This window comes from Hylobates moloch, unplaced genomic scaffold (assembly GCF_009828535.3).
Source record: "Hylobates moloch isolate HMO894 unplaced genomic scaffold, HMol_V3 SCAFFOLD_12, whole genome shotgun sequence".
In the NCBI taxonomy this organism is placed as follows: domain Eukaryota; kingdom Metazoa; phylum Chordata; class Mammalia; order Primates; family Hylobatidae; genus Hylobates; species Hylobates moloch.
In genome coordinates this window covers 75372560-75444648 of record NW_026652287.1, presented here as the reverse complement: position 1 = coordinate 75444648, position 72089 = coordinate 75372560, and the positions used below count along the sequence as shown (strand labels likewise).

The following is a 72089-nucleotide window of genomic DNA, read 5'->3' as shown; positions in this document are numbered from 1 at the left end:
CATCACTCATTGCTAGCACAGCAGTCTGGGATCAAACTGCAAGGTGGCAGCAAGGCTGGGGGAGGGGTGCCCACCATTGCTGAGGCTTGAGTAGGTAAACAAAGCAGCCAGGAAGCTCCAACTGGGTGGAGCCCACCGCAGCTCAAGGAGGCCTGCCTGCCTCTGTAGACTCCACCTCTGGGGGCAGGGCATAGCCAAACAAAAGGCAGCAGAAACCTCTGCAGACTTAAATGTCCCTGTCTGACACCTTTGAAGAGATTAGTGGTTCTCCCAGCATGCAGCTGGAGATCTGAGACCGGACAGACTGCCTCCTCAAGTGGGTCCCTGACCCCCGAGTAGCCTAACTGGGAAGCACCCCCTCATTAGGGGCAGACTGACACCCCACATGGCTGGGTACTCCTCTGAGACAAAACTTCTAGAGGAACAATCAGGCAGCAACATTTGCTGTTCACCAATATTCACTGTTCTGCAGCCTCCACTGCTGATACCCAGGCAAACAGGGTCTGGAGTGGACCTCCAGTAAACTCCAACAGACCTGCAGCTGAGGGTCCTGACTGTTAGAAGGAAAACTAACAAACAGAAAGGACATCCACACCAAAACCCCATCTGTACATCACCATCATCAAAGACCAAAGGTAGATAAAACCACAAAGGTGGGGAAAAAACAGAGCAGAAAAACTGAAAATTCTAAAAATCAGAGTGCCTCTCCTCCTCCAAAGGAACAAAGCTCCTCACCAGCAATGGAACAAAGCTGGACAGAGAATGACTTCAATGAGTTGAGAGAAGAAGGCTTCAGATGGTCACACTTCTCCGAGCTAAAGGAGGAAGTTCGAACCCATGGCAAAGAAGTTAAAAACCTTGAAAAAAGATTAGACGAATGGCTAACTAGAATAACCAATGCAGAGAAGTCCTTAAAGGACCTGATGGAGCAGAAAACCATGGCACAAGATCTACGTGGTGAATGCACAAGCCTCAGTAGCTGATTCCATCATCTGGAAGAAAGGATATCAGTGATGGAAGATCAAATGAATGAAATGAAGTGAGAAGAGAAGTTTAGAGAAAAAAGAATAAAAATAAACAAACAAAGCCTCCAAGAAATATGGGACTATGTGAAAAGACCAAATCTACGTCTGATTGGTGTACTTGAAAGTGATGGGGAGAATGGAACCAAGTTGGAAAACACTTTGCAGGATAGTATCCAGGAGAACTTCCCCAATCTAGCAAGGCAGGCCAACATTCAAATTCAGGAAATACAGAGAATGCCACAAAGATACTCCTTGAGAAGAGCAACTCCAAGACACATAATTGTCAGATTCACCAAAGTTGAAATGAAGGAAAAAATGTTAAGGGCAGCCAGAGAGAAAGGTCGGGTTACCCACAAAGGGAAGCCTATCAGACTAACAGCTGATCTCTCCACAGAAACTCTACAAGCCAGAAGAGAGTGGGGGTCGATATTCAACATTCTTAAAGAAAAGAATTTTCAACCCAGAATTTCATATCCAGCCAAACTAAGCTTCATAAGTGAAGGAGAAATAAAATACTTCACAGACAAGCAAATGCTAAGAGATTTTGTCACCACCAGGCCTGCCCTAAAAGAGCTCCTGAAGGAAGCACTAAACATGGAAAGGAACAACCAGTACCAGCCCCTGCAAAAACATGCCAAATTGTAAAGACCATTGAGTCTAGGAAGAAACTGCATCAACTAACGAGCAAAATAACCAGCTAACATCATAATGACAGGATCAGATTCACACATAACAATATTAACCTTAAATGTAAAGGGGGTAAATGCTCCAATTAAAAGATGAAGACTGGCAAATTGGATAAAGAGTCAAGACCCATCAGTGTGCTGTATTCAGGAAACCCATCTCACATGCAGAGACACATATAGGCTCAAAATAAAGGGATGGAGGAAGACCTACCAAGGAAATGGAAAACAAAAAAGGCAGGGGTTGCAATCCTAGTCTCTGATAAAAGAGACATTAAGCCAACAAAGATCAAAAGAGACAAAGAAGGCCATTACATAATGGTAAAGGGATCAATTCAAGAAGAAGATCTAACTATCCTAAATATCTATGCACCCAATACAGGAGCACCCAGATTCATAAAGCAAGTCCTTAGAGACCTACAAAGAGACCTAGACAATAATAATGGGAGACTTTAACACCCCACTGTCAACATTAGACAGATCAACTAGACAGAAAGTTAAAAAGGATATGCAGGAATTGAACTCAGCTCTGCACCAAACAGACCTAATAGACATCTACAGAACTCTCCACCCCAAATCAACAGAATATACATTCTTCTCAGCACTGCACCACACCTATTCCAAAATTGACCACCTAGTTGGAAGTAAAGCACTCCTCAGCAAATGTAAAAGAACAGAAATTATAACTAACTGTCTCTCAGACCACAGTGCAATCAAACTAGAACTCAGGATTAAGAAACTCACTCAAAACCACTCAACTACATGGAAACTGAACAAGCTGCTCCTGAATGACAGGGTACATAACAAAATGAAGGAGGAAATAAAGATGTTCTTTGAAAACAATGAGAATAAAGACACAACATACTAGAATCTCTGGGACACATTTAAAGCAGTGTGTAGAGGGAAATTTATAGAACTAAATGCCCACAAGAGAAAGCAGGAAAGATCTACAATTGACACCCTAACATCACAATTAAAAGAACTAGAGAAGCAAGAGCAAACACATTCAAAAGCTAGCAGAAGGCAAGAAATAACTAAAATCAGAGCAGAACTGAAGGAGATAGAGACACAAAAAACCCTTCAAAAAATCAATGAATCCAGGAGCTGGTTTTTTGAAAAGATCAACAAAATTGATAGACCACTAGCAAGACTAATAAAGAAGAAAAGAGATAAGAATCAAATAGACCCAATAAAAAATGATAAAGGGGATATCACCACCGATCCCACAGAAATACAAACTACCATCAGATAATACTATAAACACCTCTATGCAAATAAACTAGAAAATCTAGAAGAAATGGATAAATTCCTCGACACATACATCCTCCCAAGACTAAACCAGGAAGAAGTTGAATCTCTGAATAGACCAATAACAGGCTCTGAAATTGAGGCCATAATCAATAGCTTACCAACCAAAAAGAGTCCAGGACCAGATGCATTCATAGCCGAATTCTACCAGAGGTACAAGGAGGAACTGGTACCATTCCTTCTGAAACTATTCCAATCAATAGAAAAAGAGGGAATCCTCCCTAACTCATTTTATGAGGCCAGCATCATCCTGATACCAAAGCCCGGCAAAGACACAACAAAGAAAGAGAATTTTAGACCGATATCCTTGATGAACATCGATGCAAAAATTCTCAAGAAAATACTGGCAAACCGAATCCAGCAGCACATCAAAAAGCTTATCCACCATGATCAAGTGGGCTTCATCCCTGGGATGCAAGGCTGGTTCAACATATGCAAATCAATAAACGTAATCCAGCATGTAAACAGAACCAAAGACAAAAACCACACACTGATTATCTCAATAGATGCAGAAAAGGCCTTTGACAAAATTCAACAACCTTCATGCTAAAAACTCTCAATAAATTAGGTATTGATGGGACGTATCTCAAAATAATGAGAGCTATCTATGACAAACCCACAGCCAATATCATACTGAATGGGCAAAAACTGGAAGCATTCCCTTTGAAAACTGGCACAAGACAGGGATGCCCTCTATCACCACTCCTATTCAACATAGTTTTGGAAGTTCTGGCCAGGGCAATTAGGCAGGAGAAGGAAATAAAGGGTATTCAATTAGGAAAAGAAGAAGTCAAATTGTCCCTGTTTGCAGATGGCATGACTCTATATTTAGAAAACCCCATTGTCTCAGCCCAAAATCTCCTTAAGCTGATAAGCAACTTCAGCAAAGTCTCAGGATACAAAATCAACGTGCAAAAATCACAAGCATTCTTATACACCAATAACAGACAAACAGAGAGCCAAATCATGAGAGAACTCCCATTCACAATTGCTTCAAAGAGAATAAAACACCTAGGAATTCAACTTACAAGGGATGTGAAGGACCTCTTTGAGGAGAACTACAAACCACTGCTCAATGAAATAAAAGAGGATACAAACAAATGGAAGAATATTCCATGCTTATGGGTAGGAAGAATCAATATCGTGAAAATGGCCATACTGCCCAAGGTAATTTATAGATTCAATGCCATCCCCATCAAGCTACCAATGACTTTCTTCACAGAATTGGAAAAAACTACTTTAAAGTTCATATGGAACCAAAAAAGAGCCCGCATCACCAAGTCAATCCTAAGCCAAAAGAACAAAGCTGGAGGCATCATGCTACCTGACTTCAAACTATACTACAAGGCTACAGTAAGCAAAACAGCATGATACTGGTACCAAAACAGAGATATAGACCAACGGAACAGAACAGAGCCCTCAGAAATAATGCCACATATCTACAACTATCTGATCTTTGACAAACCTGACAAAAACAAGAAATGGGGAAAGGATTCCCTATTTAGTAAATGGTGCTGGGAAAACTGGCTAGCCATATGTAGAAAGCTGAAACTGGATCCCTTCCTTACACCTTATACAAAAATTATTTCAAGATGGATTAAAGACTTACATGTTAGACCTAAAACCATAAAAGACCTAGAAGAAAAGCTAGGCAATAGCATTCAGGACATAGGCATGGGCAAGGACTTCATGTCTAAAACGCCAAAAGCAATGGCAACAGAAGCCAAAATTGACAAATGGGATCTAAATAAACTAAAGAGCTTCTGCACAGCAAAAGAAACTACCATCAGAGTGAACAGGCAACCTACAGAATGGGAGAAAATTTTTACAATCTACCCTTCTGACAAAGGGCTAATATCCAGAATCTACAATGAACTCAAACAAATTTACAAGAAAAAAAACAAACAACCCCATCAAAAAGTGGGCAAACGATATGAACAGACACTTCTCAAAAGAAGACATTTATGCAGCCAAAAGACACATGAAAAAATGCTCATCATCACTGGCCATCAGAGAAATGCAAATCAAAACCACAGTGAGATACCATCTCACACCAGTTAGAATGGCCATCATTAAAAAGTCAGGAAACAACAGGTGCTGGAGAGGATGTGGAGAAATAGGAACAGTTTTTTTACTCTGTTGGTGGGACTGTAAACTAGTTCAACCATTGTGGAAGTCAGTGTGGCGATTCCTCAGGGATCTAGAACTAGAAATACCATTTGACCCAGCCATCCCATTCCTGGGTATATACCCAAAGGATTATAAATCATGCTGCTATAAAGACACATGCACACGTATGTTTATTGCGGCACTATTCACAATAGCAAAGACTTGGAACCAACCCAAGTATCCAACAATGATAGACTGGATTAGGAAAATGTGGCACATATACACCATGGAATATTACGCAGCCATAGAAAATGATGAGTTCATGTCCTTTGTAGGGACATGGATGAAGCTGGAAACCATCATTCTCAGTAAACTATCGCAAGGACAGAAAACCAAACACCACATGTCCTCACTCATGGGTGGTAATTGAACAATGAGAACACATGGACACAGGAAGGGGAACATCACACTCCAGGGCCTGTGGTGGGGTGGGGGAAGTGGGGAGGGATAGCATTAGGAAATATATCTAATGTTTAAATGACGAGTTAATGGGTGCAGCACACCAACATGGCACATGTATACATATGTAACAAACCTACACGTGATACACATGTACCCTAAAACTTAAAGTATAATTAAAAAAAGAAAATAAAAATGTGTCAACCTTATGTATTTGAGAAATCCTATCTAGATTATTTAAAAAAGACAATAAAGTTAGCAAGAAAGTAGATTACTGTGTAAATTTAATTTTTATCTCTGATAAATCAGTGTAGAAATGTTAAATAAAAATAAACCACGTTTATTTGCCATTTTCCTGTTTGCTTTAATAAGAGATAATACACTCTCCAAAGACACTGTTAAATCTCATCCTTACTCTTTCTTTCCCCTCTACCCTCTGGTTACCGTGAGAATTAAGGTCTTTAATTCCAAAGGATAGTTGTTGTGAGGGCAATTTGTGCTTTCCCTGGGAAAATGAATAAGCAGGGTAAGAACATTTCTCACAGGAAGATGATGGTGGCTACATGTGGGTCTAGATTGCTTAAGAGGCCAAAGAGGAGAGAAGTCACAATCAAAAGGGGCCTGCCTATAATCCCAGCACTTTGGAAAGCCGAGGTGGGTGGATCATCTCAGTTCAGGAGTTCAAGACCAGCCTGGCCAACATGGCAAAACCCCATCTCTACTAAAAATGCAAAAATTAGCCAGGCATGGTGGCAGGCGCCTGTAGTCCAGCTACTTGGGAGGGTGAGGCAGGAGAATTGCTTGAACCCAGGAGGCAGAGTTTGCAGTGAGCTGAGATGGCACCACTGCCCTCCAACGTTGGCAACAGAGCGAGACTCTGTCTCCGAAAGAAAAAGGCCTGCCTGTGGCTGTGACCCAAGGGCTTTCCAATCTAGATTCTAGATTTGTGCCAAGAAACCCTTCAGACATGTCCATTTTTCTTTCCCCTTTTAGTGTCATTTAAGTACATATTCTATTTGTTTATTTATTTTCATATTTATGTTCAGATTTCCAAGGATGTTAAAGAAAAATGATGTATATTGTGATTGATTTACAACTGTATTGCTATTTAATTGTCATACTTTGAAATGTCTCTATACTGAGAGGTAACATAGTCAACGTTTAGATGACCATCTTTTCATGCAGAAACACACACACACACACACACACACACAGAGAGAGAGAGACAGTTGTATGTAAATAGGATCATATTATACATGCTATTTTATCATGGACATCTTCTTTTGTCTTTTTGCCTAGTTTCATCTTCTTTTCTAATCATCTTCATCTCTAAGTTAGCCAGTCTTGAAAGCTTAATGTGTATCCGTCCCAATTTTTTGTTGTACAATCACATACAAACTCATGTATTCGTATATTATATTCAGCACATAGAATATAAACAAGTATTTAGAACAGTGTCTTGAACGTCATAGGTGCTCAATAAGTATTTGTTGAATAAATGAATGGTTTGCCTTAGAAAAATGAGATCATATTATATATACGTGTGTGTATGTGTATGTTTATATTACACATCTGGCTTTTATTGCTCAATATTCTATGTATTTTTTCATATAGATTTAATTCTTATAAATGGTTGTATAATAGCCCATGGTTATGAAAGTAACATCAATTTATTTAACTAGATCCCGATTTGATAGTTTAAATGCTTTTACTTTTTGCCAGTATAAACAATAATAGCTAACGCCTATTAAGTGTTTACCATGTGCTAAGTATTTTTTTTTTTTTTGCACTTTACATGTATTAAGCTACTGAGGGGTTAGGTTATTCTACCCATTTTAGAAAACTGAGCAGGAGTAGGTAAGAAACTTGCCCCAGGCTATATAGCCGATAGGTGGCAAACTAGTGAGTATGGCTCCAAAGTATATTTCACTAAACTACTTCTATAGAAGGTAGTAATCAACACTATTGTAGAAACATTCTAATTGAATGGTCCTTTATTTCTATTCAATAGTTTATCTGGTGTGAAATTACTGCAGAACCATATGTGTGTATTTTATATTGCTAAATTGCTCTGCAAAAAGGCAGTAACAATTTACATTTGCACTAGCCATGTATGAGACTATTCTTTCCTTTAGCAGTATTGTTTTTTTAAATCTATGTTTATTATTTCTTTTTTTTCAATCTGGTGGGTGAGAAGCGATATTTCATTGTTAAGTCTGTATACTTTGTTGACAGTAGTGAGGTTGAACATCATATGTTTGTCAGTCATCTGGATTAACTCTACTATAAATTGTTTTATTAGGGCTCTCCAGAGAAACAAAACCAATGTGGGTGTGTGTGTGTGTGTGTGTGTGTGTGTGTGTGTGTGTGTAATTTATTTTTATTTATTTTAAAAAATTGGCTCACATGATTATGGAGGCTGGTGAGTCCAAAATCTGCAGGGTAGGCTGGCAGGCTGGAGACAAAGACAAGACAATGCTACAATTCAAGTCCAAGGGACTTCTGCTGCACAATTCTTTCTCCGGGGAGGTCAATGTTTTTGTTCTATTCAGGTCTTCAACTGATTGGATGAGGACCACCCACAGTATAGAGGACAATCTACCTTACTCGAAGTTCACTGATTTAAATGTTAATCTCATCTAAAAGTACTCTCACAGAAACATCCATGATAATGTAGGCCCAAATATCGGGACAATATTACCCAGTCAAGTTAACACTTAAAATTAACCATCACAAATATCTACTAATATATTTTCCGTTTTTCTTTTCTTTTTTTTTTCTTTTTTATTTTTTTTGAGACAGAGTCTTGCTCTGTCACCCAGGCTGGAGTGCAGTGGCATGATCTCAGCTCACTGCAACCTCTGCCTCTTGGATTCAAGCGATTCTCCTGCCTCAGCCTCCCTAGTAGCTGGGACTACAGGTGTGTGCCACCATGCCCTGCTAATTTTTTGAATTTTTAGTAGAGACGGGGTTTCACCGTGTTAGCCAGAATGGCCTGAATCTCCTGAACTCGTGATCCGCCCGCCTAGGCCTCCCAAAGTGCTGGGATTACAGGCGTGAGCCACTGTGCTCAGCCTTTCCTCATTTTTCGATTGAATTGCTTACATCTTTTTATCACCTTGAATATTATTGTAATCAACCCATTAAGTGTTTGGCGAGTATTTTGCCCTCTTTTATATCCTTTATTTTTTTATCCTATTTCTCATCATTTTAAATTTTAAATTATTATTTTGAATACTTTATAATCAGTGAATCATTGAAATTGAGATGAAAATTTGGACACTGTCATTTTGATAATCACTTTTGAGTTTATAGTCTTCTAAGGTGATTTTAGGAGATTTTTCAATATTTATTTTCAATATGTATTCAATAAATATTTATAATTTTTAGTTATTATTCAATATTTATTTAAAATCAAATTGTTCTTTCCATTCTAATGAATTTTTGGAAGATGTTGAAATTAGATCTGCTCTTTTCCAAAGTAAGGAATCTAGAGCAAATAGTTCCCACATGTGGAAACTATTGTTTAGAGGTTTTAAAAGTTTAAACTATTCATATGTAATATTGGTTACAATGTTTAATTCTTAGAAGAACTAGTCGAATTAATTTCGGAATTTATTTATTCCATACCACGTTTATTTTAAAATTTTTCTTCAAAATTGCTTAAAATATAGTCTAAGCAAATTGTTGAAACATTGTTCTCATTCAATTTGACTGTCAATTTTAATTTTTAGTAAGTATATATATGTGCTATTCCTGCTTGTCAAGCCAAAATATGAAAATTCAGTTAATGAGTAACAGTATTTAAGCATCAGAGTCTGTTTTAAAACTGGAAAAAAAAGTATGTGTACTAAGGAAAAGCTTCAGCCTCTCAGTCTTATGCAATTTTCTATTCATTTAATTTTTATACATTACTTCTTATAACTACTAGCATCAAATTAGTATCTTGCTATATTTTTATCTCATATTATCACAGAGGAAAAAGTACTGTATAATTATATATACCCTTCAGTATATGATTAATAGTCATTATAATTAATATTTTTAAATTAATTTGTGATTTTTGTTGCAGGATTTATTTTTTAGTAAAAGCTTTTATATCCTATATGTAAGATAACTCCCTATTCCTGTGACATAACTTGTGTTAGATTATTGGCTTCTGGAAGGCAACTAACAGACAAAAAAATTCACTTAACTTCCAATTATATATTGTTTTCATATTGTATATTCAGTTGGTGGACGATGTGAGGGCTTTTGAGTTAGGGAAGGGAAAGAATCATTTAATATTGAAATAACTTATTGTAGGAGCCTGATGAATCTTTTCCTTTGGAAAGAAGACAGGACAGTTTTAGTGTGGTGTCATCTATAATTGGAGGTCTAGAGGACCTTAGAGAATCTTAGAACTCAATTATTATCCATGTTTTTATACCCTTTTCAGTAATGATTTGGAAAAAAATTTTAAAATTTCAAAAAGGGACAGATGAACTGTGGGCTCTGCATAATATGGTAATTAAAAGGTTGGGTTTTACAAACAGACTCAATAGTGCCCAGAAAAGGATGGGTGGGTTTTCATTTTCCCATCTCCATCATATTCTCAATATTCCTCAAATAATAGCAATACTAAGATTAAAAATATACACGTAAATGGGAAGAAAAGCCTATGTAGAAAATTTTGCTATAAAATAAAGGGCTTTAACACAAGTATTATTTCTAGACTATTCCCTCCCCTTAATCCCTATCAGCCTTCTTTCTAACACATTTGAAGCTCTTAATGAATAGTAGCCCCCTGAAGCTGCTAGGTCAAACTGCCTGGACTTGAAGGCGGACCTTCCACTCATTAGTGATTGAGTTACTTAAAATAAAGATGATAAAAACCTGCTTCATGAAGTGTACTCCTCACTTTATAACTTTCACCTGCTGCTATTTGTTCTATTTTAGGGATTTATCATTTTTTGAGGAAATTAAAAGAACAGAGATAAAATCCCTGTCTTTTATAAAACGCACAGGATAAAAGCAAAAAAACCCTCTGTCGTGGGCTCTTCTGTCCATATGTAACAATCTGTTTCATACCTGGATCTCATATATGAAAACCTAAATTTTTGTATAAGATACATGAGAGTGGATTTGTCAGACAAACGTGTATTTCACTAATGCAAGGAATTCAACCTATCAAAGACCTTCCCTATTTGCTGCAGAAAATTTTAGAAATGCAAGCAATAAAATCAAAATTAAAAAAAATCTTGTATTTGGCATGTTGAAGAACTTTGATACTTCTAGAAGTGTAGTTATTTGTAGTTAGTGATGAACCTCTCTACACATCTTAGCCCTATGTAATGTTGGGGGTAGAAAAGGAGTTAAGAGATTTTGAGAAATCTTAGGCTAGTTGAAACACTTCAGAAATGTCAGGATGTTGAATTACCATCCCTCTAACTTAGAGAAATACCAACACTCGGGAAGATTACCATCAGAAACAACTGAAAAGTTTAATTTTATCATTGTTTTTAAAATTAGAAATAATGTAAATAAAGTACTGAAACAAAGCAGTCTCAATAAATAGTAGCTATTCCTGTCACTTCTTGCAGTGGAGGCCCAATATACATTGTATTCTCATATTTGTACCTCTTCCCAACATCTAGCGCATATTTGGCCAACGTATAAATATTTATCGATATCGAAAGAATGAATGACATCAATGACAGGTTGGTAGCACTCCGCTCTCCGATGGTCCAGGTTAGACCGTGAGGCCACGAGGAAACTACGGATAAGACAGTATCCAATTGGCCTATACCACCTGCTAAACTACAAGTCCCAGTATGCAAACTCCATGGTTGCAGTGCATACTGGGAGAAAGTCTCCGGCCCTTCATTGGCCACGTAGGAGAAGCTATGGTTTGTGTAAAAGCGCGGGCTTTAACGCACGTACGCACAGAGACTGCGCAGATCTCCTCGTCTGAGTTCGGCGGAACTCATTTTGAGCGTAGGCGTTTTAGCCGGTAGGGTTTAAGAACAGTTTCATTTCCGGAGCCATCGGAAGCAGCTTGAAAATGGCGTCTCCCTCGCTGGTGCGGCCAGAAAAAGGGGTTGGAAAAAGTGAATTTCGTAACCAGAAGCCGAAGCCGGAGAACCAAGGTGATGTTATGTGGGAACCGAAGCCTGGGGTTTGTGTACGTTGAGTTGCAATGTTTTTTTCTTTCGTTGCTTGTGGACTTATAAAACCACCTGGAGCCTGTACTGTGTAGTTGAGTACCTAAATAATCACTGATAAGATTTTGGCTGGGCCCACAGAAACGACTGGCCGATATGGTGCCACCCACGTGTTCCTAATTCATTGCTTTTGCTAAAGGGTCCCCAAAGCGAAGCTGTTGCGGATTACGTCTTCTGTAAAAGGCTTAGTATTCAGAAAATGCCGAGAGCGCTGCGGAACTTTGTAGCCTGCAGGTGGCTGAAAGTCACTGACGGAATGAGGAATAGGGTGAGGTGGGAATAGGTAGTCATGATGTACAGGAGTGGACCCTGATAATGGGGTGAGGTATGGGGAAAGGAGCTGTCCGACATGTCCTTAGCTCTAGTTTGTCAGTAAAGACATTTTGAAAGATTATCAATTCCTGTTTGTCAGATTGCTAAAATATTAGACGACACAGCCCTTACTCTTTAGGTTGTGTTACCTTTTAATTGTTAACTCCTGCGTTGTAGTCTGGTTTTACCCGTTTTCTTCAGTGTGAATGATAGAGAAGTCAGAAATAGCCTGGGGATCTGTTCAACCAGGCTTATAGGAAGTGTTAAAAACATTGAACTCTCAATTTAAATGTATTGGGAAAGTATTCAAGGTTTCTTTGTTGTTGCTCATTAAATGATTATGTAACGTACATAGAGGATACAACTTACATAGAGTTTAATAAAACCATGCGAGAAACTAGCATTCAGACTAAGTAAAATAGAGTATTACCATACCCCTCAAACCCTTACGTGCACCTCTCAGATCATATTCTCTTTTCCTGTATCAGACGTAAGCACTCTGAATTGTGTTGCATTCTGTTCCTCTTCTTGTAGTCATGAAGTGGCTTAATTTAGCCTGTTTTTTAATTTTATATACATGAAAGTGTATATATATGAAATATGTATGTGAATTTTATGTGTATATATGTATATATGATGTATATTATATATGTGTATATTATATATGTATATGATGTACATATATATTGTATATGTATATGATGTACATACATATATATATTTTATGTATATATATGAACTTTATATATATGAAAGTGTATATATACATGCATTTTTCTGTGTCTTGCTTCTTAGATTTAGCTTTTTGTTTTTCAAACAGGGTGATACTTGCAGGTGTAGTTTTAGTCTTTTCACTGTTATGTGGTGTTTCCTTGTATGAACATACCCCAATTTGTTTTTTCATTTTACCATCGGTGGACATTTGGATTGTTCCCACTTGCTTGCAATTATAAACAATACTGCTAAAACATCTTTGTACATGTCTTCTGGTTAACATGTTCAAGGGTTTCTCTAGGTTGTGAACATAGGATTGGAATCACTGAAGTGCAGGGTGTGTGTAAGTAATGCTAACTTTTTTCCAAAGTGCTGGTGTCAGTTTTGTTTTCACTAGCAGTGGACGAAAGTTGTCATTGCGTTACATTCGTATGAATATATGTTATCTGAATTTTGAATTTCTGTCATTTTGGTAGGTATGAAATGGTATTTGGTTGCAGTTTTAATTTGCATTTTCTGATCACCTATGAGGTTGCATATCTTTTCACATGTTTTGAGGCTTCCTTAATTGTGAAACTCCTGTGTATTTCTTTTGTCAGTTTTTTTTCTGAGGTTGTAGTGCGGATTTTTTAAAAAGTGATCCATAGCCTTTGAAGTGTTTAAATTGGATAGGGACTTTGTCAGGTAAGCATTGTAAGTAACCAGTTGCAGTGACTCACTCCTGTAATCCGAGCACTTTGGCAAGCTGAGGAAGGGGGATTGCTTGAGCCCAGGAGACCAGCCTGGTCAACATGGCAAAACCCTTTCCCTACAAAAAAAAAAAAAAAATACAAAAATTAGCCGGACATGATGGCACATGCCTGTAGTACCAGCTACTTGTGAGGCTGAGGCAAGAGAATAGGTCGCTTGAGTCCAGGAGGTCCAGGCTGCAGTGAGCTGGGATGGAGCCACTGCACTCCAGCCTAGGTGACAGAGCAAGGCCCTGTCTTTAAAAAAAAAAAAAAAAAAAAGAAAAGTGTATAATATATAAGTAATCACTTTTGTGGAATTTGTGTTCTTTAAAGGACATTGGAGAATCCTTTATATGAAGATTAGCCAGTTGTCTGTGATTTGAACCAGAAATAGCAAAGTGGATGTGAGTATAAGCAGAAAGTTTACCTGTCTGAGGCTGATAATATAGGGTAACGACCTGTTTTTCAAACTTTACCGTGCTTAAGAGTCTCCTGTTGAGCATGGTAAAACACAGACTCCTGTCCCTCGTCGAAGAGATTCTGATTCAGTAGGTCTGTAGTGGGGCCCAATAATTGCATTTCTGACAGGCTTATAGTTTGTGCTGATACTGCAAGTCTGTGGATCATACCTTTGAGTATAACTGAATTAGAGTATAGCTATTGAATTTAAGGAGTTCTTCAAATTCAAGACCAAGAGTTTTTTAAATAAATGATTCAGAAGATAATTTACGGCCCTTAGGAGGCATTTTCTTGTAGTGAAAGGAGTCCCAGGCTGAGTGAGCTTTGTGTTCCCTTAGGCAAGTCACTTAGCCTTTTTAGACCATCTTTATAAAATGAGAATAATAATACAGATTCTACTTTTTATAGTTACAATGAAAGGCATATGGAAATAAGGCACTCAAAATGCTTAGGAAAATCTAGAATTACCAGTGATTATTAACTGAAAGATAAACTAGAATCCTCTTTCAGAAGTTGTACACAAACACACACATCCAGGTTCCATACACTCCAGGAAAGTCAGAAAGGTTAATCGTATTTAAAATACTAACCAAAATGGCATTCAGATCTTCAATTTTATGATAGTGTAGTGCAGTACATGTTTCTGGAGTACTCACTATCTGCCTGGCATATGCCAGCTAGTGTGAAGAGGGTTTCTGCTCTTAAGGAACTTTGTCATATGAGGCAACTGAAATGTGTACAGATAATTTTAATACAGAGAATTGATGATAATGACAGAGGAATGTTCTTTTACTCTTGAATAATATAAAAAGCAGGGGAAAAGGAAATGCAAGGAGTATTGGAAGGCTTGTGAATATGTGCATAGGATGTTCATAAAGTGTCCAAAAGACAGTTAAAATGTGATGGGTATGTCCAAAAGACAGTTAAAATGTGACGGGTATGTCCAAAAGACAGTTAAAATGTGATGTGTAAATTTTTTCCTTTCTGTAGATGAATCAGAACTCCTTACGGTTCCTGATGGTTGGAAGGAACCAGCCTTTTCCAAAGAGGACAATCCCAGAGGACTTTTGGAGGAGAGCAGTTTTGCAACTTTGTTCCCAAAATACAGAGAAGCTTACTTGAAAGAGTGTTGGCCATTGGTGCAGAAAGCCTTAAATGAACATGTATGTGTATCTTATATCAATACATTTATTTGAGACTTTGCTCTTGCTTATGCCTTTAAGTGTATGTATGCTAATGCTTTTTTTTTTTTTAATGGTGCGAACATAGCTGGTTCCTTTGGTTCCTTTGGTATTTTAAACTATTTAGGTAAGTTTTCTTCTTACCTAATGTTCATTTGTTTTTAATTTTATGAGTAATAAATTACTTCGAAAAATTTGCATACCTTTAATATTTTAGGAGCTTCACAACTGTCTGAAATTCACCTGTGAAGTCCCAATTTCAGAATGCCTGCTCCAGGCCATGACAGTTGTCATGTATTTGTCCCAGTTTGAGCTGAGTCATGTTTCTAATTGATTACCTTTCATCTGAAACGGAAGATGTGGATGTGTCCAACTTTTCCTTGTTTATTGCTGATGCTATTCCCCTAGATAACTGCATTTTTTTTTTTTTCAAACTGTGAATTGAAACCCATTAGTGTATTGAGAAGTCAATTTAATGGCTATACTGAGCCTTTAGAAAATGACATATCACATGGTAAAAGTATCTTTTTTTGATATTGGCTTTGTGTGTGTGTGTGTATATATGTATTAGGTTGTGATATAACATGTGTTTCTCACTGTGGGACTGCTCTGGAGTTGGTTGTGCCATTGTGGGTGAAGGTGGCTCAGCAAGCTGCAGGTTGTGTTTTATAGCTGCATCTGGAATTGAGCTCATTTTTTTTTTTTGTAAACTTAGAGACTCAACCATATGTTGAATTGTTCACTTAACTATGTTGAAATATTCTTGAGAGTATGCTCACAAGTGAGAAAATAGCATTTTAATTCGCTTTGTTTAAATCTGTTTTTTCCTGTTGAAAGTTAATGCTTAAGTTTTCTAATCATTGCTTTTTTCTGAAACTATGATAATTTGCTTTTACTTTGTATTTAGTCCCGTAATTAGCTAGAAAAAAGTTTGAAAGCATAAGTCAATTCATACCCAATGGAGCAGATGGTAGACTGGAGCTGGGTCCAGAATAGGGAAGCCCGTACAGCTTTACATTTTTACCTTAGTCAGATTTTAAGTATGACCCCCATTTGTTTGATTTATAATTTTAAAGTTAGAGGCAATCTATATTCCAATGGGTACAAAGTATTCTAAAATCAAGTGTAAATGGTTTCAATTGCTCCAGTTTCTTATAGTCTGTAAAGTGTGAAAGTAATTGAGTATTCATTATTTATACTTAACTACCTAGCTTCTTCAGGGAAGTAATTCATAGGAATTGAGAGGTGACAGAAATTAATAGGTTGGTTAGGATAGGCTTTATAATTATCTACAAATAAACTCATTTTTAGACAACTGCTTATGTGCTCTTTCCTTTTGTAGCATGTTAATGCAACCCTGGACCTGATCGAAGGCAGCATGACTGTTTGTACTACAAAGAAGACTTTTGATCCATATATCATCATTAGGGCCAGAGATCTGATAAAACTGTTAGCAAGGAGTGTTTCATTTGAACAGGTAAATCTAGAATTACAGAGACTGCTTTGTTTGCATCAGTGTTAACCTATAACATCCCATCTTTTCCTCCTCCCACCATCAAGTTTTCGTATTTGTGCTTAGATAACAATAGCGTGGGCTTGGAAAATAAATGTAATTGTAAAAAAATGTTGATAATGTCTTTTTTTTTTTTTTTGCAAAAGGCAGTACGAATTCTTCAGGATGATGTTGCATGTGACATCATTAAAATAGGTTCTTTAGTAAGGAATAAAGAGAGATTTGTAAAACGAAGACAACGGCTTATTGGTCCCAAAGGATCTACATTGAAGGTATTTTTTATTAGTGGAAAACTTGAGTCTCTTCCTTAATAATTTTTCAGAGTAATTAATTTTAACTTGATCTCTTGATACAGGCATTGGAACTCTTAACTAATTGTTACATTATGGTTCAGGGAAACACAGTTTCAGCCATTGGACCTTTTAGTGGCTTAAAAGAGGTGAGAACTATGTATTATCTTCGATTCATTTTCAGCAGAGAACAAATAATTTGGTTATAATATAGTTTATTGGATAATGCTTTATGATTTTATTTTTTTAGAATGTGTTTTGATTTGCCATTAGTAAATACTTTGTATGTCATATAATTCAAGGGAATCATTTCCGGACCCTAACATGTTTTGGCCAACCTTGGCAACTGTGGAGACATCCATTTCTGAATTAGGTCTGCACACTATTACTCCTCCCAGTATAAAATTTAAATGAACATTAAGATCTTCAGTCTGTAGCACATATGAACAACATAGTATAGTTGCATATGCCCAATGACAGGAAAATTGAGCAAAAATCCAGTTATTTGCAGTAGTGTATACAGCCAGTAGAGGTCACACTCTGAAAACTTTTCTTCAAGATGTATTTTCTTTTGTTTGAATTTTAGTATAATGTTTAATAACTTTTCATGAATATTTTCTTTAACTTTTCAAATTAAATGTGGTGAGAAAATCTGTGGAGCAAATGTTATTTCTGTTAACTCCTTTTGGTACTATTACTGTCTGGATCTGGCTTTTAGGTTGTGCTTCCTTTCCAGGGCATTTAATAGTAATCCTGTTGGCCCTTTTTGTCATAAATTGTCTGCTCTTTTCTCTTGGAGCAATAATTAAGTATATTGAATACTTTAGTTTTACTAAGTTTTTAAAATATATTATTTAATTCTTACAAGAGAGTCTAGAAGTATATGGTTTTATCTTTATATTACAAATGAGAAAGCTGGAACAGGAAAGTGATTTTCCTGTATGCAGTGGCAGTGCTTGTATTCTAGCCCTCTTCCTCCTAAATCACATTGCTCTAGAGTGTTGTATTAGTTCTCTGTGCTACATTTTAGCAGTAATTGAGAAACTGTATTGTATTCACGGGAGATTGACTGCCTTTATGACAGATCTAGAAGCCACTCAGAGCAGTTGAAGGAGCTACTTAATTATTTAATTTGGTACCCATTACCTGATTAGATATTTTGCAGTATTAATCCTCTTCTCCATAGCTCATTAAAATCCTTGTGACTAATTTATTTTTCTTTGCAAATTTCAGGTTAGAAAAGTAGTCCTAGATACCATGAAGAATATTCATCCAATTTATAACATTAAAGTGAGTGGTAATTATATATAACTGTACCAGTGATGATTATACTTCTTTTAGCTACAGAAACCTTTCTTGAAATTAAATGTTTTATGAAATTCGAATGCACGAACAGATAAAACAGAGCTATTTTGGGTAAATTAGGGGTAGAATTCAACCTACTTAATTCTACCCCAGTTTTGTAGGTACTTCTTGGAAGCTCCCTATGGAGCACAGTGTGAAAACTACTGAAGGGGATACTGTAATATGTTATGTAGTTCTAATCAATGAAAATAAGCTTCATAGAATCTGTTACAGATCATATCAATCTAGTTTTCTTAGATTATGAACCCATGTATTTAAAGATATGATCTTTCAGAATTCTACCTTTTTCTATTAAAATCTGGAACATCTCATGTTGCATTAAAACCTTTTTTTGAATTTAACACTCAAAATGTAGCCCCTTTGATAGAGATCTGTTGTATCTCTGTGTGCACAAAGTTTGATTATTCTTAGAAATGTAACGGTGGTATATAGAACTATTTTATGATGGGTTTGTTGAGCAATCCACTTAAATTTGATGAACTTAAGTTATAAAGTCACTGTTAGATTAGGGGGAAAGTGATTTTGAGTTACATTGGGATATTGCAGATAAAAACAAAGCTATGTGTCTGATCCCTGGTTTGCATCCTCTGATATTACAAGGTCTAAAATTTAAATGGAATAGGGAAATGTGAAAATATTGGTTTTCTGTAATCATGAGAAAGTTTACTTTTGTCTTTTTTTATGGTATTTCAGTTGCTACTGAAAACTTCCTGCTTGCAGGGAACATCGCTAATTAAGAGCCCTCCCTGCTTTTATAAGTTGCATTTTAAATGTTTTAATGAAATAATGGTTGAAAAGTCAGTTTTATTTTTGTCTCATTTTAACAATTCTGCATTTTGTAATTAAGTTTCTAGTGGTTTTCTAATAATTATACATGTTTGTGATAACTTATCTTTTTGCTTATGTAATTGGTTTAATTTCACCAAAGAAACTAGGAACAGTTTCTTTTATTATTTGTAGAAGCAATATTTATAATGTCTGAGTCTGACAAATGTGTGACTTCGGAAAGTAAAAATTTTTACTTTGTTGCATGACTGAAGAGCTTAATGATTAAGAGAGAGTTGGCAAAAGATTCTGAATTACGATCACAAAGTTGGGAGAGATTTTTGCCACAGTTCAAACATAAAAATGTGAATAAACGCAAGGAACCAAAGAAAAAAACTGTTAAGAAGGAATATACGCCATTCCCACCACCACAACCAGAAAGTCAGGTTAGTACTAAATGTTGAACTTTATATGAAGGAGAATCTATTTTAATGTATTTGGTCAGAAACTTTATTGAAGGTATTTCAGGTGAGATGTATATATATATAGTGTGTATGTGCAGAGCTATAAGAAACTGAGAGTAAATATAAATAGGCATATTTTTAGCTGAGTGCATGGCGGTGTGCAGTGGGGCCTTCACATTGATTATAAACGGCATCCAGGAGGTTTGTGTCCCTGTAGCCACTGTAAATGTTCCACAGATAAAAGTTGAACAATTTAGTCTGCAATTACTCTTTTCTCTGCTTTGGCAACATTCTTGTGACTGTGTGCTCTATGATTGTTCTAGTTCTGAAATCTTAAATTGTAAATTGTAACACCCACCGTTTTTCTAAGTTATGATTCCTTTTGTCACCTGTCTTCTGCTTCATTTACTCTCCCACCATGACCAGTTTCCATTTTGTTCTTGCACATCATTGTTTTGATTCATGCCCCTTTTTACTTCTGTCCCACCTTCTCAGCAAAACTCTAAAACTTAGATCAGTCTAAAAACTTGACTTCTTCCTTGCAACGTGGCTACCAAATTAAGTTAGAGAAAGTTTTATCTTTGGATTAATTTCTTCAAAATTCATGTTTCCTCTTAATTCTCTCAGTGCCCTCCCACGTTTAGGATATGACATTGCATTTTATTGAAATATTTGAGACCACCAGATAAGAACCCCTTTCTGTTTCCTCTTCTCTCGCGTATGGGTTTTCTTCCACCTGCATCAGCCTTTTCTATGTGTTCTTTAAATTCCATCTTCACCTATCTCCTGGGGGTTCTTGCTTCATTATTCCCTTCCTTGGCTATATCCTAAAGCCTTCCCTTTCTACTTCTGCTCAGCATGTGAACTCATTGCTTTCTATATCTCTTTTTTCCACAACCATGTTGGGAGTCTTTCAGGGAAGATTTGATGGTTGATTGATGGGGAAAATGATGATCATAGTGAAAAAACAATGGGATTGTTGGATCGCGGAGGAAATTGATAGTAGTTGGGGAGAAAGTGGAGTGATGCAGTCATTAAACCATGCTTCCATAACACCTGCCTTATTTCTTATGGCCCTTTCTTGTAGTAATTGACTTATCTTTCTTCCGGAGCTGTGTAAGCTTCTTGAAACAGTGATGTCTTGATTGACTTGTTCTTACACTTATTCATTATGTGACAGGGCAAGTTATTTATCCCATCTGTACTTAGGTTTCCCCATACCTAAAGTGGGAGTAATGATAATACCTATCTTAAAGAATTGTTAATGAGGATTAAATGAGTAATTATAAAGAGCTTAGAACAGTGCCTTAGATATAATAATGCTATATAAGTGGGAGACAGGTCGGTTATACACATTTTACGTGTTGGCTGTATACTGAATGAGCAAGCTGTTGCTTTTGCTTAATGAGTCACCAATTCCTGATAGTTCTGGCTTTTATTCTGCATGCCACTACCTTTATTCCAGGCTCTCATCTATTCTTCATTCTCTCCATTAAAATTATGCTTTGGTCTTTTCAGGCTTCTCAGAAACCTACACTCATTTCTAAATCTTATCCCTCCTACTTTGTCTGCCATTGAAGCTTCTTCAAATTTTCCCCAAAACTCTCTCTCCAGTTTCTTCTTACACTTTTCTGAATCAGTGACCTTCCATGCCGTATCCCTGAACTACTCTGGGTTGTATTCCATGGAGGTGCTTTCCTACCTCCACACTTTTGTGCATGTATTCCCCTCAGCTTAGACTCTTTCCTTTATGTTACTACCATTTTTATTAATAAATCAGAGTTTGACCTCATTGTTTTTACCCTAAGGATATTGTGACTTGCTTAGGACATGACGTCTCCTCTACATTATTTCTGATGTAAATACCATTTTCAACAGATTGATAAAGAATTGGCTAGTGGTGAATACTTTTTGAAGGCAAATCAGAAGAAGCGGCAGAAAATGGAAGCAATAAAGGTAAGGCATTTTATGTCTGGCTCACAACATTAATAGCAAAGTTCATAGATACTTGAATTATTTAACTATAAATACATTTAACTAATGTATTTTTTATTTATTAATGTAGGCTAAACAAGCAGAAGCCATCAGTAAGAGACAAGAGGAAAGAAACAAAGCATTTATTCCACCTAAAGAAAAACCAATTGTGAAACCTAAGGAAGGTAATGCTTTCTGTGATGTAAAAGTCTTTATTAATTAGGAAAAGTAAACCCATAGTAAATTTGTCTGAATCTCTTTAAGAAACAGTTGTATCTTTTCATCAGTTCTCTTAGCATTTCATTAATTACTAATCCTAAGGACAAGGGATGACTGAGATAATTTATAATTTAGAGGCAGCTAATGCCTATTTCAGTGTAAACCTCTCCTGACCTCTGGTCTGTGCTTGGGAAAGACTCTTTGTTGTGAAAGATACAAACCCAGGGCAGCCAGTGCATCTTCTGTAGAAATGCAAGAAGATCCCTGAGCTCTGCTGTCATGCCTCTCAAAGAGAAATTATCAGAAGTTGTACTTTTTCTTCTCTTTATGTAATCTTGGCTTAGAGTTTGGCTTCTATATTGGTAACATGGATTTCTCATCACCTTAGACTAAAGGACGCTGACAGGTCTTATTCAGGAGCTATTAGTGCAAAGTGATTGATTGTGGTTTTTAAATGGCAGAAATCACTTTTGCACTAACCTAGTATTTAAAAGACACTAAGAGAAAACATTCTCATGCCATTTCTTCATTTCTTCTGATGCATCCTCTTCGGCATTTTTTTCCCCTGTGGTAACACTTGTCCTCTTCCTAAAGTAACCCTCCAGAGTGAACAGTGACACACTGAGGGGAGAGGGCTCACCAGCAATATTGTACATAGACTTGGTCAGAAACAGATTAATACATTATTATTTTAATATATTGCTTGTTAATAGCTTTAAAAATACTATATTCTATGGTAGATTATTGGTTATATAAAAGGTAGAAATATCATAAGTATTATAATTTCCAGTTTGTACAACCTGTCAGTTGAGTGCTTTGAAGGTCCTTAATAGCTAGTTACCCTAATGTAGTTTCTCCACACGGCGGAGGCCTTAACGCTCTGTGCTTCTCAGGTTGCTGGGTAGTTTGTACATTATTTTATGCTGTGATACTGTACTTTGAATGGTAAGAAAAAGTTGCATTCTTTTTTACTGCTTCCTTTCTCTATTTTGTTCACACTTTTGGCATTGACTAGATAGTTGGGTTCTGTTTGTTAGGGGGACTTCCAAATACTCCCAAATTATTGTCTTTATTACCAAAATGTTGTTAGTATACCAAAATCTTGTTAAAATACTATTAGTCAGTCATTCATTGAATTAATATTCAATGAATTAATTCATTAATATTTGGAAAATTTGGGTTTTGATACTAGAGGAAGTAGATTTTGACCTCTAGCTCATGGTTAGCTGATAAAACTTACTGAAAAGGGATACATGTAATTTTAAATTATTTTAATGTGCAAGATGGAAAATAATGAGGACTCAGAAGTTCCAAAATATGGAAAAGAATGTAGGTAAAATAATTGAGTCTGAAGTAGGACTTAAGGAAATAGTCTTAATATAGTTGAATCCAGTAATTGGTTCAATTATGCCATTTATGCCATTTTTATGTATACTTGTACTAATATATATTTAAAGTATTTTATGATTTGTTTTATGTTAGTCTGAAGAAATTTCTGCTTTAGGCGGGTGTTTTTATATTTTATATGTGATCTTTCGATTATAAGAGTACTCTGAAGTTAACTGCCTTAAACATATATTATTTGTTTTACTTGGTAAAATCTAAAGTATTACATGTATTGTGCTTTTAATTTGTCTAGCTTCCACTGAAACTAAAATTGATGTGGCCAGCATCAAGGAAAAGGTTAAGAAAGCAAAGAATAAGAAACTGGGAGCTCTTACAGCTGAAGAAATTGCGCTTAAGATGGAGGCAGATGAAAAGAAAAAGAAGAAAAAAAAGTAACATACCCAAAACTCCTTGACTAGAACTATCTCCTTTTGTAAAGGATTTCGAGATACCAGGCATTAGTTGCCTTATTTGTGAGAAATTTTCTGAGGGGTTTTTTTTTTTGGTGGTGGTGGTGGTTCATAGAAGAGTGTTATTTATAAATTATTATTGTATTTTTTGAAAAATTTATACTAGAAAGTGGTATATATGTCTGTATACACTACGACCATTGTGATTATCCATTAAATCCAGTGTCTGATGCTATTGGTTAGTCTTCAAATATAATGATGTCCCAGCATTTGAGGCTCCCTCTCTAATGATAACAAGTAAATATTTAGGTTTATCGCTTTTGAAAATTTGGTTTTACTTTTAGCAGTCCATGAACACAAAATTAAGGCCTCTAAAATCAGATCCCCTAGTTACTCCTCTGTTCTGAATCTGGGGAAGTGGTAAACCAAAAAGACAGAGAAAACCAGATATTTAGAGTCAAAGCAGCATGCAAAAGATAATAATGTTTTTAACTAATGAAGGCTACTGGAGCTAAGAATCACCTAAAAAAGTGCTACTGTACCTTGCTCATTTTGCAGATTTGGAAGCTGAAACATGGGTTAGAGTCCACCTGTGGCAACCTGCAAACAATGCTTATTTATAGTAAAGAAAGATGAGTTTATCTGATAGAGTTAGGAAGTTTCTTCTTCTGAGTAAGAGTATTGTTGTAACATAAATTTTTTTCTGAAATGTTTTAAAATAGAAATACACCTAATTGTTATTGGTTAAAAAAAGCCATATGTGAATAAGGTTGGTTTTTGGGTTTTTTCTTTCCTGGATTGTATTAGTCCAAAAGAACTAAATTAGGGTACTTGTGCTGTACCAAAATGGTAATTATAACAGACAGTATTAGAATTACTGAATTAACAATGAGAAAGAGAGAAGTGTATCTGTTACGTGGATATATGGGCCAGCCTGGATACACAACAGAGTAGTAACCTGTGAAACAAACATAGAATATCCTCTTAGACACTGTTCCTCATAATGCATTGACAGAATTCACATAGCTCTTAATGAAACAATTTAAGATTGATGTACGTACGTTTGACTTGGTCTCGCTGTCGGTTAACTGTAAAGGAGAAGAAAGAAAAAAAATTAAAAGGGTAGGTGCAGGTGAGGGTTTTATTTCAAAAAGTTAAGTCTTTAATTATAACCATTAACTTGCTTTGGCTTTATTGCAGTGACTTTCCAAGTTTAATTATTCAAAATTTTTTGAACTGACTGAATTAATTTGGTATTTTTAAGTTGACTTTTTATATAAACTTATAAACCTTTTATAAAAAGGAAACTATACCATTACTATAAATGGAAAATCATTTTACACATCATAACTAGCAGGTAATAAAATTTAAAAAATAAAAAATATTAGAATGTGACAAATTTATTAAAATATATTTCTAAAAATAAGTTTCTTCCTGAGAAGAATGATACTGTTTGTTTATGATGAGTCCCTAGTGAAAAAGACAGTGACCTCTCTTTCATCCAGTCTAGTGTGTCACTAAATCATCATTACGATATTTGACTATCAATCAAGTCGTTAATTACTCGCCTCCTTTCACTGAGCTTTATTCAAATTTTGACATTCAGAGCACTGGGAAGAAATAAATTCCACAACTGCCTTTAGCCTTCTGGATACTTTCTTTTATGAAATAGTTATGAAATAGAAACCTTTTCCACACCAGTTATGCAGCAGTCGCTATTAGATGTTTGTGGTAGAACCCATCATCTGGTCCTCTGGGCACTTGTGAGCATCCCTGGTCTTCATACCTGTGAGTGGGCTTTGTCTGTGGTGAATTACTGTAAAGATGCTACCCTCACTTTTCTTGGCAGTTATATCCATGAAATCAAGAGTGATGTTCTAGTTATTATTTTTTCTTATATATATTTTTAAATGTTCAATATTCAACTGTTGAAACAAATGTATATCTGTGAACTAGCTAAAATCATCTCATGTACCAGTAGTATGCCCAGCACATTTTGTAAAACAGTCCTGATTTGGCCTCCAAGGGTATTTATTGAACTACCAGCAGTATCTAGGAGACCACGAAGGAGTTTATGCTCCAGTGCTTGCCATAATTTGTCTGAGATGGAATCTGTTAAATAAAAGCTTTTATCCTCTAGCCTTTACCTTCATCAGACCTTATAAAAGGTCAAATGGTGATTCTTAAGTTTTTTAGTCACAAATCTTACTTACTCAGTATTAGTGCGAAGAGTAGAATACTTTCAAGTAAGCCTAAACTTACACATGAAAACAAATAACATAAATCTAGCTTTGAGAATAGGAAATTAGTGACAAGATCAATCTGCAAGATGTCAAGCACTTATCTGAAGTAAATGGGTAATGAGTTTCACATCTTATAAAAACAAGTTAGCATATGTGTTTTCTCAAGAGTCCAAGGGCTTTAATTATTGGACTACAGCTTTAATCTTCTAAATGTTATTCCCCAAGATTGAAGATCATCTCAAGTTAGATCACCACAGATAAAAAGCTAAAACTAGAAGTATTTTTGTCATTGTGGTGGTGGTAGTGTTACTAATTGCCTAGATTTTTAAAGGGAAACATTTTTTTCATTGGATTGTTTCGCTGAAAAAAATAGAAGCAGAAACTTGACCAAAGTCACAGTGGTCGAACTGGAAATTGCACCGAAACTTGACATACTGTTTCTAAAATCCATAGTTTTAGCCTTTATGTATACTGGTTAATTTGGAAGGAAGAAATATATATGTTTTGAAGTGCTACAGCAATGTGAAAGGAAGAATTTAGTGAATATGTTGATAACTTGATATTAGCTGCATTGTGGCTACATGTTACTTTTCTTCACAAGAGTGATATGAGTGAAATAAAGAATGATTGGACTGGGAGAAAAATGGCTCAGAAAACTTTGCAAAAGTACTATTGTATGTAAAGATAAGTATTCAATGTTAAATGGGAAGGAGGAGAACAAGCAGTTTAATAGATAGAATTTTATAATTTTAGGCCTGGAAGGGACTTTAGAAAACAAGTGAGCGATGGAACACTTTTTTCCAAACTAAATTTCATGCAGTGAAACTTGGCCCACTCTGTCCTTCCTCTATTCTAAGCACCCTACTCTAGCCCGGCTGCTCTGAGTTCAGTTTGTTACAAATATGGACACAAAAGTACCACGGGATTTGCACAGCTTAATTGAAGTTTCCCCTTCACACCATGGTAAAAATAAATAAAAACATACTGGAATGGAAGGGCTTGTGTCTAGAACAAGAACCAGAAATAAACTCTTGGCCAATTACTAATATTTCAAAATCACAAAGCAGAATTTTGCTTGGATGTTTCATAAAACATCCTTGGAAATTTACCTGCTTGCAGCTTCTACATTTCTTCATTAAATGCTGTCTGGCTAATAAAAAGTGCCCTGTTGCAGCTTTATTTTATTTTCATTTTTTGGTGATAGACCCTCACCGTGTCACCCAGGCTGGAGTGCAGTGGCACAATCTCTGCTCACTGTAACCTCCACCTCCCGGGCTCAAGTGATTCTCCTGCCTCAGCCTCCTGAGTAGCTGGGATTACAGGCGCCCACCACCACACCCAGCTAGTTTTTGTATTTTTAGTAGAGAGGGGTTTTACCATGTTGGCCAGGCTGGGCATGGTGGCATGGTAATCCCAGCCACTTGGGAGGCTGAGGCAGGAGGATCACCTGAATCCGTGAGATGGAGGTTGCAGTGAGCCGAGATTGCACCGTTGCACTCTAGCCTGGGCGACAGAGCGAGACTCTATCTCAAAAAAAAAAAAAAAAAGCAGAATTGTTTGTTTGGATGACTTGTTATACTTATTTTTGATCTTACTGAAATAAGCAAATCTTAGGAGTCTTAGTCTACAGTTTCTGATGGTTTTTTGTTGTTGTTGTTTGACCAATTAGAACTAAATAAAAAGAATCTGATTTTCACATTTAAATTTATCTTAAACATATTCCTAGAACAGAAAGCCATTGGTTTAATTGCTACTTGATGCCACTTTCCTTGAAGATAGCCGTTAGGATAAAGCATGGTTTCATTGTTAATTCTGTAGAAAATTATATGTTACTGTTAAACGATTCTATTGGTAGATTGTTCCTTTACTCACCACAGAGATTGTCCAAACACTTGTCATTATTGGGGCAGGCACTGCAGGTGGCTCCTCTCTTATATGGCCAAGTTGGGTAATTGCCACTGTAAAGTAGAAGAAGGATGTCCATTAGGAGTTTTTTGGTTTTTTAAAATTGCAATTTACTATGAATCCTTAACTAAATCCAGAAGAATAGTGAAGTACAAAGGTTCAGAGAGTTGGTAATAGAAGTGAAGACAGGACGGCAGAAATAGAAGGCTGCTAATATTTGCAGAGTTCATTCTATGTACCTATGTCTATGAACCTGTTTTAATCTGCATCCCATTTAATTGTGACAGCTCTGAGAGGAAGTTATTCTTGTTTTACAGATGAGACAAAAGATGTAAGAGATGCCTTTAATCACAATTTATACATTTCAGAGTCAGAGGAAAACTGGATTTGACTCCAGGGCTGTGCTCCCTCTCTTTACCTACCCTCTGGCCTATATGATTACTGCCATTCAAAAAAACTGCCCATCTTAGAAAAGCTATGGTGACCCACATTCAATCTTCTCAGTTGGTCAGCCCTCTGTAATTTTCACTGGATAGGAGCCATTTGGCTGGTGCCTTCCAAAAAAAATAATAAATAATGGCATGGAGGAATTTCTAAAGTACAAATTGTTTTCACATACAAGATGTGATATGAATAATAGCTACTAATTAGTGAGCACTCCCCATGTGCTTGTCTTTGTTCTAAACAACCTTGAATGAAATAATCTTCCCAAAAACCCTATGAGGAAGTTACAGTTGTCTATTTATCCCCATTATAAAGCTAGAGGCTGAGTCACAGAGTATAAGTAATTGACCAAGGTCACAGACTAGAAAGGGAAATAATATCCAAGCATTTTATGTCCCCATAAATATCCTCATAGTAGTAATGGGGAGAGGCTGCACATTTCTCTCAATGAGCTGCCATTGCACTAATTTTTTTTGGAACTCTGCTTTTGGAAAAATTTCTAAACTTTTTTATGTAATTGTACCCTTTGGCAGTCTGGTGAGGCCTATGGGCTCTTTCTCAACATAGTTTGTTGTTAAATGCATAAAATACATAGGATTATAAAGGAAACCAATTAAATTGAAATAGTTATCAAAATGTTTAAAACAAGATTTGTGATAAAGTAATATGTGCTTCTCTATTTAAAGATCTACTAGGGGGCTATTAGTTTCAAAGTAGTGATGAACATAAACTATATTTTGAGATCTCTACAGCAACTGGAATGTGGTATGAAAATATCTGATATTTACAAAGATGATACTGCTCAGTCAAAGTCACATTTATTGCTAGTATGATGGTGGAGTGTTGTCTTCATTCATAATGAAAGGAAATGTTATTTTTAATAGAGGTTAGTGAAAATAAAAATAAAACTTTTTTTCTAATCAAAGTTTATGGTCCTCCTTTCCCCAACACTCTACAATTACCTCCAAAGTTGAGAACTCTCCCCTTAGACACACAACTTTATAACGACACCTTATTTCCAACCCCAAATCTATGTACTTATCTCATTTTGCTCCAAATTTTAAGTTGCTTCAGAAATTAAATTTACCCTGTGCTCACTCTGCACCATGGAAAAAAGGTAATATAGTAGAAATTCTGATAGCAATTTCAAAAGATTTCCAAAATAGACATTAGTCATTGGAATGTCTTTCATTGTTAATAAGCACAGCATTAAGTGGTTTAAGTTCTAGAATGATTTTAATAAAATCATTTATGATACTTAGTTGTGCATTCCAAACTGTAAAGGAAAAGGTAAAAAATGCTACTTAAAAATAAGCTAAAAACCAAGACAGTTGGTGAGGTCTATGGAAATGGTAGTATTCATCTTGGGAGAAACATGCTACTGGAAAGGCCTGGATGTGTCTAGATGGGAGTCATTAAGACTGTGGGACCTAAAGTATTCAGCACAGTAAAGCAACAGGACATTTCAGTGTTTTCCCTGGTAGCCTGAGAGAGAAGAGGGTTGGGGTTCTGGGACCCAGGGAAAGACCGAAGACAGATCTTTAAAGAAAAAGATAAATATGGGTAAGGGTCCCTAAGGCAGTGACGGCCTAAGCACACTGGTACCATCTTGACTATCTTGTGGTCAAAGTTATTTCCTCTTCTGTGCTATAATCCTTTCCTCCACTAATCCACTCTGAGTAAAGATCCGTTACACACCATACCCTTGTTCATGGTGCCCCGGGGAAATGAAGAAGAGAGTGTTACAGGCAACTGGAAGATTAAGCATTCCAGACCCCATTCTGAGGTATCCTCAGAAATATTGAGGATACTGGACTTCCTAAGATTATGTGGAATGGGGGCCTACAACTTTTTCTTTGTATATAGGAAAATAATACCTCAGAGGGCAGAGGGCAAAGGGAAATGAGGACATTCCTAACTGGTCTCTGTGTTTTACCTTTTATGCTCCTCTAATCCATTTTCCATCCAGACTGATTTCCAAATTTAAAGGTCTCATCGCTCCCCTGCTTCATATACTTGAATGACTTCTTATGTAAACTTTGTCATGATCTAAAAGTTCCCGCTAGATCTGCAACTGCCTTCCTCCCCAGGTTTCATCTGTTTAGCGGACCGAGGGCACCGGTCTCTGTGGTTTAAACTTGCCAAACTTTTCTTCACGGAAGTTTTGCTGTTCTTTTTTCCACTAGACAGCTGTTCTAGAAGTTCTTACGTCTGATTCCTTCTCATTCTTCATGCCTAAGCTTAAATATATCACAGGAAGCCCTTCCCTGATTATTTTAAATAGGGGCCTTGCCTATTGATAGTTTCTATTACAGTATTATTTATATTTCCTTAATTGCCCCTATAATGATGCAGTTATTTTATTTGTATTATCTGTTTGCCCCATAAATATTGCTCTCATAAAGACAGAGACTGCCCTGTTCTCCTTTGGAGCTCAGTAAACAAATATTTGTTGAATAAATGAATATTTGAAGTTAGTCTTTATGGAAGCATTATAACTTTGGTTATAAGCTTTACAATTTAATATTGTTTATAACTGAAGATACCCGGGCGCGGTGGCTCACGCTTGTAATCCCAGCACTTTGGGAGGCGGAGGCGGGAGAATCACGAGGTCAGGAGATCGAGACCACGGTGAAACCCCGTCTCTACTAAAAAATACAAAAAATTAGCCGGGCGTGGTGGCGGGCGCCTGTAGTCCCAGCTATTCGGAGAGGCTGAGGCAGGAGAATGGCGTGAACCCAGGAGGCAGAGCTTACAGTGAGCCGAGACTGCGCCACTGCACTCCAGCCTGGGCGACGGAGCGAGACTGTCTCACAAAAAAAAAAAAAAAAAACTGAAGATAAATGAGTCTAAACCAGGAAAATTTACATTTGTACTTTAATGAAAATCATGAATACTTATAAAACATTCACCATTGCCAAACATTATATATACCTAGTATTTTACAAAGCTTTCTCTTGTCACTTTCATGGCTACTCTTAAGTGGGGGGTGCTGTTATCCTGATCTATTGGAGGTTAAACTGAGATTCAGAGTTAACTTGCCCAGGGTCACACAGTAAATTAGCTGTATCTTAACCATTAAAAATGTCATATGAGGCCAGGTGTAGTGGCTCATGCCTGTAATCCCAGCACTCTGGGAGGCTGAGGCAGGTGGATTACTTGAGCCCAGGAGTTGGAGACCAGCCTGGGCAATACGGCAACACTCTGTCTCAACAAAAAATTAGCTGGGCATAGTGGCATGTGCCTGTAGTCTCAGATACTAGGAAGGCTGAGTTGGGAGGATTGCTTGAGCCTGGGAGGTTAAGGCTGCAGTGAACCATAAGCAAGCCACTGTACTCCAGCCTGGGTGACAGAGTGAGAGACCCTGTCTCAAAAAAAAAAAAAAAAAAAAAAAAAAAAAAAAAAAAGTCATATGAAAAGTTACCAGTAACTAAATTATGGCTTTGTCTAGTTTTTTCTGGGTTTTCTTTATTTTCCGACTCTAAGATATTAAGTCAAAGCTGTCATCTTCTGAATGACACTTGCTTTGTCTCATTCATACCTACAGCACTCAATCAGAATATCGAGCATGTCTTCTGCACATTACATCAGGGAAATGGCTTTCTTTCAGCCAATCTCCAGGAATCCAAAAATTCAAAGGCAACAAATTAAAGATCGTTATATATATTGCAAATGGTTAAAAAACTTTAAAATATAAACAATTTCTATAAATAAGAAAATCTAGTAGAAAAAATGGTCAGCCCACATGATTCACAGAAAAAGGAATATAAATAGACAATTATGTGAAGAAATTTATAATTACTAGTAATCACAGAGATGCAAAGGAAAACAAATGCCATTTCCATCAAATTAGAAAATACTGAGAAATTATAATACCTAGTACTGATGGTGAAATACAAATTGATATAATGGTAGAATGTAATTTGGCAATATGTACTTAAAACAAAAATGGTCACAGTCTTTACGTGCTAGTATCTCAAGGAATTATAGGGAAATAGAAGTGACTGAAGATATATATACGAGGTTGTTCATCATATATTAAATGAAAATATAGTGAACAATCTAAATTCTTCAACAGGATGGTGGTACCATCAAGAGCATGGACTCTGGAGCTAGACAGCCAAATCAAAGTCCATCAGTGATAGTCACTAACTGTAGGACTTTGGGCAGGTTGCTGACCCCGTGTGTGCCTTGCTGTTCTTATTTGCCAAACAGGGGTAGTAATAGCCATCTCATAAACTTTTAGTGAAGATTAAGTTAATATATGTGAAGCACTTTAACAGTGCTGAGAGCATTGTAAGCATTATATAAACAACCTATCGTTTTTATGATTAAAATCACTTAAAATTTTGATAAGGGGAAAATTTTTCACAGCATAATTTTAAATGAAAAATAGAAAATGTATATTTTCAGTATGATCAGTTTTCTAAATATGTGTATGACACAAGCACACATATGTAAGTTTAAAGAAAGTAGGAGGAAGGTGTGTTCCCTGTTTCCCAAAGTGGGAACTATATCTGTTTTAAAAACAACTGTCAAAAGTAAATGAAATAGATTATATAAGTTGAGGAGTTTGTTTTGCTTTGAAAATTGTGTAAAATTGCCAAGTTTTTAATAAACCAATAAATATAACATCAGTTCTTCCACTCTGTGGTATTATTACCGTATACAATTTATGTCCCTGACGAACGTTTTAGTCTTACCACTCTTAAAAATATGTGCGTTATGTATTTAGGTAGTATATATAAAGGATGTACACAAACACACACACCCTCTCTCTCTCTCCAAGAAAAATGTACCAGAATGTTAATGAAGTATATCTCTGGGCAGAAGAATTAAAGGTTATGTTAATTTTTTATTTATACTTTACTATCCAGATTTTCTATAATGAAAAGGAATACTGCTAAAATGATTTTTTTTTGCTGTTATTTGGGGGTGTTTCCTATAAACCGGTTGATTCAGGCACTTACCCTGGTCCGTAGTTGCATATGAAATGTGCTCCATTGGAAAGAGCATCAAAGCCAGAAACTTTAGGGCAAAATTGAACTGCGCAGCCAACTTTGTAACTATCTGCCCAAACAACCTGAAAGGAAATAAAGATTTTTAACAGAGAGAAACCATAAGATAAACATTGGGTATGATTAGGTCTTCATAAACATGATGAGGTATACCACTCTAGTTAGAGTGCTTAAAACCCAGGAAGGTTTAGATGCTCAGAAATCAGCTGGATAGACCTGTAGTTACCATTATTGTGGGGTGTGTGTGTGTGTGTGTGTGTAATGAACGATAAGATAATTTTTGACAGTACAATGAAGAAATAAAACAGGGTAATGCAATAGTGAGTGATTGCTGGCGAGGTGATGCTGATTTAACTTGGGTGTTCAGGGAAGACATCTCTGAAGAGGAAGCATTTGAACCGAGACTTGGACAACGAGGATGCAACACTCAGGACAAACATTCAGGAAACAAACAATGGAGGAAGAGCATTCCAAGCAGAGGGAACACCAGGGAGAAAGGCCCTGAGATGGAATTTGCTTGACATTATAGAATGGCAGGAAGAAAGCAAGTGAAGCCAAGATCTGATGAGTTGGGGAGAGTTATAAGCAATGAGGTCAAAGGCAGAGAAACCGATCACGGAGATTCTTGTGAGTGCTATGTTCTTTTTCATGTCTTAGATCACTTTGGTGGTTATGAAGTGAACGGACTGAGAACAGCAAGGGAAACAGGAAGCAGGTAATTTTGGAGGCTGTTTCAATGGTACAAGAATGAAAAGATAGTGACTCACAGGTGGGTGATGCCAGTGGAGCTCCCAGGAATGAATCAGGTTCATGGCTCAGCTTAGAGGTAAAGCTAAAGGAATTTTGTTTTGAGTGTAGGGTAAGAGGGGAAGAGATAAAAGTTTTAGTTTGGGGCTTGAGAAACATTTACTGAGATGGAGAAAACTAGGGAAGGAGGAGGGTAGGTGGGAGCATGGGCAGGGGTTTTGTTCAGAACATGTTGATTTTGAGATGCCTGTTAGACATCAAGTGAAGATTGACTTGGTAGCTGCAGTCCAGAGGACAGGGTAAGGCTAGAGATGTAAATCTGGAAGACATGGGGGCAAGATTAGATCACACAGGCAAATATAATAGATCAAGTAAATGAGAGTCTGGGATAATGAAAACAAACACAAAACCAGCCTGCAAAACAGACTGAAGGAGGGATCAGTGATGTAGGCGGGAAGCCAAGAACAGAGAGACCTGCGCTGTTACATGGGATCCAGCACTCAAAAGAGCCCCGTGCTTGGTTTAGATCAGTGCTGTCACATATTTTAGCACCTTTAGTGGTGCTTTTCTCTTGCTTTCTGAACAAAAGATTCCACATTTTCATTTTGCAATGGGCTCCACAAATTCAATTATATAGCCCATCTTGACCAAGAGTGTTTGGTGTCACAAAAGCCTAAAGAAGAAAGTATTTAAAGGTGGATACAGCCAGCAATTAAATGTACTCCTTTTTACAGCAGTACCAAATTACAATTTAAATTATTTTTTACTCATAAGTTTTTGAGCAATTTTGTCATAAGAACTGTGCTAAATACAGGGGACACAAAAATGAATGAGCTAGAACCAGTGGGTACATTCACAAAACTTAGAAAAAAAGCAGTCATGAAACTCATCAGGTGAGAGTTTGACCGCTGTGAATAGGAAGTGGAAGATGCTAAGGGCATGTATGGTATGGTGCCTTTCTCTGAAGAAATGAGGTGGAGCTGGAGCTGGGATGAGCTGGTCTGGAGTCTTCCAGCAGAGGGCAACATCCTGTGTGACCCCAGGGTGGGATTGATCCATTCACAGAACTGAAAGAAAAGCCAGTGTGGCTGCAGAAAACGAAGTTACTTTAAAAATAAATGAAGTTCGCTCCCTGTATCAGGTGTTTGAACTAGAGGAACTCCATCTTGGTAGTGTGTTTTTTTTGTCGTTTTGTTGTTTTGTTTTTGAGACGGAGTTTTGCTCTTGTTGACCAGGCTGGAGTGCAATGGTGCGATCTCTGCTTATTGCAACCTCCGCCTCCCAGGTTCAAGCGATTCTCCTGCCTCAGGCTCCCAAGTAGCTGGAATTACAGGCATGTGCCACCATGCCCAGCTCATTTTGTATTTTTCGTAGAGGTGGGGTTTTACTGTGTTGGTCAGGCTGGTCTCAAACTCCTGACCTCAGGTGATCTGCCTGCCTCGGCCTCCCAAAGTGCTAGGATTACAGGTGTGAGCCACCATGCCCGGCCCTAACAACTCCATCTTGAATAGGGGCTGAGGATGAGACCTACTGGGCTGCATTCCCAGACGGTTAGGCATTCTAAGTCACAGGGGAGATAGGAGGTCGGCACAAGATACAGGTCAAAGACCTTGTTGATAAAACAGGTGGCAGTAAGGAAGCCAGCTGAAAGCCACCAAAACCAAGATGGCGATGAGTGTGACTCTGGTGTCCTCACTGCTACACTCCCATCATGACAGTTTACAAATGCTGTGGCAACATCAGGAAATTACCCTATATCGTCTAAAAAGGGAGGGCATGAATAATCCACCCCTTGTTTAGCATATCATCAAGAAATAACCATAAAAATGGGCAACCAGCAGCCCTTAGGGCTGCTCTGTCTATGGAGTAGCCATTCTTTTATTCCTCTTTCTTAATAAACTTGCCTTCATTTTACGGACTCACCCTGAATTTTCTCATGCGAGATTCAAGAACCCTCTCTTGGGGTTTGGATCCCGACCCCTTTACTGTAACACCTGGAGGGAGAATAGGAAGTGAGGCAAGAGGGGAACTGAGGTTGGATCTCAGCTTCTCCAAGATTTAAAGGTGTGCTAGAGGTGGGGACGTGACTAGGGAGATGGTGGGCAGAATGTGGGCTGCCTTCTCCTTGGTTTGGCAACTGGAGAGGGTACCCTCCTTTGGCAAGGGAGAGTGTACTTCCCTACTCCATGATCTAAAAGGAGTGCTCCCTAGAAACATTTCTTTATCCCCAGGAACCCCCTTCAGGGAACTCCAGCCTGAACAGGCAATGAATCAGCTTAGTATCACTGTGAAAGCCCAGCTTTATAAGGGTTGTTAATCCTCAGGTTTGATCGTTAAACTTCTACTTTCTGATCAGTTTTATTTTTAAAATTTCTTAGTTTTATTCATATATCTCAAAGTGATTTTACATGGGGTCTTTTGTTTAAAATGATCTTGGGCCTGTCTCAAACCTACTGAATGCCAGTCACTGGAGTTGCTTTTGGAGTCTGCATTTTAACAAGTTCCTCAGGTAATTCCTATGCATGCTGTGTTCAGTGCTGTCTTTATTCCTTTATTGTCACCTTGCTCATTTTATATTTTTATCCTTTGGTCTTCGGGCACTTTCTTCTGTAGCATTGTTATATCAAAAGTATTCTTAATCTTTAGATCCCTTCCGCATTTTAATACTTTTTCCTCAGAAGTGTGCAAATGTTAGTTACCATTTTGTGTGTTTTAGTTGGCCTCTTTTTTTTAAAGTCAGGTTTATTAGGGTATAATAAAGATACAATAACATTTATGATTCTTAGGTGTACATTTCTACGAATTTTGGCAAAAGAATACAGTTGTGTAGCCACTACCACATTCAAGATATAGAATATTTTTATCGCCCCAGAAAGTTCCCTTGAGCCCCTTTGTGGTCAACCCCCACCCCTAGACCCCAGCAATCATTAATCTGTTTCTGTAGTTTTGCCTTTTCAAGAATATTATACTAATGGAATCAGTCTAAATATAGCTTTTTGAATCTGGCTTCTTTCACTTAGTATAAGTATTTGTTGTATTCATTTGTAGTCACTGCTTTTTATTGCTGAGTAATATTTATTACATGGATGTAGCACAGTTTATCTATCTTTCCAAGTCAGTCTCTTTTTAAAAGCTTCATGGTCACTCTGGTTTTTGGTTAAACTCGTGGGCTGTGGAGCCACAAGGCTTGAATTCATATTCAAGCTTTGCCACTTACAGTGTGACCTTGGTCTTAGGTTCCTTATCTATTAAATGAGGATAATAACAATACCAACTCCATAGGCCTATTTTGAAGTTTTAAATGAGCTTCTGGAACATAGCAAGCACTCAGCAAATATTCTTGTTTCATTCCCTTACCACTAAGTTTCTTATGCTTAAAAATTCTTAACACTTTAATTTTTTTTTATCAGGCAGGTTTCTGTTGTATGTTTACTTACTATAGTAAACAAAAAACCATAATTATAACAACTACTCATTTTTGAGAACTTAGGTGTACCATTAAGCATTTTACATGTGACATCATGTTTAATCCTTATAACAACTCAATAAATAAGTGTTATTGCTCTTACTTTTGTAGGTAAAAGATTGGAACCTAATTCTGCCTGGCCATGAAGTACTGTGAGGACAGTCCATGCCCTCAGCAAGATGGTTTTAGTGTTTTCTCTTTTAGCAAGCTCTTCAGAACCAGGAACCACTCTTTATACCTTTCTTACAAAAGCACTGCACCTGGGGAACCCAGAGGGGAGGAAGATGTCTCCCTTATAGGCCCACAACCCCTTCCCACCATCTTTCCCTTTCAATTCTCTGTACGAGCTCTTCTGGTTCATTATCAGGAGTATGGTAACATTGTAACATATATGAAACCTACTACAGAAATTGTGAAACGTCACATTTCCATGGTTCTACGAGAGTATAAAAATAAAGATATCAAGAGGGTGGGAGGAGGCAGGAAGAGAAAAACTAAAATAAGATCAGTAGCGCCATCTAGTGGGAAATCCTAGGACTATCAAACCCAAGGAATCTGCTACCCTGCCCAGATACTTTAATCAAACTATTTCTAAACTTTATAAAGCTGAACTGTCAGCAACACAATGTCGAATTTGAATCATCTTACATTTTATACACCAACATTTTTCCTTAATGCCAGTCTATCTCCAGTGAAGACAAAGCTAATGTGTTGAATGAATACATCAAGAAATACCATACATTTTGTGAGGAGATAATGGGTCTGAATCTATTTTCTTTATTCTGCACAACCTCCCATCATCAGCCAAAATCTGCAAATAGCTTGATTTTTGAAGAGGAGAAGAGGATAAGTAGGAGGTTGTAATATCCACTTAAAGTAACTGTCCAGCATGAATTTAACACAGCAATTGAGTAGTTTTGAGTCCCCCAGGAAGATTTCTTGTCATGATGAAAACAGAGAGTCTTTCACCTAGCTGTCAGATCCTTCTTCCATTATAATTGTTGGAAAACCAGCTCATGTAAGGGATCTACCCTTTGTTCAGTGCCCACTAAATACTAGTATTTTATTAGATAATTTATACATATTTGTCCGGCCTCTGAGCCCAAGCTAAGCCATCATATCTCCTGTGACCTGCACGTATACATCCAGATGGTCTGAAGTAACTGAAGAATCACAAAAGAAGTGAAAATGGCCTGTTCCTGCCTCAACTGATGACATTACCTTGTGAAATTCCTTCTCCTGGCTCATCCTGGCTCAAAAGCTCCCCCACTGAGCACCTTTTGACCCCCGCCCCTGCCAGTCGGAGAACAACCCCCTCTGACTGTAATTTTCCGTTACCCAAACCCTATAAAACGGCCCCACCCCTATCTCCCTTCGTTGACTCTCTTTTCGGACTCAGCCCGCCTGCACCCAGGTGATTAAAATCTTTATTGCTCACACAAAGACTGTTTGGTGGTCTCTTCACACAGACGCGAGTGAAATTATTATTTAAGCCTTCCAACATATCTAATATCTGAACCTCAACTCTTCATCTTTTTTTTTTTTTTTTTTGAGACGGAGTCTTGCTCTGTCGCCCAGGCTGGAGTGCAGTGGCGCGATCTCGGCTCACTGCAAGCTCCGCCTCCCGGGTTCACGCCATTCTCCTGCCTCAGCCTCCCGAGTAGCTGGGACTACAGGCGCCCGCCACCACGCCCGGCTAATTTTTTGTGTTTTTAGTAGAGACGGGGTTTCACCGTGGTCTCGATCTCCTGACCTCGTGATCCGCCCGCCTCGGCCTCCCAAAGTGCTGGGATTACAAGCGTGAGCCACCGCGCCCGGCCTCAACTCTTCATCTTACCAGCCAAATGACATCAGGGGAACAACTTATTAACCTCTCCGTTTATTCACCTGTGGGTAATACCATTAACATCTCCTTAATAGATCTGTGGTAATAATTGAATGAGGTCTTCAGTGTAGAGAGCTAAACACTATGCCCATTTAAAAAGTGATTGCTGCTGCTCTATCTTCCCAGCCCAGGGGGTTCTTGGACATTCTCCCCATGATGAGTGTCCCTCTTCTGAAGTGGGGGTAGAATGTAGTGGTCTCTTAAAGAGGATCACTCATGTTAGGATCACTGAGCTTGGGTTTTAATATCTGTATGTATGGGACTGGGTTTTAGAAAATGAATTTTCTCGTGACCAAATATTAGCCCTCCTTTTTTCCCTTAGATGTAAGGGGAAATTTTACAAGTAAGCTCAGTTAATTTTGGGAGGGCCATCTGTGAAATCTCAGGCATTTATGACATAAATTCACATTTTCTCTTCTTTCGATTTCCTGGAATGGTGAACATGGAGTGTCTTAACTTGTGTATTGAGCATGGTTTAGGAGTCTGTTGTCAATTTTACAGTCTTTTGACCTCCATATATTTGGCATGCTGAGCTTCTCGCCATTGATCTAAAGTACCAGGCCCATTCATACACATTGTATACTTTCCACACCTTGCTGAGAATTCTCTTCCCTTTCCTTTTCATCTGAAAAACTCCCACTCAGTTTTCAAGTACCAATTCACATGTCTCCTGCAGTGTGAAGCTTTACACTTCCTTTTGGCTGGATAAGTTGCTCACTCTGTCCTCCTTGCTCACATGGCACTTTGTCAGCTTCTCTAAATTGTACTAGCCAATCACTGTCATAATCCATTTACACGTAAGTCTCTCCCAAAAGGTCAATTCCTGAGAGTCAGGGACCATTCCCAGCTGTATTTCTCCTCCTTCCCTGGCTCATTCCCTATTTCTCCTCACTTCCACTTCTCCAAAATTGTATCCCAATAAAATGTTAGCTCATAAACTATTGTCTCAGGCTCTGTTTTCCAAGAATCTGGACGAAAACATATCACTAGTGCCTGTTATAGGGTAAAAGCTTAAACACTAATAAATAAATGAAAGTAGGCGCCCTCAAACTGACAATTATTTCTGAGTATTTAAATACTGCAGTGCATAATAGTACAAGTACCACTTGTAGGCTATCTAGATTTAGCTGTCTTCTCCCCTAGGTCTTCCTTGGAATCCAAGGAAACTTATTTCCTGGTTAAATTTATTTGTAAATGTAAACCAAAATTGTTAGTTTATGAGGTAAATTTAGGAGAAATTCATTTTACTCTTACAATACTAATTTTTTGTAACTGCACTAAACTTCGTTCATCTGTAACACCACGAATGAGATCACAGGCTTTGTAAGGCTGAGCTGGAGTGAGGGAGTTTTTCTAACACCATGTTGCTCCTTAAAACCACCTAATATTTCAATGTAACTGCCTTGGTAGAAACGTTTTTGCCTTCATACCCCATTTCAACTGATTTTTTGTGCCCCCAAACAGTCAATTATAGGTTAAGTACCGTAAGTTATTGGTTTGACAAGGATGGCCAGGAAGTGACAGTAAATAAACAAAATGTGACCAGGAGAGGAAGGCAGCGATTATGACAGATGCTTCCTAGGGAGTTGTTTCTATCACGCTGCAAATGTGAGGTAGGGTTAGGGAGCCAGAATCAGCTTGAGTAAAAATTAAAAAAAAAAACTCAATGGGTGGCTCTGAATGTGGCTATTGGGACTAATAATATGGATTCTGGGGGCAGAATACCCTCAGAATGGTTCATATAAGTTTACACATTGGCCTCTCTGCTGGCCTGGGACTGACTTTTTCTCCCTCCTTGTGTAGCACCGTGCGTGGTGCATAGTGCATGGCACATAGTAGGTTTTCAGTCGATGTTTGAGAGAATGAGAGGCTGTGGAAGCACCAGTTCTTATCGATGTTTCTGTCTGAGAGGCTTGTTTCTTCCAATTTTATAGTCCCAAAACAATTGCCTCAAATTTCATTTAAAACTTATGCCAGCTGGAACCTGAAAATCCTTTCACTCATAAGGTTCTTTGATTTCTCACAAATGAAATAAAGTCTTATGGGAGAATAGCTGTTACAGAAATTGTTCAAAGCCTGTCCATGTTGGTGGGCCTCACATATTACCTATTATGTGCTTAGTTCACACAACTAAACTTTTCAAGCACTATTTTCTCTGTTATCGGAATCTGTTCTATTTATTATTTTTAAAGTAGGTCTGTAACTCCCTTATATTTACAGGTATACTAGCATACTATACATTTTCTTAACCTCATAGTACAATTTTCTCCTCACACTTGAAAAGACAGTTTCAAGAAAATATAGGGCAGATCCTTACCTGAGTGTAGTGGCCACAGACTTTTCTGCATATCCGAGTCTCGAAGTCATAGTCCTGGATTTCGTCATACCAGTTTGTGATGGCGGAAGACACAGAAAAGATGGGCACAGACCCAGTCCAGATGTTCTCTCCCAGTGAAGTGAAGTTTGGGTGCAGTTTGTGGGGTGGCTTCAGCCGTGTATTATGTGAAAACCGGCAATTGCTGGCCCATGCTTTTGCAATTTGGGCTAGTGTTGGGTCCCAAGTCTGCAAAAATAAGCATTAAGCAATAGGGGGTTCATCTAAAATGTAACTGGGGTGAGTACAGTGGGAATTTGAATGGAAAACGAGGTGAGATAAGGAGAGAAGATACCACTGCATATGAGTCCTCTATAAATATGGTCTTCAAGCACTGAGTAGGTCTGGTAGGAAACGTGATTATTTAGTTTCATGGAATTTAGAATCTAAGTGAGGAAAACTGACATTTCACTGAAGGCTAATTATGGGCAAAATAGTGTGTGCCGTGTTTCACAACACTATTCCATAACCGCAACAGCCCATATCCTAAGAAGTTCAGAAAGGTTAAAAACCAGCTTAAAGCCACGGATCTGAAATTCAATCCCAAGCCTTACTGAATCAAAATCCCATCCTTTCCCCAGATGCCATTCTGCCTACCTGAGCAACTCAGTACTTTGTCAGCAACAAAAAAAGTAAATTTAGAGGCAAAAACCAAAAGAAAACCAAATCACAAACATAAACAGGGAAGAAAATAACAAAAAGAGAAATAAAATCCACTGAAAACCAGAAAACAGGAAGTGTCCAAAAAGAGAAGTAAAATGTGCTGTGGCACTTGCTTATAACAACAGTTGAGTAGACAGAGCTAAACTGGATGTGTTTTGATCACAGACTGTGAATTTACTTCATACATTAATCACAATGAAAAAAATCATTCAGGATTACGAAGGTATTAACACCAAAGTTAAACACATTAGTTGTTTCTGACTGACTTACGCCACAATTAATGATATTTTCCTTACCATGTATAGCATATCACTGGCTGTTGGTTTCACCTCTGATCGGAACTTGTTATGGATTCTAACGCAGTCTTTGATGAAATCTTCATTTTCGATATCTGGCAAAAGATTTGCTGTGTGTGAATAACTGGAGACAAAAGAAACCATCCAGGCTATTGTAGCAAGTGTGACACGCATGCTTTGTCTGGCATGGAGCCTTGGGAGGCTGCAGTCCAGAGCCGCCGCAGTTTCTGAGAGTGTGATTGCCTGAGTGCTCAGCCCGCAGCTTTGCAAACCTAGCCGACTTCAGCTTTGAGAAAACAGAACAGAGCATGAGTTCATCACTAGTTTTAAGAAACGGGTTTCTCCATATATGGTGTGCAGCTCACTTTGTGTTCTTAACCCTGTCTTTTCAGTGGTTTTCAGTGACACAGCACCTATTACGACATAGATTTTTATGAGGCTGTGTCAGACTTCCTTTTGAATTGGGGGATATTTCCAAAGAAAATTCTGAAGTCTCCAGGAATAATAGTCTCCAATTTTTAATGGAGGTTGTGGTGATAAAATGAAAACACATCTCTTACTTCTATAAATGCCTTGCAAAATGCTTTCAGAAATCTTTTTCTTTTTAGAATCATATCAATACATAGTGGTTGGAATATCTGGTTAACATCATAAACGTGACCTAGAATTCATTCATGATGGTAGAAACATGTAAGGGTGTGTCTGTGTGTGTGAGAGAGAGAAAGAGAGAGCGACTGAGAGAGAGAATAGTAGAAAGAATACAGGACTCAAGTTGAGAATTTAGTTTCTGTTTCTAACTAGCTGTAAGACCTTGGACAGGATACCAAACTCTCTAAACCTCAGCCACCTATTGAATGGCTATGGGACCTTTTCTGCTTCCTTAATTGTAGAGGTTTGGCAGGATCAAATGAACTAGCTAATATTAAATTCCTGCCTTGTATATTCACCTTAGTAATACAGAAATAAAAACACAGTCACTGGCCCCAAGGAGCTCACAGTGGTAAGAGCTGTGAGATGGTGACGACAAGGATGGTTACAACAGGGGCTGTTGGAGATCTGGATATAGGAAAGCACAGGAAGATATGGACACACAAGACAGTATACTTAACCCATTCTGGAAAGGGCAGAGCTGGCCTCCTACATACAGCAGGTGAGGGCTTTGCTGAGGCTAGAATCAGCTAGGTGTTGATCAAGTGAAAAAGGGCTAGAGAGGAGAAGGGAATTAGAGGGATAGGAGCTATATATCTAGTTGTGAAGTTGAAGACACAGTGTTACGGCAAGAATAGAGCAAGAACCTCTCCATGTTGTCTTCCTCTGTAAATGTGGTCCGTAAATAAGTACTGATTCTAACTGGTAGGAAACTTGATACCTGGTGTCATGGAATTCAGAATCCAAATAATGCTTTCATGCCACTTGGGGGAGAGAAGTTAAGAGTCAGATCAGGAAGGATTTCTCAATTCTGCTAACGATTTTTTATTTTATCACCAAAGTAATGGGAAGTTATTGGAGGATTTTAGCTGTAGGTGGGGTTTAGACCTGGTTTTAGAAAACACCTGTATTTTAGAAAATTAAGAGATATGGAAAATGGAATGAGGTGGGGAAATATTTCCAATGCAAACAAAAAGTAAAGAAACATTTAGGCATACCTGTAGCCCCAGCTACTCAGAAAGTTGAGGTGGGAGGATAGCTTGATCCCCACAATTTGAGGCTGTGAAGGGCTATAGTCAGATCACTGCAATCCAGCCTGGGTGACAGAGTGGGACCCCATCATTAAAAACAAACATACAGGCCAGGCACTGTGGCTCATGCCTGTAATCCCAGCACTTTGGGAGGTCGAGGAGGGCGGATCACCTGAGGTCAGGAGTGCAAGGCCAGCCTGACCAACATAGTGAAACCCTGTCTCTACTAGAAATACTAAAATTAGCCGGGCATGGTGGTGCATGCCTGTAATCCCAGCTACTTGCGAGGCTGAGGCAGGAGAATTGCTTGAACCTGGGAGGCAGAGGTTGCAGTGAGCTGAGATTGTGTCATTGCACTCCAGCCTAGGCAACAAGAGTGAAACTCCATCTAAAAAAGCCCAACCGACCAATCAAACAAACAAAAACCATTACAGAACCATAGGGCAGAATTACTGTTGCCACACACACACACACAAATAACCTTAAAAATACTCATATATAAATTCAAATTTTGTCCAGGCTGCCTAATTTCTACTAGCATGTCTTTACATTATAGGAATCTGAGATAAGCAGTGTCTTATCCAGGTCTCATAGGCAACTTTTTGATCAATGTAGTGACAATAAACAAAGAGACCTTTCTCCAGTTTGAAGTGGTAACCATGTCTAAGGCCTGCTTCTCATCTTCTTCTGGGTCTCTGTGATCTAGACTGAGTTTTGAATGCAACAACAAGAAAAATGAAACCCCACGAGCAAGCAAAATCAGTGGTGTTTTGTGGTTGCTTGCGTAATCCCTGTTATACACATACAACTCCCAAGAATGAGCAATGTTATCTTGGTCTTGAAACGATTTAATATTTTTTCTCTAATTTCCTGAAAATAATCAGCAAAAGGGAAAGTCTGCTGTCACAGAGATAATTTTTGTGTTATTGTGCAGACCAGGTTAGCTCCTTAGAGCTACAACTCTAAAACTTTTCAATTCACACTACATGTTTGCATCAAAAGTCCAGAGAAGTGGTTTGCCACAGAACAGGAACATTTACGTGGAAGCAAATGTAAGCCTGCACTTCTTAGAAGGCTTTGAACTTTGCTATGACTTTTTCTACTTCTTAACCCAAGTCTTCACCATGATCTCTTTGATAATTATGCATGTGTGTTAAGACAGAGAGATTGGTTTTTAGTGCTCATCACTCATGGTAGCATTTTAAAAGATTTTTAACTTTCTTTTTAATTCTTCTCTGTACCATTTATTTTTTTTACAGCAAGAACATGCTGTCTTTCACAGTAATAAAATAAACTGCAATTATTTTGGAGAGTCATGGGATCTTTAAAATCATGCACAAATTCACACATATACATTGCCTGATAAACCCATGCATAGATAAAAGACTAAAGGAATATCCACAATTTCAGTATTGTGGGTAATACTGCATAATGGACTATGTCTCTCTATCCCAGCAAGTTTTACTCAAGTGTCTTATAAAAAGCAACAGTTTGTGTAGCTAGAGATAATCATTTATATTATGTGGAAAAATCTCAACCTTGCTACACTGTTCTAAATATATCCATTTATATACATGATGAGCTTTTTTATTTCTTGGGGAGAAATGATACAGAATTTTCTATAATCCCACACTTTCTGATTAGATTCCATAAACATTTAGGCTCCAAAACCTCTAGCCACCTATTCTACTGGGGCTATGTGTTGGGTGTGGGGATGGACAAAGAGAAAGGATTCAGAAAGAGGGAGGAGCTATATTTATTAAGCAAACACATCACTGTTACATTGTTGTGTGATGATACTTTAATTTGGTATAAATTAGTTTTACATATGTGACAATGTACAAGTTAACTATAGTCCATATTCTAGAAGCAGTTAATTAGTGCTGAAGTACTCTAACCAGGTATCCGCACTCCAAAGGTGATGGTAACACTTCAGATATGGTTATGGAAATTGATACCTGAGAGTTTGTTAATTAGAACAGGGCATGTTAGAGAATCATGTTCTCTGGCAAAATAAGTAATTTTCATGGTGAATGGCTTGTAGGGAGATTGAACACAGCCTCCTGCTATTGCATGAATGAAGTATAAAGAAGCAGACATCCTCAGATCTCTATTACTGCTGGTGTAGTGTTCAAGGGAATTGCCACCTCACAAGAGGTCCCCATTTCCTGCCTTGACTTCAAGGCTGCTAGTCTTAACTTTAGAATGCCTGTTTAGTGAGCTTGCCATTGGAGCGTCTAAGAGTAGAGAGCAGGAATGTAGCCGGGCGCGGTGGCTCACGCTTGTAATCCCAGCACTTTGGGAGGCCGAGGCGGGCGGATCACGAGGTCAGGAGATCGAGACCACGGTGAAACCCCGTCTCTACTAAAAACACAAAAAATTAGCCGGGCGTGGTGGCGGGCGCCTGTAGTCCCAGCTACTCGGGAGGCTGAGGCAGGAGAATGGCGTGAACCCGGGAGGCGGAGCTTGCAGTGAGCCGAGATCGCGCCACTGCACTCCAGCCTGGGCGACAGAGCGAGACTCCGTCTCAAAAAAAAAAAAAAAAAAAAAAAAAAAAAAAAGAGCAGGAATGTTTTTGTAATTGTTTGCTAATGAATGTTAAGACATTTAGCAAAATTTGTCCAAGACTTACTTTCATAATAGCATACTATCAGGTATTGGGTTTGTAAGGGAGGGGAACATAGCCTTTGCATAACTCAGCTCTAACCGCAAGAGGCTTCAATATTTATCAAAAGAACCTGACATTTGAGGCCATGTTAGCTTAGGTCAGTTGGCAGCAGTGATGACAAGCACCAAGCCTTTTCAAATTCATTATCTCACTATGCTCTCATAATAATCTTGTGACATATATATGTGTGTATATATATGTATGTGTATACACATAATTATTCCTATTTACAGATGAAAATATTGGGACATAAAGAGGATAAATAACTGGACCAGAGGAATGACACTAGTAAGATGTTAACTTAAGGTCTCATTACAAATCTTGTCCATAGTTGTTAAGAGCACAAGTTCAGTAGACTGTCTGGGTTCAAATCAAATACTCTGTACTAGGTGTATGAATGGGCATTTTGTCTTTCTGTCCTTTAGTATCCTTATCTGTAAAATAGGAATGATAATATTATCTCCTTCGTTGGATTGATAAATTTAAATAAGTTATTTCTAAAAACAGATTAGTTAGTACCTGACACAGGGTAAGTACTATATATACCAGCTATTATTATTATTTCTTTTCCTTTATTACTCTAGGTATGCATAAGTGCATTCCATACTGACAGGGTTTGGCTATGTCACCACCCAAATCTCATCTTGGATTGTAGCTCCCATAATTTCTGCATGCTGTGGGAGGGACCCTGTGAGAGAGAACTGAATTGTGGGGGGCGGTTTCCCCCATACTTTTGTCATGGTAGTGAATAAGTCTCATGAGATCTGATGGTGTTATAAGGGGTTTCCCTGTTTGCCTGGCTCTCATTCTCTTGCCTGCTGCTATGTAAGACGTGCCTTTCACTTTCTGCCATGATTGTGAGGCCTCCCCAACCACGTGGAACTGTGAGTCCATTAAACCTCCTTTTCTTTTTTCTTTTTTTTTGAGACGGAGTCTCCCTCTGTCACCAGGCTGGAGTGCAGTGGCACGATCTCAGCTCACTGCAACCTCCGTCTCCTGGGTTCAAGTGATTCCCCTGCCTCAGCCTCCCAAGTAGCTGGGACTACAGGCACACGCCACCACACCCAGCTAATTTTTTTGTATTTTTAATGGAGATGGGGTTTCACTATGTTGGCCAGGATGGTCTCCATCTCTTGACCACGTGATCCGCCTGCCTCCCAAAGTGCTAGGATTACAGGCATGAGCCACCACGCCCAGCCCTTTTCTTTATAAATTACCTAGTCTTGGGTATGTCTTTATCAGCAGGATGAAAATGGACTAATACACATACATACAGTTGAGGCTATGTTTAACCTAGAACACTTTCATATTTATAGCATTACATTTTGATAAGAGAATAAAATCAAGTTAGGAAAAAATATATCTTGACACTAAGTATTATTGCTATAGATCAATAATGGATTTTTGATACAAACTATTCACAATGATGTTAAATTTGTTTCTTGACAGGTTCTTTACCTTGTGACTTTTTATACACTGCATTTAGTATTCATTTGAATAGTCTAACTTATTTTCCTAATATTAGAAATAGATGTATTTAATGACCCATAAATGTTTTATAATTAGTTTTTAAACAGTTTTAGATATTCAGACGAAAAATGTTGGGCAAATGCCACTTCTTATTCAAAGTTAATTCTTACACAATGACACTGGAGCAGAGCAATACTCCTACTAAATATACTCATTTCTTCTAAAATAATGTACAAAACAGTAATATTGGCTTTTTTAGTTATTAGACTGCAACAATTTTATGTTGTATGTTTGGACATTTTTAGCTTTATTATGTATTCCCTTTCTCTACCCAACAAAGGATCATTTTAAAAAATAATTGCCTTTTAAAAATATATAGCTTTGTAAAATTAATTTTTTACTTTAACATGTTTTGTCTAGCTTGGATGATTTTGGGTTATATGCAGTTCTCAGGACTAGGTTAATTATATTTGTATATTCAAGCATAACTATAGCTACATTGAATTCTTCTGGTTGCCAAGGATTCTGCTATGTGATATTTCCTTTCAATTTCTCAGACGTAAGAGAAGAAATAATCTATTCTTTTGTGCTCTTACTACTTTTCTTTTCTCAATCCCTTTCATTAGTGATAATATATACTACAACCAGATCTGTCTTCCCCAAATGGAACCAACTGTGTCACATTAGGATAGTAATACATACCTCATTGATTTTGCCTATAACTGCCTAATATAGGACCTCAACGCCTTGTAAAATCATCCACAAAAGGTTGTCTGAGGGTTTCTTTTGCATTAACTGGTGAAGAAGTCCATTTCCACCAAGAGCTTATGCTACTTTTCCAGACACTTGTCTTTTCTCTTGTGTGGCCACGGTTCCATGGGTTTCTATTAGGGGTGCCTCAAGAAGTCAGTCCACAGGGTCAGCCCCAAAGCAGTGCTCCATGCTCAGATGCCCTTTAGTTTTTACTTACATCTTACCTGATTGCCTATCTACAGAATTTGGATTAGGAGATAAATTCGAGTGATGGTATCCATGCTGTTCAGAATCTTCCTTCTCTGTCAAGGGCTAAAGAATTTTCTATTGGGTCAATTTCAGCACAACTTTCTTCCTAGGAGGCTCCTTCATTTACATGAAAATAGAACTTTGATTAGGCAAGCCCAGATATGCCCAAAATTGTACCCAACAGGAAATCCCTGCCCACTATCCCACTAGTTGCCAGCTATTATGCAAGGCATTTTCCATATTTCTATCTCCAGCCTTGAGCTCACCTCATGCACTCAACTGCTACCTGTCACGTCTGCCCCAAGATCTTCCTTATCTCAGTACATTGTCACCAAAATATCTTCCAAATTCTCAAGTCTAAATCTTAGGATTATTCCTGCATTTTCTTTCTCTCACTCCTCAAAAGTAGGCAATTAGTAAATCCTACTATGTCTATCTTTGAAATGTATCTAGAATTCGACTATTTCTCATCACTCCACCTTCTACCAACCTGGCTTTTACTTCTTGCCTGGATTATTACAATGGCTTCTAAGTACTGTCCTTGCTGCCTTCCTTGCCCTTTACATATATTCTCGTCTGGCAGTCAGAATTATCCTCTTACAATATTAGTCAGCTATGTCACTCCTCTGCTCGGAGCTCTCTAAGAATTTGATCTGGAGATGAGCAACATGAAGAAACAGCCTCTGCATGAAGCTTCTATTTTTGACAGATAGCAACAGACATGTACAGCTTTTGGGGGTTGTAGTTTAAGAGGTGGTAGTTTTCTAGAAGAGCAGGGTAGCCAGAAGTTTTAGAAAAGTTCTGTTGCTGGCATTTATTACTCAATAGCATCAATGGTGATGATTTTCTTTACAGCAGACTTGGTGGGCGTTGCCCTAGGAAGCTTAGCCTAGAGACTGTTCTCAGCCCCCTTAATCATTCTGTCAGCTACCTAATTTCTTTTAATAAATATCATTTCCACTTTAGTGGCTTCTTTTCTTTGCAACGAAGAATCCTGACTTTTTGAGGATAAAGGAAACAAAAATTATCAATACATCTCAGAAGACTCCCTCTCAACATTTTCATGTGCCTCTATCAATCTTTTATACATATTCTCATATATATATTTAAAATATATAATACACATATAGAGATTTTGTTTGTTAATCAAGGGCATAATTTCATGCAATTCTGTATCTTGCTTTCTGTATTTATTATTTCATAAGCATGTTTTTGGTTATTACAATTTTTCATAAACATTTTAAGGACTATACAATGTTTTTGCAAATGAATGCATAATTTACATAACACATTATTATTGAATATTCAGATCTGTTTCAATTATTCCTTATTATAACAATGCTGTGCATATCTTTATATATTCTTTATTTAGTAAGATTGATTCTTAGAATTAGAATTAATGAATAGGATATGAGTGTTTTAAAGATTTCAAATGTAAAGTATCCAGTTACTCTCTTGGAACTTGTACTAATTTATGCTTTCATCATCAGCATATGGGCATGGAGACCATATATTAAACATAGGAACTATACGTATACATGTATCTGGTTGTACATATTATTAAAGAGAACCACAGCCAGACACTAAAGTGGTAAAGATACATTTTATTTTAAAAAATTGCAAAAAGGAAAAAAAGGCCTTAGTATAGAATTGGGCTCAATTCTGAGTACAATAAAGACACCTGGAGATTTATAGCCAAGGAGCAGAGTCTGGATGGAAAAATCACTAAGAAGAGACATCAAGGATGAGAGGATTCTTGTTAAACTGATCTAACAGGGTTCTTGCTGTGGTCAGGCCAGGATGATCAGAAAAGAATGGGAAATATTTCCTCTAAATTGACTTAACAGGATTCTTGCTTAAACCAGGCTATGCAGGTCTGGGAATGATGAGGGCCAAGATCAAGCCCCAGTCGAGAAGAGGGCTTAGAGAAAGAAGCATGACTGAAGTCTGGTCAAAGAAGGCATGTTGTTAATTCATATATTTAAGTACTCCTATTTTCTCTCCCTTTGCATGCTAGATTTTACTTTATCACTTCCTTACTTTAGCTGCCCTTGAGGCAGTCTCTCAAAAGAGGAAGCTGCGGTGGAACTTCTGCTTTTTTCTTTGACTGATGGTGCTATAAAAAGAGAGTGAGCCACCAGACCTAATTTATAAGCACTGCTGGGATCTATGCTGCTCATACTTAAACAGAGAAGTCACTTCTGAAAATATGGATTTAAAGATAATATGAAGATGAGAATTGAGTAATATGAACTTCTAAACTCTTAAACATTGTTATACTTGTCTTTAAATATTTTTTAAAACTTTCTTTAGCATAGATATATAGCAATGAGCCTTTATCTTCTGCCCTATAGCTTCGACCCTGCCCAAGATTGCGGAAGCCTAATAGTTACATACTGGACTATTGTACTTAGAGAGAGTAGCTATCTTCTGCCAGTTCACTGTGTCCTGTGACCATCGGCCTGATACTTTTCATGGCACACTAGAGTCTGGCATGTTCTCAGTTCAAGTTTACTTCGTTATGATCCTGAAATGTATGTATTATATAGCTACATGTTTGATGAGGAAGCTGAGAGTCAGAGTTAAGTAATTTGCTCAAGTTTACACTGTTAGTAAGTGAAAGAAGTGAATTAAACCCAGGAGATATATCTAATGTTAAATGACAATTTAATGGGTGCAGCGCACCAACATGGCGCATGTATACATATGTAACTAACCTGCACGTTGTGCACATGTACCCTAAAACTTAAAGTATAATAAAAAAAATGCATATCCTAGCAAGAAAAAAAAACAAAAACCCAGGCAGTCTCTCTTCTTTCTAACAATGGCTCTCTTGGCATGCATTTGAATGTCCACACCATAACAACCAATCAGTGCTTTTAATCAGCTCTCCTCAGTGTTTCTGGGACATAGTCAAAATTTGAGAACCACTATTTTGTGCCATGCTGCTTCTCTTTGCCCTTCTGACATCCTATCCCTGGTAAAGTACTTGGCTAAAGGCATTCATTCACTCTCATTCACTGTATCTTGGGATGTTGGGACCAAATAGCTCCCAGTTTTCCAATGCTGACATTGCTACACAGTGTTCCCTCAGTAACATTTGAGATATCTGACATTCATTTACATCAGTTCTACTCATACCATCTTCATCCTCAGACCTCTTCTATAACCCCTGAGGTCTTGAGCCTTGGCCTGTAGTCTTTATCTGCATTTGAATGTCTAACACTCTGCCCACAAACTTCTTTAACCAATTCTATTCCAGCAATGTTAACAAATCTTCCATACAGACGCCTTACCAAGTAGAATTGCTCTATCCACCAATTCCTGTCCTTTCGCCACAAGAGTCTCCCTTCTACTTCTTAAGCTCTTCACTGTCCCTGCTGCTAAATCTTTTCTCCATATGTATGGTGACTTTCAGGCTTCTCATTATCTTATTCTCTCAGCCCAGCATCCCCAGTCCCAAGCTGTCTTTATATCTTTAGCCTGGAAGCCAATAATCAAAAATCACAAGCTTGTTCACACAAGAATCTTCAGTAATCTTAGGATCTTCCTATGAGCTAACTTAGCCAATCCTTGATAAAAAAATTTTGTTTTAGTTTAAGTAAAACTACAGAAAATAGAAAAACTATGCTGTGGGCATCATCGGTTTGTTGTTGCTCAGCAACATTTTAAATCAGATCTTCTTATTTTGAGCAGTGGTTGATACAAACACTTTGCAATCCTCAGGCCACCTACCCACCCTGGAGACTCTGTCTCTTGTAGTTCAGATTTATTAAACTTCTCAGCAGACACAAAATGCCAGGTTCTTCGGTTACTCAGTGTTTCTGTTCCTCTTGACTGGAATGCCATTTGATTACTTATTTCTCTATCAAACTCCTGCTTATCCTTCAAGGCCCAACTCAAACGTTACCTTTTCTATGTTGTATTTTCTGACTCCCATAAGAATTACCTTTCCTCTTTGTTCCCTTATTTCTTTTTCACACATGTCTTTCTTTTCCACCAAATTGTGAGGCAGTGGTTGTTGTCATTATATTACATTTTGGTCTTTCCCTCTGTCTTAGTAGACTGGGTGGTTTAAACAACATAATTTATTTCTGACTATTTTGGAGGCTGGGAAGTCCCATACAACCAACTGGGTGATGGCTAATTCAGTTCCAAATGGGAGCCCTCTTCCTGGCTTGTAGATGGTCAACTTCTCGCTGTGTACTCACATGGCAGAGCAACTGAGCTCTAGTCTCTTCCTCTTCTTATAAGGACACTAATGCCGTATAGGGGCTCCACCCTCATGACCTCATCTGAACCTAATTACCTCTCAAAGGTCCAACCTTAGGGATTAAGGTTTCAAAGTAGGAATTTTTAGAAAGACACAAACATTGAGTTCATAACACCCCCTAATATAGAATCCCTACCTCAAATCATGTTAAGAAAAGTACTTGAATATTGAATAAGACGTGCTCTAGAGATGAACCACTTGTAAGAGCTCAATCCTTAAATCTGTGCTATCAGGGCTGGGCATGGTGGCTTATTCCTGTAATCCCAGCACTTTGGGAGGCCAAGGTGAGAGAATCTCTTGAGCCCAGGAGTTCAAGACCAGCCTAGGCAATATAGTGAGAACCCATCTCTACAAAAAAAAAAAAAAAAAAAAAAAAAAATTTTTAATTAGCTGGGTGTGGTGGCATGTGCCTGTAGTCCCAGCGACTTGGAAGGCTGAGGCGGGAGGATCACTTGAGCCCCAGAGGCAGAGGTTGCAGTGAGCTGAGATCACACCACTGCACTCCAGCCTGGGTGACACAGCAAGACCTTGTCCCTAAATAAATAAATAAATACATCTGTGCTATCTCATACGAGAGCTACTAGTCACATGGGGTTACTGAGCAGTTGAAATGTGGCTAGTCTAAATTGAGATGTGCTCTACATGCAAAATATACTTCAGATTTTAAAGGCTTAGTATGAAACAAATAACGTAAAATATCTCCTTAATAGTTTTTATATTGATTATAAGTTGAAATATTTTGGATACATTAGATTAAATAATAAAATTAGAATTAACTATACTTGCTTCTTTTTACCTTTTTAACGTAGCTAAAAGAAAATGTGAAATAAAATGTGTGGCTTATGTTTCTATTATACAGTGCTGTTTTAAATAAAAAATCCATAATGCTCAGTATAGATGTAGTGATTAACACAAAAGTATAGGCTGAAAGAGCTTAGGAATATTTCTAAATGGGAACGTGGTGTATAAATTTATATTAAGAATATTCTGTTTTTATAATTCTCCAAACTATCTGGTAAATTCAAGTTTCTTGTCAATACGAGATTATAATTAAAAAGTAGGTGATACAGGAACAGAAAACCAAATACCGCATGTTCTTACTCATAAATGCGAGTTGAACAATGAGAACGCGTGGACACAGGGAGGGGGACATCACACATCAGGGCCTGTCAGAGGGTGGGAGGTAAGGGGAGGGAGAGCATTAGGACAAATACCTAATGTATGCAGGGCTTAAAACAGAATTTGATGGGTTGAAAGGTGCAGCAAACCACCATGGCACATGTATACCTATGTAACAAACCTGCACTTTCTGTACATGTATCCCACAACTTAAATAAAAAGAAAAAAAGTAGGTGATAATGCCACCATGCCCCATTATCAGGAGACTCTATAAAATTCTGTATTAACATATACATTTATAACAATTAAAATATGGCATCCTCATTTTCCAAGTATTCACATTCAAGTCACCGCCCGTACAAGGTGGCATAGGGCAACAAAAGTAGTCATAACATACACACAAATTTACTAACAAACTTATACAATTACTTTCTATATAATTACAATTAATGCTAGTGGGAAGAGTCAACATCTTTGCAGGTTTCTTATTAATTGTACAGTGCTATTAATGTCCAAAAATACAAGGCAAATGTGATATAATAAATTGCAAAAAGACATCACAATTTTCGCAAGAGATTCAGGATCTTAGAAATTCTAAACCTGTTGACAAATAGCTGACTAGAATTAAACCAATTAACATTTGAAGGAGAGCAAACAAAATAGTAACTCCATTAGTCCTTGAAAAGAGAATAATTTAGGCCAGGTGCGGTGGCTCACGCTTGTAATCCCAGCACTTTGGGAGGCCGAGCCAGGGGGATCATGAGGTCAGGAGATTGAGACCATCCTGGCTAACATGGTCAAACCCTGTCTCTACTAAAAATACAAAAAATTAGGCAGGTATGGTGGTACGTACCTATAGTCCCAGCTACTAGGGAGGCTGAGGCAGGAGAATCACTTGAACCCAGGAAGTGGAGGTCACAGTGAGCCGAGATAGCGCCATTGCACTCCAGCCTGGCAACAGAGCGAGACTCCATCTCAAAAAAAAAAAAAAATAATAATTTAAATGTCAAATGATGGTAAGAGTTCTTTGGAAAATTGATGAAGATCTCTGATACATACTTTTTAATGACTCTCTTTATTTGAAAATCAACTGTGAAGTGAAAAACGCTGTTCTGTATTACCACATAATTTTGCAAAAAATAATGCTGACCTCCCCAATCAACACTCATTTTATTTTTTCCCTAAAAATTAATCCATAGTTGCAAATGTTAGTTAAGCATTTGTTAAATATGAGAGAAAAATGAACTCAGTTTCTAAATTTTTATTTCTTGCAGTGATGTCTCACTGTTGCTCATGCTAGTCTTGAACTCCTAGGCTCCAGCAATCCTCCCACCTCAGCCTCCCAAAGTGTTGGGATTATGGGCATGAGCCACTGTGTCCAACCATTTTTATTTTTAAAAAAATTAGGCTGGGTGCGGTGGCTCACGCTTGTAATCCCAGCACTTTGGAAGGCCGAGGCAGGCGGATCACGAGGTCAGGAGATCAAGACCATGGTGAAACCCCGTCTCTTCTAAAAATACAAAAAAATTAGCCAGGCATGGTGGCGGGTGCCTGTAGTGTAGTCCCAGCTACTTGGAGAGGCTGAGGCAGGAGAACGGCGTGAACCTGGGAGGCGGAGCTTGCAGTGAGCCGAGATCGCGCCACTGCACTCCAGCCTGGGTGACAGAGCGAGACTCCATCTCAAAAAAAAAAAAAAAAAAAAAAAATTAAATAATTTCTCCCACATTTTATTTTCAATTTCTTGTCCCCGTTTAAAGTATATTTGCTTTGTTAATCTTCCTAGCAGTCTATCAATCTTTTTATTCTTTCAAAGAGTCAACTTTTGGTTTCATTGATTCTTTGTATGGATTTTGGGGTCTCAATTTCATTACTTCTTCTGCTAGTTTTGGGGTTTTAGTGCTTATTTTTCTAGTTTCTCTAAGTGCAATGTTAAATTGTTCATTTGAGATCTTTCTAGCTGTTTGACATAGGCATTTAGTGCTATAAACTCTCCTCTTAACGTGTTATTGCTACATCCCAGAGATTGTGGTATATTGTGCCTCTATTTATTTCAAAGAATTTTATTTCTGCCTTAATTTTGTGGTTTACTCAAAAGTCATTTAGGAGCAAGTTGTTTCATTTTCATGTAATTGTGTAGTTTTGAGTGATCTTCTTGGTACTGAGCGATCTTCTTGGTGTTGATTTCTAATTTTATTCTACTGTGATTTGAGAGTATGATTGGTATAATTTTGATTTTTTGGAATTTATTGAGACCTTTTTTTATGGCCAAGCATATGGTCAATCTCAGAGTATGTTCTGCGTGCAGATAAAAAGATCGTATGTTTTGTGGCAGATGGGTGGAGGATTTGGTCGGTGTCTATTCAGTCTAGTTGGTTAAATGTTGAATTTAAGTCCAGAATTTGTTAGTTCTCCACCTTCATGATTTGTCTAATTCTGTCAGTGGGATGTTGAAATCCCCCAGTATTATTGCGTAGCTGTTAAAATCTTTTTGTAAGTCCAGAAGCACTTGTTTTATGATTCTGGGTGCTCCAATTAATTTTGGGTGTGAATATATTTAGGATAGTTAAATCTTTTTGTTGAATTGAACCCTTTATCATTATGTAATGCTCTTCTCCTTTTTTTACTGTTGTTGATTTAAAGTCTGTTTTAGCTGATATAAAAATAGCAACCCCTCCTCTGTTTTGTTTTCTGTTTGTGTAATAAATCTTTCTCTATCCCTTTACTTTGAGCCTGTGAGTGCTGTTACGTGTGAGATGGATCTCTTGAAGACACCAGTGGATGGGTGGATGAGTCTTGTTTTTTTCATCCAACTTGCCACTCTTCGCCCTTTAAGTGGAGCATTTAGAAGGTTTACATTCAAAGTTAATATTGATATGTAAGGCTTCGAAACTATTGTGAAGTTGTTAGCTGATTGCTTTGTGGTCTCTTGTGTAGTTGCTTTATAGGGTCTTAGGGCTATGTACTTAAGTGTGTTTTTGTGGTAGCAGATATCATTCTTTTGTTTTCATGTTTAGAACTCCCTTAAGGATCCCTTGTCAGGGAGGGGCCAACATGGCTGAATAGAAACAGCTCCAGTCTGCAGCTCCCAGCTAGACCAATGCAGAAGGCAGGTGGATTTCTGTATTTCCAACTGAGGTAACCAGTTTATCTCATTGGGACTAGTTAGGCAGTGGGTGCGACCCACGTAGAGCAAGCAGAAGCAGGGTGGGGCATTGCTTCACCTGGGAAGTGCAAGAAGCCAGGGCCCTCCCTCCCCTAGCCAAGGGAAGCCATGAGGGACTGTGCTACCCAGCCCAGTACTATGTTTTTCCCAAGTTTTTTGAAATCTACAGATCAGGCGATTCCCTCCTATGCCTACACCACCAGGGCCCTGGGTTTCAAGCACAAAACTGGGCAGCTGTTTGGGCAGGCACCAAGCTAGCTGCAGAAGTTATTTTTGTACCCTAGTGGTGCCTGGGAACCCCAGCGAGACAGAACCATATGCTCTCCTGGAAATGGGGCTGAAGCCAGGAAGCCAAGAGGTCTCGCTCAGCGGGTCCCACTCCCACAGAGCCAGCAAGCTAAGAATCACTGGCTTGAAATTCTCACTGCCAGCACAGCAGTATGGAGTAGACCTGGGAGGATCGAGCTTGGTGGTGGGAGGGGCATCTACTATTACCAAAGCTTTAGTAGGCAGTTTTCCCCTGACAGTGCTAAGTAGACTGCGAGGTGTGGACTGGGTAGAATTCACCACAGTGCAGCAAAGTGGCTGTGGCCAGACTGCTTCTCTAGATTATTCCTCATTGGGCAGGGCATCTCTGAAGGAAAGGCAGCAGTCCCAGTCATGGGCTTACCGAGGAAACTCTCACCTCCCTGAGACAGAGCATCAGTGCAGAGGGGCGGCTGTGGGCACAGCTTCAGTGGACTCAATCTCTGCTGCCTGCTGGCTCTGAAGACAGCAGCTGATTCCAACAAGGAGGACTCTTCCAGCACAGTGCACCAGCTCTGCTAAGGAACAGACTGCCCCCTCAAGTGGGTCCCTGACTCCCGTGCCTCCTGACTGGGAGAGACCTCCCAACAGGGGTTGACAGACATTTCATACAGGAGAGCCTCTGGCTGGCATCAGGCTGGTACCCCACTGGGAAAAGCTTCTAGATGAAAGAGCAGGCAGCAATCTTTGCTGTTCTGCAGCCTCCACTGGTGATACCCACATGAACAGGGTCTGGAGTGGACCTCCAGCAAACTGCAGCAGACATGCAGAAGAGGGGCCTGACTGTTAGAAGAAAAGCTAACAAACAGAAAGCAATAACATCAGTATCAATAAAAAAGACCCCCACACAGAAACCCCATCCAAAGATCATCATCCTCAAAGATCAAAGGTAGATAAATCCACAAAGATGAGGAAAAAACAGTGAAAAATGCTGAAAATTCCAAAAATCAGAATGCCTCTTCTTATCCAAATGATTGCAACTCCTCTCCAGCAAGGGCACAAAACTAGATGCAGAATGAGACTGATGAATTGAAAGAAGTAGGCTTCAGAAGGTGGGTAATAACAAACTCTTCTGAGCTAAAGAAGCATGTTCTAACCCAATGCAAGGAAGCTAAGAACCTTGATAAAAGGTTACAGGAACTGCTAACTAGAATAACCAGTTTAGAAAGGAACATAAATGACCTGACGGAGATGAAAAACACAGCATGAGAACTTCGTGAAGCATACACAAGTATCAACAGTTGAATTGATCAAGCAGAAGAAAGGCTATTAGAGATTGAAGATCACCTTACTGAAATAAGGCATGAAGACAAGATTGGACAAAAAAGAATGAAAAGAAATGAACAAAGCCTCCAATAAATATGAGACTATGTGAAAAGACCAAACCTACAATTGATTGGTGTACCAGAAAGTGACAGGGAGCATGGAAGCAAGTTGGAAAACACACTTCAGGATATTATCCAGGAGAACTTCCCCAGCCTAGCAAGACAGACCAACACTCAAATTCAGGAAATACAGAGCACACCACTAAGATACTCCTCGAGAAGAGCAACCCCAACACATATAATCATCAGATTCTCCAAGGTGGAAACGAAGAGAAAAATGTTAAGGGCAGCCAGAGAGAAAGGTGAGGTCACCTACAAAGAGAAGCCCATCAGACTAACAGTGGATTTCTCTGCAGAAGCCCTACAAGCCAGAAAAGAGTGGGGCCAATATTCAACATTCTTAAAGAAAAGAATTTTCAACCCAGAATTTCATATCCAGCCAAACTAAGCTTCATAAGTGAAGGAGAAATAAAATCCTTTCCAGACAGGCAAATGCTGTGAGATTTTGTCACCACCAGGTCTGCCATACAAGAGCTCCTGAAGGAAGCACTAAATATGGAAAGGAAAAACCAGTACCATCCACTGCAAAAATATACCAAAATATAAAGGATCAATGACACTATGAAGAAACTGCATCAACTAATGAGCAAAATAACCAGCTAGCATCATAATGACAGGATCAAATTCACACATAATATTAACCTTAAATGTAAATGGGCTAAATGTCCAACTAAAAGACAAAGATCTGAGAAATTGGATAAAGAGTCAAGACCCATCAGTGTGCTGTATTCAGGAGACCCATCTCACATGCAAAGACACATAAAGGCTCAAAATAAAGGGATGGAGGAATATTTACCAAGCAAATGGAAAACAGAACAAAACAGGGTTGCAATCCTAGTCTCTGATAATACAGACTTTAAACCAACAAAGATAAAAAAAGGCAAGGGCATTACACAATGGTAAAGAGATCAATGCAACAAGAAGAGCTAACTATGCTAAATATATATGCACCCAACAAGGAGCACCCAGATTCATAAAACAAGTTCTTAGAGACCTACAAAAAGATATACTCCCACACAATAATAGTGGGAGACTTTAACACCCAGCTGTCAATATTAGACAGATCAATGAGACAGAAAATTAACAAAGATACCCAGAAAGTGAACTCAGCTCTGGATCAAGTGGACCTGATCGATATCTGCAGAACTCTCCACCCCAAAACAACAGAATATATTCTTCTCAGTGCCACATGGCACTTACTCTGAAATTGACCACATAACTGGAAGTAAAACACCCCTCAGCAAATGCAAAAGAACAGAAATCATAGCAGTCTCTCAGACCATAGTGCAATCAAATTAGAACTCAGGATTAATAACCTCACTAAAAACCACACAACTACATGGAAATTGAACAACCTGCTCCTGAATGATTACTTGGTAAATAACGAAATTAAGGCAGAAATAATGAAGTTATTTGAAACCAATGAAAACAAAGAGACAACATACCAGAATCTATGGGACACAGAAAAACAGTGTTAAGAGGGAAATTTATAGCACTATATGTCCACATCAGAAAGCTGAAAAGCTCTGAAATCAACACCCTCACATCACAATCAAAAGAACTAAACAAGCAAGAGCAAACAAATTCAAAAGCTAGCAAAAGACAAGAAGTAACTAAGATCAGAGCAGAACTGAAGGAGACAGAGACACAAAAACCCATCAAAAACAAAATCAGTACATCCAGGTGCTGTTTTTATGAAAAGATTAACAAAATAGACCACTAGCTAGACTAATGAAGGTAAGAGAGAATCAAATAGACACAATAAAAAATGATAAAGGGAATATCACCACTGATCCCACAGAAATACAAACTACCATTGGAGTGTACTATAAAGACCTCTATACAAATAAACTAGAAAATCTAGAAGCTGATAAATTCCTAGACACATACACCCTCCCAAGACTAAACCAGGAAGAAGTCAAATCCCTGAATAGACTAATAACAAGTTCTGAAATTGAGGCAGTAATTAATAGCCTACTAACCAAAAAAAAAAAAAAAAAAAAAGAAGAAAGAAAAAAAGCCCAGGACTAGACAGATTCACAGCTGAATTCTATGAGAGGTACAAAGAGTAGCTGGTACCATTGCTTCTGAAAATATTCCAAACAATAGAAAAAGAGGGAATCCTCCCTAACTCATTTTATGAGGCCAGCATCATCCTGATTCCAAAACCTGGCAGGGACACAACAAAAAAAAGAAACTTTCAGACAAATATCCTTGATGAACATTGATGTGAAAATCCTCAATAAGATACTGGAAAATTGAATCCAGCAGCACATCAATAAGCTTATCCACCATGATCAAGTGGGCTTCATCCTTGGGATGCAAGGCTGGTTTAACATATGCAAATCAATAAATGTAATCCATCACATAAACAGAACCAATGACAAAAACCACATGATTATCTCAATACATGCAGAAAAGGCCTTTGATAAAATTCAACATCCCTTCATGCTAAAAACTCTCAGTAAGCTAGGTATTGATGGAACATATCTCAAAATAATAAGAGCTATTTATGACAAACCCAAAGCCAATATCATACTGAATGGACAAAAACTGGAAGCATTCCCTTTGAAAACTGACACAAGACAAGGATGCCCTCTCTCACCACTCCTATTCAACATAGTATTGGAATTTCTGGCCAGGGTGGTCAGGCAAGAGAAATAAATCAAGCATATTCAAATAGGAAGAGAGGAAGTCAAATTATCTCTGTTTGCAGATGACATGATTGTATATTAAGAAAACCCCATTGTCTCAGCCCCAAAACTCCTTAAGCTTATAAGCAACTTCAGCAAAGTCTCAGGATACAAAATCAATGTGCAAAAATCACAAGCATTCCTATACATCAATAATAGACAAGCAGAGAGCCAAATCATGAGTGATCTCTCATTCACAATTGCTACAAAGAGAATAAAACACCTAGGAATACAACTTACAAGAGATGAGAAGGACCTCTTCAAGGAGAACCACAAACAGCTGCTCAAGGAAATAAGAGAAGACACAAACAAATGGAAAACAATTCCATGATCACGGATAGCAAGAATCAATATCATGAAAATGGCCATATTGCCCAGAGCAATTTGTAGATTCAATGCTATTCTCATCAAGCTACAATTGACTTTCTTTGCAGAATTAGAAAAACACTACTTTAAATTTCATACGGAACCAAAAAGTGCCCATATAGCCAAGGCAACCCTAAGCAAAACGAACAAAGCTGGAGGCATCATTCTACCTGACTTCAAACTATCCTGCAGGGCTACAGTAACCAAAACAGCATGGTACTGGTATGAAGACAGATATATAGACAAATGGAACAGAAAAGAAACCTCAGAAATAACACCACACATCTACACCATCTAATCTTCAACAAACCTGACAGAAACAAGCAATGGGGAAAGGATTCCCTATTTAATAAATGGTGCTGGGAAAACTGGCTATCCATATGGAGAAAACAGGAACTGGAGCCCTTCCTTACACTTCATACAAAAATTAACCTAACATAGATTAAAAACTTAAATGTAAAACCTAAAACCATAAACACCCTAGAAAAAAATCTAGGCAATACCATTCAGGATATAGGCATGGGCAAAGACTTCATGACTAAAACACCAAAAGCAATGGCAACAAAAGCCAAAATTGACAAATGGTATCTAATTAAATTTAAGAGCTTCTGCACAGCAAAATAAACTATCAGAGTGAACAGGCAACCTACAGAATGGGAGAAAATGTTTGCAATCTATCCATCTGACAAAGGTCTAACAAGGAACTTAAACAAATTTACAAGAAAAAGACAACCCTGGGGGTGGAGCCAAGATGGCCGAATAGGAACGGTGCCAGTCTGCAGCTCCCAGTATGAGCGGCACAGAAGATGGGTAATTTCTGCATTTCCAACTGAGGTACCAAGTTCATCTCACTGGGGAGTGCCAAACAGTGGGTGCAGGACAGTGGGTGCAGTGAGCTGAACCAGGGTGTACGTGAGCTGAACCAGGGTGAGGCATCACCTCACCCAGGAAGTGCAAGGGGTCAGGGAATTCCCTTTCCTAGTTAAAGAAAGGGGTGACAGACGGCACCTGGAAAATTGGGTCACTCCCACCCTAATATTGCACTTTTCCAGCTGGCTTAACAAACGGCACACCAAGAGATTATATCCTGCACCTGGCTCAGAGGGTCCTACACCCACGGAGTCTCGCTCATTGCTAGCACAGCAGTCTGAGATCAAACTGCAAGGTGGCAGCGAGGCTTGGGGAGGGGCACCCGCCATTGCTCAGGCTTGAGTAGGTAAACAAAGCAGCCAGGAAGCTCGAACTGGGTGAAGCCCACCACAGCTCAAGGAGGCCTGCCTGCCTCTGTAGGCTCCACCTCTGGAGGCAGAGCACAGACAAACAAAAGACAGCAATAACCTCTGCAGACTTAAATGTCCCTGTCTAGCAGCTTTGAAGAGAGTAGTGGTTCTCCCAGCACACAGCTTGAGATCTGAGAACAGGCAGACTGCCTCCTCAAGTGGGCCCCTGACCCCTGAGTAGCCTAACTGGGAGGCACCCCCCAGTAGGGGTGGACTGACACCTCACACAGCTGGGTACCCCTCTGAGACAAAACTTCCAGAGGAACGATCAGGCAGCAGCATTTGCAGTTCAACAATATCTGCTGTTCTGCAGCCACCACTGCTGATACCCAGGTAAACAGGGTCTGGAGTGGACCTCCAGTAAACTCCAACAGACCTGCAGCTGAGGGTCTCAACTGTTAGAAGGAAAACTGACAAATAGAAGGGACGTCCACACCAAAAACCCATCTGTACGTCCCCATTATCAAAGAACAAAAGTAGATAAAACCACAAAGATGGGGAAAAAACAGAGCAGAAAAATTAGAAACTCTAAAAACCAGAGCACCTCTCCTCCTCCAAAGGAACGCAGCTCCTCACCAGCAATGGAACAAAGCTGGACAGAGAATGACTTTGATGAGTTGAGAGAGGAAGGCTTCAGAAGATCAAACTACTCTGAGCTAAAGGAAGAAGTTTGAACCCATGGCAAAGAAGTTAAAAACTTTGAAAAAAAAATTCAATGAATGGATAACTAGAATAACCAATGCAGAGAAGTCCTTAAAAGACCTGATGGAGCTGAAAACCATGGCATGAGAACTACGTGACAAATGCACAAGCCTCAGTAACCGATGCGATCAACTGAAAGAAAGGGTATCAGCAATGGAAGACGAAATGAATGAAATGAAGCGTGAAGAGAATTTTAGAGAAAAAAGAATAAGAAGAAATGAACAGCCTCCAAGAAATATGGGAATATGTGAAAAGACCAAATCTATGTCTGATTGGTGTACCTGAAAGTGATGAGGAGAATGGAACCAAGTTGGAAAACACTCTGCAGGATATTATCCAGGAGAACTTCCCCAATCTACCAAGGCAGGCCAACATTCAAATTCAGAAAATACAGAGAACGCCACAAAGATACTCCTCGAGAAGAGCAACTCCAAGACACATAATTGTCAGAGTCACCAAAGTTGAAATGAAGGAAAAACTGTTAAGGGCAGCCAGAGAGAAAGGTCGGGTTACCCACAAAGGGAAGCCTATCAGACTAACAGCTGATCTCTCCACAGAAACTCTACAAGCCAGAAAAGAGTGGGACCAATATTCAATATTCGTAAAAGAATTTTCAACCCAGAATTTCATATCCAGCCAAACTAAGCTTCATAAGTGAAGGAGAAATAAAATCCTTTACAGACAAGCAAATGCTGAGTGATTTTGTCACCACAGGCCTGCCCTAAAAGAGCTCCTGAAGGAAGCACTAAACATGGAAAGGAACAACCAGAACCAGTCACTGCAAAAACATGCCAAATTGTAAAGACCATCAAGGCTAGGAAGAAACTGCATCAACTAATGAGCAAAATAACCAGCTAACATCATAATGACAGGATCAAATTCACACATAACAATATCAACCTTAAATGTAAATGGGCTAAATGCTCCAATTAAAAGGCACAGACTGGCAAATTGGATAAAGAGTCAAGACCCATCAGTGTGCTGTATTCAGGAAACCCATCTCATGTGCAGAGACACACATAGGCTCAAAATAAAGGGATGGAGGAAGATCTACCAAGCAAATGGAAAACAAAGGCAGGGGTTGCAATCCTAGTCTCAGATAAAACAGACTTTGAACCAACAAAGATCAAAAGAGACAAAGAAGGCCATTACATAATGGTAAAGGGATCAATTCGACAAGAAGAACTAACTGTCCTAAATATATGTGCACCCAATACAGGAGCCCCCAGATTCATAAAGCAAATCCTTAGTGACCTAGAAAGAGACTTAGACTCCCACATAATAATAATGGGAGATTTAAACATCTCACTGTCAACATTAGACAGATCAACGAGACAGAAAGTTAACAAAGATAGCCAGGAATTGAACTCAGCTCTGCACCAAGCAGACCTAATAGACATCTACAGAACTCTCCACCCCAAATCAACAGAATATACATTCTTTTCAGCACCACACCACACCTATTCCAAAATTGACCACATAGTTGGAAGTAAAGCACTCCTCAGCAAATGTAAAAGAACAGAAATTCTAACAAACTGTCTCTCAGACCACAGTGCAATCGAACTAGAACTGAGGATTAAGAAACTCACTGAAAACCGCTCAACTACATGGAAACTGAACAACCTGCTCCTGAATGACTACTGGGTACATAACGAAATGAAGGCAGAAATAAAGATGTTTTTTGAAACCAACGAGAACAAAGACACAACATACCAGAATCTCTGGGACACATTCAAAGCAGTGTGTAGCGGGAAATTTACAGCACTAAATGCCCACAAGAGAAAGCAGGAAAGATCTAAAATTGACACCCTAACATCACAATGAAAAGAACTACAGAAGCAAGAGCAAACACATTCGAAAGCTAGCAGAAGGCAAGAAAAAACTATGATCAAAGCAGAACTGAAGGAAATAGACACAAAAAAACCCTTCAAAAAAATCAATGAATCCGAGAGCTGGTTTTTTGAAAAGATCAACAAAATTGATAGACCACTAGCAAGACTAATAAAGAAGAAAAGAGAGAAGAATCAAATAGACGCAATAAAAAATGATAAAGGGATATCACCACCGATCCCACAGAAATACAAACTACCATCAGAGAATACTATAAACATCTCTACACAAATAAACTAGAAAATCTAGAAATATGGATGAATTCCTTGACACATACACCCTCCCAAGACTAAACCAGGAAGAAATTGAATCTCTGAATAGACCAATAACAGGCTCCAAAATTGAGGCAATAATTAATAGCTTACCAACCAAAAAAAGTCCAGGACCAGATGGATTCACAGCCGAATTCTAACAGAGGTACAAGGAGGAACTGGTACCATTCCTTCTGAAACTATTCCAATCAATGGAAAAAGAGGGAATCCTCCCTAACTCATTTTATGAGGCCAGCATCATCCTGATACCAAAGCCTGGCAAAGACACAACAAAAAAAGAGAATTTTAGACCAATATACTCGATGAACATTGATGCAAAAATCCTCAATAAAATACTGGCAAACTGAATCCAGCAACATATGAAAAAGCTTATCCACCATGATCAACTGGGCTTCATCCCTGGGATGCATGGTTGGTTCAACATACGCAAATCAATAAACGTAATCCAGTATATAAACAGAACCAAAGACAAAAACTCCATGATTATCTCAATAGATGCAGAAAAGGCCTTTGACAAAATTCAACAACCTTCATGCTAAAAACTCTCAATAAATTAGGTATTGATGGGACATTATCTCAAAATAATAAGAGCTATCTATGACAAACCGACAGCCAATATCATACTGAATGGACAAAAACTGGAAGCATTCCCTTTGAAAACTGGCACAAGACAGGGATGCCCTCTCTCACCACTCCTATTCAACATCGTGTTGGCAGTTCTGGCCAGGGCAGTCAGGCAGGAGAAGGAAATAAAGGGCATTCAATTAGGAAAAGAGGAAGTCAAATTGTCCCTGTTTGCAGATGACATGATTGTATATCTAGAAAACCCCATCATCTCAGCCCAAAATCTCCTTAAGCTGATAAGCAACTTCAGCAAAGTCTTAGGATACAAAATCAATGTACAAAAATCACAAGCATTCTTATACAGCAATAACAGACAAACAGAGAGCCAAATCGTGAATGAACTCCCATTCACAATTGCTTCAAAGAGAATAAAATACCTAGGAATCCAACTTACAAGGAACATGAAGGACCTCTTCAAGGAGAACTATAAACCACTGCTCAATGAAATAAAAGAGGATACAAACAAATGGAAGAATATTCCATGCTCATGGGTAGGAAGAATCAATATCGTGAAAATGGCCATACTGCCCAAGGTAATTTAGAGATTCAATGCCATCCCCATCAAGCTACCAATGACTTTCTTCACAGAATTGGAAATAACTACTTTAAAGTTCATATGGAACCAAAAAAGAGCCCGCATTGCCAAGTCAATCCTAAGCCAAAAGAACAAAGCTGGAGGCATCACGCTACCTGACTTCAAACTATACTACAAGGCTACAGTAACCAAAACAGCATGGTACTGGTACCAAAACAGAGATATAGACCAATGGAACAGAACAGAGCCCTCAGAAATAATGCCGCATATCTACAACTATCTGATCTTTGACAAACCTGACAAAAACAAGCAATGGGGAAAGGATTCCCTATTTAATACATGGTGCTGGGAAAATTGGCTAGCCATATGTAGAAAGCTGAAACTGGATCCCTTCCTTACACCTTATACAAAAATTAATTCAAGATGGATTAAAGACTTACATGTTAGACCTAAAACCATGAAAACCTAGGCAATACCATTCAGGACATAGCCATGGGCAAGGACTTAATGTCTAAAACAGCAAAAGCAATGGCAACAAAAGCCAAAATTGACAAATGGGATCTAATTAAACTAAAGAGATTCTGCACAGCAAAAGAAACCACCATCAGAGTGAACAGGCAACCTACAGAATGGGAGAAAATTTTTACAATCTACCCTTCTGACAAAGGGCTAATATCCAGAATCTACAATGAACTCAAACAAATTTACAAGAAAAAACCAAACAACCCCATCAAAAAGTGGGCAAACGATATGAACAGACACTTCTCAAAAGAAGACATTTATGCAGCCAAAAGACACATGAAAAAATGCTCATCATCACTGGCCATCAGAGAAATGCAAATCAAACCCACAATGAGATGCCATCTCACACCAGTTAGAATGGCCATCATTAAAAAGTCAGGAAACAACAGATGCTGGAGAGGATGTGGAGAAATAAGAACACTTTTACTCTGTAGGTGGGACTGTAAACTAGTTCAACCATGGTGGAAGTCAGTGTGGCAATTCCTCAGGGATCTAGAACTAGAAATATCATTTGACCCAGCCATCCCATTACTGGGTATATACCCAAAGGATTATAAATCGTGCTGCTAAAAAGACACATGCACACATATGTTTACTGCAGCACTATTCACAATAGCAAAGACTTGGAACCAACCCAAATGTCCAACAATGATAGACTGGATTAAGAAAATCTGGCACATATACACCATGGAATACTATGCAGCCATAAAAAATGATGAGTTCATGTCCTTTGTAGGTTCATGGATGAAGCTGGAAACCATTCTAAGCAAACTATCACAAGGACAAAAAACCAAACACCGCATATTCTCACTCATAGGTGGGAATTGAACAATGAGAACACATGGACACAGGAAGGGGAACATCACACACTGGGGACTGTTGTGGGGTGGGGGGAGGGGGGAGGGATAGCATTGGGAGATATACCTAATGCTAAATGACAAGTTAATGGGTGCAGCACACCAACATGGCACATGTATACATATGTAACAAACCTGCACATTGTGCACATGTACCCTAAAACTTAAAGTATAATAAAAAAAAATACCCCATCAAAAAGTGGGCAAAGGATATGAACAGACACTTCTCAAAAGAAGATATTTATGTCGCAAACAAACATATGGAAAAAAAGCTCATCATCACTGGTCATTAGAGAAATGCAAATCAAAACCACAATGAGATACCATCTCATGCCAGTTAGAATGGAGATCATTAAAGAGTCAGGAAACAATAGATACTGGACAGGGTGTGGAGAAAGAAACACTTTTCCACTGTTGGTGGGAGTGTAAATTAGTTCAACCATTGTGGAAGACAGTGCGGTATTCCTCAAGGATCTAGAACCAGAAATACCATTTAACCCAGCAATCCCATTACTGGGTATATACCCAAAGGATTATAAATCATTCTACCATAAAGACACATGCACACGTATGTTTACTGCAGCACTATTTACAATAGCAAAGACTTGGAACCAACCCAAATGCCTGTCAATGATAGACTGGATAAGGAAAATATGGCACATATACACCATGGAATGCCATGCAGCCATAAAAAAGAATGAGTTCATTTCCTTTTCAGGTACATGGATGAAGCTGGAAGCCATATTATTCAGCAAACTAACACAGGAACAGAAAACCAAACACCACATGCTCTCATTTATAAGTGGAGTTGAACAATGAGAACACATGGACACGGGGAGGGGAACACCACACACTGGGGCCTGTCCTGGGGTCAGGGGAAGGGAGGGGAGAGCATTAGGACAAATACCTAATGCATACGGGGCTTAAAACTTAGATGATAGGTTGATAGGTACAGCAAACGACCATGTCACATGTATTGCTATGTAACAAACCTGCATGTTCTACACATGTATCCCAGAACTTAAAGTAAAAAAAAAATAAAACGATCTCTTGTGAGGTTGGTTTAGTAACAAATTCCCTTTATGGTTGTTTGTTTGGAAAAGACTTCATTTCTCCTTTATGTATGAAGCTTAGTTTAGTGGAATATGAAATTCTTGATTGGAATTTCTTTTAAGAATGCTGAAAATAGGCTCCCAAATCTCCTCTGGCTTGTAAGTCTGAGAAGTATATTAGCTTGATGGGGTTTGCTTTGTAAATAATCTGACCTTTTCCTCTAGGTGCCTTTGAGATTTTTTTCTTCAATATTGACCTTGGACAATATGGTGACATATGCCTTGGTGATGTTCATTTTGTATAGTATCTCACAGGTGTTCTCTGGATATCTTGTATCTGGATGTCTGCCTCTCTAGCAAGACTCAGAAAGCTTTGTTGAATTATTCTCTGAGACATGTTTTCCAGTTTGTTTACTTTTTCTCCTTTCTCAGGAATGCTAATAATTCATAGGTTTGGCAGCTTTACATAATCCCATATTTCTTGAAGGCTTTGTTCATTTTTAAAAATTCTTTTTTCTGTATTTCTGTCTGACTAGATTAGTTTGAAAGACTGGTCTTCAAGCTCTAAAATTCTTTCATCTACTTGGTCTAGTCTATTGATAAAGCCTTTCATTTTACTTTGAAATTCCTTAAGTTAGTTTTTCAATTCTGGAAGCTCTGATTGATTTCTGTATAAAGATGCTTATCTCTTCCTTCATTTCCTGTAATGCTTTCAAAGCTCCTCTGTGGTGATTTTTAACCTTGCCTTGAATCTTGTTGAACTTCCTTGCAATCTATGATTTGAATTCTTTATCTGTAATATCTGAGTTTCCATTTTAATTAGAGACCACTGCAGAAGAGCTAGTGTGATACTTTGGTGGTACCACTCCGTTCAGATTTTTCTTGATGCCAGAATTCTTGCACTGAGTCCTTCACATCTGAAGATGCTGGCACTTCTAATTTTCATAATTCTTTTCATGTGGGTAGGATTTATTTTTGTTTCTTTCCCTATAATTTTTTTCCTTTTCCTTCCCCTCACTCTAGGGGGTGTGACTTTAGAGAATGCTGGATAGGGTGTTTTGGCTTTGCTTCTACAGCTGTATGCACTTTTGTCAGCAGGTTTTATATTAGGCTTTGTGGTTTAAGATTCAAGCCAGTAGATAGCATTCATGGATAAGAGCTGGCTGCAGCCAATGTAGCTGGGTATATATATGATCATTGTTTACCGGGAGAAACTCTTTGTTGCCTCAGGCAATAGGCTGATCGGCAGAGTATAGAGTGGTCTGAGCTCCCTGCTTAGTGTCTGGAAGTGGGGAAAGATGGGTGGTGCCAGAATGGGAAGGCCTGCCTACAGCTTCCCCAATGGCAGGCACAAGAACCAGTGCTGAGGGAGAATCCAGGGAGCAGCCACCAAGCACTTAGAGGTATCTCTAGGCATGGAGCTGGGAAACCTCCTCGGCCCCAAGTTCTCTGTACCAGGAGGGGGTTGCAGCCTAAACTCCTAATCTCAGAGAGTGGGTCCTCCAGAGGCCTGGAGATATGCTTCGATGTGGTGTGTAGAGGGCCCCACTGCACCATAACCTCTTCACAGGAAGAACAGGGTGGCTCACCAGGCAGAATGGCTATTACTAAAAAGTGAAA

General features: G+C 38.3%; 2 protein-coding genes across 2 annotated transcripts; one reads left to right on the top strand and one right to left on the bottom strand.

Moving 5' to 3' along the window:
- Positions 1–11566: 11566 nt before the first annotated feature.
- Positions 11567–23556, top strand: KRR1 (KRR1 small subunit processome component homolog). Its single transcript, XM_032170781.2, has 10 exons — positions 11567–11712; positions 14994–15166; positions 16527–16661; positions 16844–16969; positions 17053–17136; positions 18221–18277; positions 19393–19563; positions 21460–21537; positions 21647–21740; positions 23414–23556. Exons 1-10 carry the CDS (start codon positions 11628–11630, stop codon positions 23554–23556), a joined length of 1146 nt encoding a protein of 381 aa, XP_032026672.1. The 5' UTR covers positions 11567–11627.
- On the bottom strand, positions 21524–42911 carry GLIPR1 (GLI pathogenesis related 1). The gene is made up of 6 exons (XM_032170782.2): positions 42612–42911; positions 41596–41841; positions 33133–33245; positions 27686–27771; positions 24632–24658; positions 21524–24528 (listed from the first exon to the last, which is right to left on the bottom strand). The coding sequence occupies exons 1-6, from the start codon at positions 42783–42785 to the stop codon at positions 24374–24376; spliced, it is 801 nt and encodes a 266-aa protein (XP_032026673.1). The 5' UTR covers positions 42786–42911; the 3' UTR covers positions 21524–24373.
- Positions 42912–72089: the final 29178 nt, after the last annotated feature.

What these genes read in the sequence shown, in the direction of transcription:
- KRR1 (XM_032170781.2), top strand. Translation starts at nt 11,628, where the DNA reads ATGGCGTCTCCCTCGCTGGTGCGGCCAGAAAAAGGGGTTGGAAAAAGT. An exon ending in AGAAAGCCTTAAATGAACAT is followed by an intron (nt 15,167 to 16,526) that starts GTATGTGTATCT and finishes TTCCTTTTGTAG; the next exon opens with CATGTTAATGCAACCCTGGA. An exon ending in CACCACAACCAGAAAGTCAG is followed by an intron (nt 19,564 to 21,459) that starts GTTAGTACTAAA and finishes CATTTTCAACAG; the next exon opens with ATTGATAAAGAATTGGCTAG.
- GLIPR1 (XM_032170782.2), bottom strand. Translation starts at nt 42,785, where the DNA reads ATGCGTGTCACACTTGCTACAATAGCCTGGATGGTTTCTTTTGTCTCC. An exon ending in CCAGTGATATGCTATACATG is followed by an intron (nt 41,842 to 42,611) that starts GTAAGGAAAATA and finishes TTATTTTTGCAG; the next exon opens with ACTTGGGACCCAACACTAGC. An exon ending in GTGTTTGGACAATCTCTGTG is followed by an intron (nt 24,659 to 27,685) that starts GTGAGTAAAGGA and finishes TCTCCTTTACAG; the next exon opens with TTAACCGACAGCGAGACCAA.